General features: G+C 46.4%; 1 protein-coding gene across 1 annotated transcript; it reads left to right on the forward strand.

Moving 5' to 3' along the window:
* Positions 1 to 22,149: 22,149 nt before the first annotated feature.
* Ttc9 (tetratricopeptide repeat domain 9) lies at positions 22,150 to 59,633 on the forward strand. The gene is made up of 3 exons (XM_006973080.4): positions 22,150 to 22,725; positions 52,633 to 52,815; positions 55,655 to 59,633. The coding sequence occupies exons 1-3, from the start codon at positions 22,323 to 22,325 to the stop codon at positions 55,732 to 55,734; spliced, it is 666 nt and encodes a 221-aa protein (XP_006973142.1). The 5' UTR covers positions 22,150 to 22,322; the 3' UTR covers positions 55,735 to 59,633.
* The last annotated feature ends 10,669 nt before the right edge of the window (positions 59,634 to 70,302 follow it).

The raw sequence follows: 70,302 nt of genomic DNA on the forward strand, positions 1-70,302 counted from the left end.
GGGTCCCCTGGAGGAACAGCCAGTGCTCCTAACCATGGAGCCATTTCTCCAGGCCCTTAAAAAGATGTTTCCTTTCTTTAAAAAGAGAAAGAAAGGAAGGAAGGAAGGAAAGAAAGAAAGAGAGAGAGAGAAAGGAAAGAAAGAAAGAAAAAGAGAGAGAAAGAAAGAAAAAGAACAAAAAAGAAGGCATGGACAAAGGAGAGCAATTGGGGGGAAATATGACTCAAGGGACCAGCAACAACAAAATGAGAAATATTTTCTTGAACTAAAAAAGAAAAAAAAAAAAAACAACCAACACCCAAATTTCATTTAAAGCTTTTTTCATTTATTTGTGTATTTGTTAATTTATGTATTTATGTATGTGTGTATATGTACATAATGTGTTTGTATATGCATGCATACATGCATGTGCCATGGTCTACGTATGGAAGTCAGGGCAATTTAGCTTTTGGATCCCAGATATCAAACTTAAGTCGTTAGGTTCTGTGGCAACTACCATTATTTTCTTACTGGCCTCCAAATTTCATTTTTAACCTTGATACTCCCAGCCCAGACATCAGTGGTGACATCTCATGCCTCAGAATAGTCTAGGTTAATCTTCCCCAAACTAGCCAGAGTCCTAAGGGCCTCATCTCTACCAGTAGGTGGAATCTGAGTTGGTTTCTCTGCCCAAACCTGGTTGCTATGACTAGGTAGGCATGCTTTATAGAAGTCAGGACTCATGGCAGTGACTGACCATATCAGAAACTGTCTCCTAGTGCTGGCAGTATAGCTGAGTGGCCCTAGAACTCAGTCACCAGCCCACACATTCATTCATATTCCCTGACCACCACCAATTAGAAACTATCTCCTTATAGCTGGATGCTTGAGGCCACAGAAGAGTCCCTAAGTATAAACTCACCAGCTCAGCCATGTGGGTGAGTTCTCAGGATGACAGACTCTTCGGTGTTCAGCAAGCATGGCCTTATTAGAGATGCTCTTGCAAGGGAGGGTTAGGGTATGGGGATTCACATAAGCTGTTACACAGGACTGACAATATGTTCCACCGTCCCCAAGAGAAGCCCTGGAACTGAGATGGCCTGTGTGGATTCTCCCAGTGAAGGGACTAAGTCCTTTATTCTTGAAGGAGTGTCTGGATGATTCATCCTGACATCCATCCTGGTCAACATTTCAGAAGTCAGGCAACTGAATTGAAATGCACCAGCAAAGGCTCATGGGATGCTTTGATTGCTGTAACTGGACTGCAGAAACTAGTGTTCCCGGTAGATTCATTTTTTTTTTTTTTCAATCTCAAAGCCACACAGAATGTGTTTCTATAGAATTATATTGCTTATGGCACTAACGCTAATATCACAATTTATGTTAATATTATAAGGTAAAATATAGGAGCCAGCCATCATCACATAAGATATATCCATGAAAGTAAAGACATTTAGATAATGGTGCCAATGTTGTGCATTACAATATCATGTGACTGTGATATGGGGTGGGGGGTGGGGGGTGCACTCCATGACAGTGTATCCACCCTAATGCAATCTCTGACAAGCAGGGAATTAAAGCCCTGAGGACAAAGGAGCCGCAAAAGAACCTAAAACCACAACTGCAAAAACAAGATAAACAAACAAAAACCTCAGCTTTTGACAGCCAGAGCCCCAGAGAGATGGCGGTTGGGGTAGAAAAGTGGGAGAGGGGAGCAGGCAGTGGCCTACAAAGATCCCCTTAACAACAGGAATAGACAAACTTTTGACAGCTCTTCCCTGATTGGTCCTAATTCTCATCTTATTTGCATACCCACATTCGGCGCACCAGGGTCAGCTGGTGCACCATCAATTTGAATGCTCTTGGGCTGCAGAGACAGAACATGCCAAGAGCCTGATGGAAAAAGGAGAAGGACAACTGCCAGGGACAGATTTGGAAGCTCCCCACCCGTGAGGCTCCTTCCCCTGGGCAGGGAGCTTGTTAGAGCTAGCCTCCAGGACTTGACCAGCAGCTGGAAGCAGGAGGACTCATTCCTGCCTCAGCCTCCAAGACCCTTCATCCCGGCTGTAGATGGGAATTCATTCCTGAAGCTGCTTTTAGCCTTCCAGACCTGCCGGAGATGAGGAAATGAGGGACCTAGTGCTCCTGTTGCTCCCATCTGTCACCTGCTTTCTGCAGAGTTACGCGGCAGGGGACTGCTCCTGATTGACATCCTGAAGTCTTTCGAGAGCTTCCTGGATTTGTAACACACTCTTCAGAGCTGTGCCAGTTCGCTGCTAGCATTTCGCTGCCACAGAGACTTCAGACTTGTTTTATTTGAGTATTTGAGATTGTTCATTCCCGTATAGCAATTTGTTTAAAGTTACCTTTGGTGGCTGGAGAGATGGCTCAGCACTTAAGAGCACTTGCTGCTCTTCCAGAGGACCCAGGTTCAGTTCCCAGCACCCACATTGGTCATCTCACACTGCCTGTAACACCCTCCTCTGGCCTGCATGGGCACCTGCACGTACATACACAGACCCAAATAAAAACAATAAAGTCTGGCGGTGGTGGTGCACGCCTTTAATCCCAGCACTCGGGAGGCAGAGGCAGGCGGATCTTTGTGAGTTCGAGGCCAGCCTGGGCTACCAAGTGAGTTCCAGGAAAGGCGCAAAGCTACACAGAGAAACCCTGTCTCGAACCCCCCCAAAAAAAAAACAATAAAATAAACCTTTAAAAATTAAGTTACCAACCCATTTAAAGTTGCTAATTCCAAGTAAATAATCAAGCATCTCTTGTCTGAACATTGCTCACTGTCTACCTATTCAATTCTTGGAGGGAGGACAGAGAGGAACCCAGTTGAAGACAGGAGATGGTCTCCACAGACAAGTTCACTGGTGTGAAGGTCATATCTGAAGATCTGAAACTTGCTGGTGACTTGATCTTGGAATTCCCAGCCTTGAGAACCATGAGAAATACATTTCTGTTCTTCATCAATTACTCAATATGTAGTTACAATTCCCAGAATGGACTTTGATGAAGATTAGCATCAAGAAGTGGGATATTGCTGTAACAAATACCTCAAAATATGATTGTGGTTTCGGAACTAGGTAGTAGGTGGGTTTAGAGGAACATTATAGAAAAGGCCTAAATGCCATGCACAGCCATGTGGCTGATTCTGCTGGGGAGCTCAAGGCACTGGAGAGAAAACCTGAAGTTCCCTGGCTATTACATAAATGATAGTAAACATTCATAATATTATTAGACATATGAGCCATTCTCATGAAGCCTCAGACAGAAATGAGGAGAAAGACATTGGAAACTAGAGAAAAGGCCATCCTGTCACACAGCGCCAGAGAACTCGGCGGAATTGTGTCCGAGTCATTAGTGGAAGGCAGAACCTGGGAGTGATGAGTAAAGCAAAATGTTCAGAATGCTGCCTGGCTTCTTCTGGGTACTTAGAGTGAAAGAGAGTGGGGAGAGGGAGAGGGGAAGGGAGAGAAGGAGAGAGAGAAGGAGATGGAAAGGAAGAGAAGGAGGGAGAAAGGATGAAATTTATAATCAAAAGGGAAATAGAACGTAAAGATCTGGAAAATTTACAACCTGGCAGGAGAATTAAAAATAAAATGCTTGGAAGAAAACACCAAGAGTGTGGCTGGGCAACTTTTTCTGATATTATTATGGAACCAGGTGCTATCCATCAGGACAACAGAAGGATGTCGCTGATGGCTCCCTGGAGACTATCGTGACTGTCTCAATCATCGTAGTCCCCAAATGGCAGAACCTTAAGAACAGACCAGTTTCCAATGAGAGGCCCTGGGTAGGCATAGGACCTCACTGCTTACTGCCCAGGGCCACCTGGAGTTTCTGCCCCACACTTTCAGGTGCAGTTCTCTCTGGTCATCCCAGCTGCACCTCACATGTGACTAGATGCATCTCTGTTGCCTTTCTGGAAGGCACCCAAACAGTAAACTTGTCATTCATGAGGTACCCATTCAGAACCTGTGCACAGCACAAGAACTCCAGACCTGGATGCCTCAGTCACCTAGGTATCAAAGAATGCCCTGTATTTGGGTCGCCTTAGACCCCAAATCTGTAGTGCCATCTGCATGTGGCACCTGTGTGGGAGAGGAGCACACATAGGACTTTAATCAGAATGCTTCTGTGTAGGCTGTACTCAGTGAATCCCCTGGGGTGAGGCAGTCAGGGAATTGGGAGCTCAACCCCACTCTAGTATATCTGGAAGGCAAGAATGTAGCCAAAGATTACATTAGAGTCTTAATATTAAATGCTGTTTGCCTTGTTGGCTTTGGGACTTGCTTGAGACCCATTGGCCCTGTCTTCCTTCTTTCTCCCACTCACAGTGGGAAGGTCGACTCTGTCCTGTCACACCATCTTACTTCAGGAGTAGATAACTTGTTTGCTTTCACAGGTTCAGAGCCAGCGTGCAGCCTGCCTCTGAATGAATCGCACCTTGCAGGTCTCTCTAGGCTTTAGACTTCTGAGTCGGGGCTGAATGAGCTGCAGATTTGGTGGCTGTTAGGATGTAAGGAGAGCATTCCTCTTCTGAAAAGGATCTGGAAGGTCAGGAACGCAATGCTGTGGCCTAACGATGCCTTCAAAACTCTTATGTTGAATTTAGTCACCAATGTGATAGTATTAAGAGGTGAGGTCTTGAGGTATGGTACAGCCATTTCCCTTCACAAGATTCAGGAAGTAAATGAAAGTTATATGTTCAGAAAGCTGAAACTTAGAAAATTCACTAGCACAGTCTCTTACATTTTTGTTTTGTTTTGTTTTGGTTTGGTTGTTGTTGTTTTGTTTTGTCTTTGTTTGTCTGCTTGTTTTAGAGAACCCAGTCTCTCTAAGTAGACAGGCCCTAAGCAGAGCAGAGTGGAAACACATCCATTGCCTTGCCATCCATGGGTCAAGGCAGCCTGACCGCTATCAAGTTGCATGGGTTACATATTAACTGAGGTCCACTCTCCTACCCAGAGAGTGACCCCTGTCAAACAGCCTAAGTCATTCCTCCAGCAGTGGATACATAGCACAGCCCACATATTAACCAAGCATGTTTCCTTGCAATGTAAGACCTTCCCTGCCCTCAAAAGCCTCTAAGATGAGAGTCTTGTATGGTGGGACTGAAGCTGTGTGCTTCAGATCCTTGCTTTCTGTTGCCTGGAAGATGAGTTGATTTAATAATCCTGCTCCCTGCCCTCCCAATCAATCCTTATGTCCACTTCTCCTCCCTTCCCTAAAACAGGTTATATAAACAGTAAGCAGTTGTGGAGAAAAGAGACTCTCCTACCAGCTGAGCTGCCTGCAGTAGACTCTCTGGCTGGCTGGGCTGCCTGAAAATTGGGGAAGGAACTCCAGGGAGGCAGCCTTCATGAGTCATCAGCATGCTGGGGCAGGCTTTTCAGCAATGCAGCTGCCTTGAGTCATCCAAGCTTCCTGTAAGTAACTTCAATCAACTCACAGGTTCACTAAGCTAGCCTTGTATGGAATCCTTTATCGGTCTATCGTTAGTGCCCCATCTGGGGCAGTAGATGTTTGTTTGGCTCTCCACAGGAAAAGACACACAGCAGAAGGTGGTTAAGCCATGGGCAGAGCATGGGCAGAGGAACTAGTGAAAAGGCTTCAGAGTGCTGTTTGGCACATTTTTTGTCATGTAGAGGTGCCCAGGCAAGGCACAATCTCAGCTGCAAGGGGCAGATCTTTGCCACCACGTGCCAAACCTTGAGGTGTCTTGATCTTAGAACTCCAGCCTGCAGAACTGTGGGAATTTGGAGCTTAAAAGTTATCCAGTCTATGATTTCTTTTTAAGTTTTTGGTGATAACAACGGATAACTTTACAGTATAAGGAAGTATCAGAATGAAAACGAACGGACCGAAATGACAGGTATCTCAAAGGTGGGAATGACAAGAATTGGTGAGGAGCATGCAGTATATCTGGTTTGTTAGCTGCGGGACTGATTTGCTGAGGCTCAAAGAACAGGTGTGTGAAAAAATGGTGGTGGAGTCAGGTCTTGTTTTAGTGTGCGGTGTTTGAAGTGGAAGCAGATCATTTACAGGAAGACGTCAGCAGCCGGACACGTTAGTCTAGAGAAATGCCACTCATGCCACACATCGACTTTATGCTCTAGCAGCCCTTGACCATCCAATGGAGCGCCAGAGCCATGAAAAACCACAAGAGAAAAATTGGCTGGATGGATATTTTTTATCATCCTGCAAAGAGTGTCGACTTTTCCTGGCCCAACATGCTGACACGGAGCTCCTCAAGCTGAGGGTGTTTGCTATAGAGCAAATTACATTTTCTAATCCATGCTGGCTCTTCTTCGTTCACTGTACCCCAAAGAATTGTCAGTACAATCACTGCATAGGCTGTGTTTGGGAGAGTTGACTCCTTTAGGTTGATATGAAAAGAAAAGTATTTGGACTAGAGTGATAGACACATCAGCCCTTCCTTCCTCTCCAGCTGCCTCAGCCACATACACCTTCCCCTGAATTTCCTCTTCATCACTGTGAAAATGAAGGCATCCCCCGGGACAGATGACTAGAATGATGGTGATCCTTTGCCTGAACGTGATAGGTTGACCTGGCATTTAAAATTGTGTTAGACACTGAAATTCAAACTTTAGCGGTTGTCCTTCAAATTTAACCACTATGAAAAAGGGTTCTTTGGTGTGGCAACAAACCTCTTCATATCACAATTATGACTAAATTGCAGCCACTCACTTGACAGACATAAGTTCTGACAGTGTTGTTCATGCAGGCCTCACCCTGTTAGAGGATACTAGAGCATAAGGCATCAACACTAACTTATTGAGTATTTACTATGCCCCAGAAATTCAATAAATAAAATTCACTAACATTTTATTCAACAAAATTTAATAACAAGGATATTGGCATTATATCTTCCCTCAGTGTACCAAGCTTTTTTTCCTTCCTTCCTTCCTTCCTTCCTTCCTTCCTTCCTTCCTTCCTTCCTTCCTTTCTTTCTTTCTTTCTTTCTTTCTTTCTTTCTTTTTTTGACACAGGGTTTCTCTGTGTAGCTTTGGAGCGTTTCCTGGAACTCACTCTGTAGACCAGGCTGGCCTCGAACTCACAGAGATCCACCTGCCTCTGCCTCCCAAGTGCTGGGTTTAAAGGCGTGCGCCACTGCCCAGCTGACCAGGCTTTTTCTTTGGGCCGCCAGCCAGCTCCCAAATCATGGCACAGAAACTTCTTATTAGTTATGAGCTCTCTGCCTTAGCTTAGGCTCATTTCTTGCAAACGCTTATAACTGAATCTGCTTCTCTTCATCTACGTTTGGCCTCAGGGCTGTTTTTCTTTTCTTTCTGCATGGTCTGCTTTCCCTGCCTCTTCTGTGTCTGGCTGCCTGGCTGCTGTCCTCAGGCATGCCCCTCTCCTCCTCCCTCCTTCTCTTCTTCTCTCTCAAGCCTAGATTTCTCCTCCTATTTATTCTCTCTCCCTGCCAGCCTCAGCTATCCCTCTCCTGCCCTGCTATTGGCCGTTCAGCTCTTTATTAGACCTATCAGGTGCCTTAGGCAGGCAAGGTGAAACAGCAACACATATTTACATAATTAAACAAAAGCAGCAGAAACAAATGTAACAATCTTCACATAGTTAAAATAATATTCCACAACACAACAGTTTTATGAATTAGTTACTATTGGCTTGTGTGTGTGTGTGTGTATGTATGTGTGTGAGTGTGTGTATGTATGTATGTGTGTGTGTATGTATGTGTGTGAGTGTGTGTATGTGTGTGTATGTAAGTGTGGTGAGTGTGTGCATGTATGTGTGTGTGTATGTATGTGTGTGAGTGTGTGTGTGTGTGTGTGAGTGTGTGTGTGTGTGTGTGTGTGCATACAGGTGGGTATGATGTGTACATGTATGGGTTTGGGAGTGGAGGTGAGAAGTTGGCACTGGGTACCTTCCTTAGTCACTCCCCTTCTTATTTTTTGAGACAGGGTCCCTCCCTGAACCTGGAGCTGACGGGTTTGGTAGTGAGCTGGCCAGTGAGCTCCCACGATCCCCGTCTCCATGCCATACGCCCTTGAGTGTTGGGTTACACCTAGGTTTTTGTGAATCCTGAGGATCCTGCCTCAGGTCACCACATTTGCACAGCAAGCACTTTACCTGCTTGAGCCATCTCACCACCTCCTCCCCTCTCCCCCTTCCCCCCCACCCCTACCCCTGCTCACTTTTAGCACAGGAAACTGAATCATAGAGATAGGTGCACACAGGTGATCAGTGGTGCGGCCAGGATTTGAACATGAGAAACTCCCCTTGTAGAGACCTCAGCATTCATCTCTGTGCTTCACTTGGTGACCTCTGCAGGCCTTATTCCACCCCTGCCACTCATTCAGAGTCATCCATGGTACCTGTTCCATGGACTTACCATTTCACCACTTATAAACTGTTAAAATTATGGGGCTGGGAGATGGTTGGGGAAGGGTAGAGTGCTTGCCATGTACCAGACAAGCATGAGGACCATAGTTCAGCTCCCTAGACCCCATGCAAATGCTGCTGCTGTGTGTGTGGTGACCCCTGTGTAATCCCAGTCATCCGGAGATGGAGACAGGATCCTGGTTGATGAAACTAGTAGAATCATTGAGTCCCAGAATCAGTGAGAGACCCTTCCTCAATAAGCAAGGTGGAGGAGGGTGATTGAACAAGACACCTGGCATCAACCTCTGGCCTCCATAAGCATGCACACATGCACATACATCTTTACACACACACACACACACACACACACACACCATACACACACACACACACACACACACACACACACACACACAAAGAGTTTCATATGCTTATGCTGCATTTGTCATTAGGACATTTAATCTTGGAAATTTCTATTATCTACCAAGTTTCTTGTCTAGGTGCAACATTGTAAGCAGGTGGAAAGAGGAGATAAACACAAGCAGCTGCAGGCTGGGGCCAAGCTCCTACTGCATAAGCTAGAGACTCCCTGAGTAGCAGAAGATGCTTTTTTCAGGGGCTTCAGATGCATAAGGCAATATCTTATTTGTTCCTTTTTTGGGCTCTCAGAAACATGATGATAACTGGACCTTCATCTTAGGGCTCAGGAGGTGTTGTAGAATATTACTTTAAGATGTGCTACTTTTGTTTATGCTGTAGAACATTTGCTTTAATGATGTAAAGATGTGTTGCATTCTTTTATGTTGCATTTGTTTAACTCTGTGAAGTTGTGTTACTGTGCTGGTCTAAAACGCCTGATAGGTTTAATACAGAGCTGAAAGGCCAATAGTGAGGCAGGAGAAAAGACAGACTGGGCTGGCAGACAGAGAGAATAAATAGAAGGAGAAATCTGAGAGAAAGAAGAAAGAGCAAGAGAACAAGGAGAGGAGAGATCAATTAATGAGAGAAGAAGGAGGATGGTATCAGGGGCCAGCCACACAGCCAGCCATGGAGTAAGAGTGGAAGTAAGATTACAGAAGCAAAAGAAAAAGTCCAGAGGCAAAAGGTAGATGGGATAATTCAAGTTAAGAAAAGCTGGCTAGAAACAAGCCAAGCTAAGGCCGGGCATTGATAATTAAGAAAAAGCCTCTGTGATTTATTTGGGAGCTGGATGGTGCCCCCCCAAAAAAGAGTAAAAAAACAAACAACAAAGAGGAACTTAAGATTTAGCAGGACAAAACTCAAAAAGGTTCACTCTCCCTTGGTTGGATCACAAAGGAGACAACCACAGTGAAATAATAAGATGAAGACACTTTAATAAATCCTAAACACACTGCCTACCCACCATCTCTCTCTCAGATGTACTCTGCAGTGCTGGGTTTATAGACAGAACCTCAGCAGCCTAGGTAGGGGTGGGCCCTGGATGAATATAAGGGAAGGAAATGAGTAATGGATGATGGACTTGGCCATGGGCTGTGCAGCAGCAGCAGCAGCAGCAGCAGCAGCAGCAGCAGCAGCAGAGTCTGCAGTAGTCTAGATGTGCTTTTGCAACTCTGAAGAGATATTTGATTCAAGAGGCAAATAAAATCTGCCCTTCTCTGGGAGCACCAGGATTAGGACATCACACACTATTGTCATCTCAGGACAACCAAAATGATGCACGTGATCGAAACATTTGTGGTCAGAGCATGATTTGAGGCAGAGTCTCTCTCACCGAGGCTGAAATGCTGCATTGGTGCCTTGGCTTGCCCGTTCCAATTTCATGCCACCAAAGGAAGCATGCTGTACCTGCCAGGCACTCAAATCCAAAGGGATTGACTAATAAAGTTTAGAAACTACTAGGATTTAGGATTGACTGTTGGTGATATCAGCAAATGATACATTGGTAAACTGTTTTCCTTTCTTCCACAGATGCACTGAGGTGACCGTCTCTGAGGCAGAACAAGAAGAGATTCCAGCAAAATCTGTGGCAGTTTGGCACATCCATCCGGCCTGCCCTTCCCTCTCTGTGGTACAGTGCTAAGCAGATGGGAAGAAACCCGCACTCCAAGGCTCTTCACCATGGAAACAAGAAGACAACCCATGCATTCAGTGTCCTACTTTATCTGGAGGCTATCCAAGAGCCTGGTTTCTGTCACATCTGCCTCCAAGCGCTGCAATGACCACCGGAACCTAGTCAGTGAACCGAAGGTGAGTCGCAGACCAAAGCTGCAGTTCTCCTAGTCGACACCAGGGGGAGCAAAAGAACAGAAAAGGTTTAAGAAGTCCTTGAACCTCCAGGGCTATCTGAAGGTCTTCTGGTGCATAAAACCAAAGACTGGAACATATCGCTGCTCTTCAAATGTCCAAATATAGACCCAAAACTTATAAGGCATACAAAGATATATGGAAATACGGCTCATCCAAAAGATAAAAAGAAAACTCCAGAAACCAATTCCACAAAAATATTTGAGTTGACTGATAAAGTAAAATATCTGACATAAAGATGTCCAATGGACTAAAAGAGTGTAATCTCAGTGCTCTGATGGTGATGCAGGTAGACTTCAAGTTCAAGGACATCTTGGACTTCGTGATGAATTAAAGACCTACCTGAGCTACATGGCGAGACCCTATCTAAAAAACAAAACAATAAAAGAAAAACTGCCACATGTGCCCTCCTACCACACTCCCATGGGCACACTCCCACCATACTCTCTTGCCACAGACTCATAGTCATTGCAGTGAAGGACCATGGACTGAAAGCTCAGAAACCGTGAGCCAAATAAATCCTGTGTTATATTGTTTGTATCAGTGTGACACAAATGCCACAGAGATGAAAAAGCTTTTAATACTATCAACAATTATATGTCACAGGGTGGTGGTGGTGCATGCCTTTAATCCCAGCACTCGGGAAGCAGAGGCAGGTGGATCTCTGTGAGTTCAAGGCCAGCCTGGGCTACAGAGTGAGTTCCAGGAAAGGCACCAAAGCTACACAGAGAAACCCTGTCTTGAAAAACTAAAACTTAAAAAAAAAATTATATGTCGACAAATTACATGACCAGAGAAACTGGTAAGTCCCTGGAAACAAGTACTGTATTAACCCTAAATCTCCAATCAATAAAAACAGAAAGACCAATAGTGAAAAAGAAAGGATCAAGACCAGATGATGTCACTAAAGCCCCCAATGTACATGTAAAGAATGACCAGTCTTCTGAAAGTTAGGGAAGACTCAAAATCACTCTATGAGGTTAGCATTACCCTGTCACTTACTAGAAGACTACAGCCTGATATCAAGGGTGAAGAGTCATGCCAAATTTCTCAATGAAATGGTAGCAATGTGAATCCCACAGCACATTTAAAAGAGTATACACCACATCCAAGCAGGATCTAATCCTGTAACAGGACAGTTCAACCTATCAGAAATAAAGCCAGTATAGAGCCCAGTGTGATAGCTCATGGTTGTAATCCTAGCACTGGAGGAGCAGAGCTGAAGCCATGTGAGTTCCCAGCTAGCCTAGGTCACAGTGACATAATGGACTACAAACTGGAATTGTGTGTTACTGGAGGGCTTCTCTCCAGGTTCCACCAAGCCCCACAGTCCCACAATCCATGTATAAAATAATCACTCAGACGCTTATGTTACTTATAAACTGTATGGCCGTGGCAGGCTTCTTGCTAACTGTTTTTATATCTTAAATTAAACCATTTTTATAAATCTATGCCTTGCCACATCACTTGTGGCTTACTGGCGTCTTTACATGTTGCTTGTCCTGGCAGTGGCTGTAGTGTCTCTCTCTCCTTCTTCTTGTTTCCCCAATCCTCCTCTCTCCTTGTCCCACCTATACTTCCTGTCTGGTCACTGGCCATCAGTGTTTTATTTATATAGAGCGATATCCACAACAATTGTGAATATATATATATATGTGTGTGTGTGTGTGTGTGTGTGTGTGTGTGTGTGTGTGTGTGTGTATTCCTTAAGTTATTTTTGTTGGGACACTGTGGTGATTTGAAAATGGTCCCCATAGGCTCAGAGAAAGTGAAAATATCAGGAGGTATAGCCTTGTTGGAATAGGTGTGGCCTTGTTGGAGGGAGTGTATCATTGGGGGTGGGCTTTGAGGTTTCAAATGCTCAAGCCATACCAAGTGTCTCACTCTCTTCCTGCTGCCTGCTGATCCAGATGTAGAACTTTGATCTCCTCTCCAACACCACGTCTACCTGTACACCTCCATGCTTCCTGCCATGATGATAATGGACTAAACCTCTGAGCCTATAAGCCATCCCAATTAAACCTTTTCCTTCATAAGAGTTGCTACGGGGGCAGTGGTGGCCCATGCCTGTAACCCCAGCACTAGGGAGGCAGAGGCAGGCAGATCTCTGTGAGTTCGAGGCCAGCCTGGGCTACAGAACTAGTCCAGGACAGGCTCCAAAGCTACAGAGAAACCCTGTCTCAAAAAACCAAACCAAAAAAATAAAAAATAAAGAGTTGCCACGGTCCTAGTGTCTCTTCATAGCAATAGAAACTCTAAGACACTTGGTCATAGAACAGGAAAAGAAACCAAGACACCCAAGAACCCATGGTGAGGTACCAATATGTTACATCAACAGCCAGTGGGAAACAGAGATCTGCTGCTAATGATGGAGTGGCAGGGTGGGTGGGATTAGGCCAGAATCTCTTCCAGCAGAGCCTTGAGATAACTTCAGACCCAGACAGAAGGTCCCCTGTAGCTCCTTACAAGCACCTTAGGGCTGGGGATGCAGTTCAGTGGAAGAACACTTGTCTAGCATATGTGAGACCTCAGATTCACTCTCCTACACGGCAAAACACAACATGGGGTGGGGGATGTTTAACCAGAACTATCTAAATAAAAATCTCCTACAGAAACTGTGGGGTTGCTTCAAAATAATAAATGATAATTTTAAGCCTAATTTGGGGGCAATGTGTTATATGGCTGCAAACATCGGCTCTAGCCTTCTGTAGGGAAATGAAGTGTGTGTGTGTGTGTGTGTGTGTGTGTGTGTGTGTGTGTGTGTGTGTGTTGTGTTGTGTATTTGTGCTGTGCATGTGGTTCAGAAGAGGCTATAAAATGTTAAATGTCGCCGGGCGGTGGTGGTGGCGGCAACGACGACGACGACGACGACGACGACGACGACGACGACGCACGCCTTTAATCCCAGCACTCGGGAGGCAGAGGCAGGCAGATCTCTGTGAGTTCAAGGCCAGCCTGGGCTACCAAGTGAGTTCCAGGAAAGGCGCAAAACGACACAGAGAAACCCTGTCTCGGAAAAAAAAAAAAAAAAAAAAAGTTAAATGTCTACTAGTGGGAACTGTTGGTTGTAGTGTCAGAGTTTCATGTAAAATTGAAAAATGAAACGACAAAGACATCTATGCATGAGCTGATGTGCAAACAGCACAGTAGGTCACATAGGATGCTGCCAGGTATAGGACTTGAGAGTAAAACGTCCTAATTAGCAATACATTAGTCTGACATCTACCTTTACAGGCTAATTCCATCTGACCGTGTAGCATCAAGTCATCAAGAACCTCCTGGAAGGCACAATATCTTAAAATAGTTTTCTTCCTTCCTTCCTTTCTTTCTTTTTTTTTTTTTGTTTTTTGTTTGTTTGTTTGTTTGTTTTGTTTTGTTTTTTTGAGACAGGGTTTCTCTGTGTAGTTTTGGAGCCTGTCCTGGATCTCACTCTGTAGACCAGGCTGGCCCTGAACTCACAAAGATCTGCCTGGCTCTGCCTCCTGAGTGCTGGGATTTAAAGGCGTGCGCCGCCACCGCCCAGCATTTAAAATGGTTTTCATAGCAGGGTCATTATCGAGGAAAATCTAACTCTAGGAGTCCACTTGAGCAGGTGTGCGGTCAGGAGACTGACTAGAGGCGTGTGACCACAGAAGAACCCAGGAGGAAGCACCCAGAGACTAGTGAGAGGAAGAAGATGCTGGGGAGAAAAGGAACAAATAATTTCTGAGCCCCAAAGATGGGGAGCAGGGCTCCCGATCTTAACTATAATAGAGATGAAGCATTGCACAAATAATTGGGCCAAAGCTCATATTGATGCCTCCTCTTTGCTAAAGTCCACCATCAGCCAAGAGGGAAAGGGGTCCTGTGGAGCAGGGGTCAGGGCAGACACTGGAGGATGGAGGGTACCACGGTGCTTTGTGATGGCCAGTACTGATTGACAGGGCAAACCTCTGGGCGTGCCTGGGAGGGAGTTTCTATATTGGGTTAACTGAGATGAGAAGGTCTACCCTATCTGTGGGCCGCACCATTCCACGGGCTGGCGTCCTAAATTAAAAAACAAGAAAGGCAGCTGAGCACCAGCCTTCATCCACTGTTGGCTCCCTGAATGAGGCTACAATGTGAGCAGCCATCTTAGTCTCCCTACCTTCCCTGCCGTGTCGGCCGGTACCCTCCCCCAAACTGTGAAACAAGACAAGGTCTTTCTTCCTCCGCCAAGTCGCTCTCTTCACATATTCGTCCCAGCAGCAGGACAAGTGTCTGATCCAGGGCTGGAGCATGTTCAAAGCGGAAGAGATCTTGCTTGACCCACATCCAGGACAGGCCACCAAGCAGCATTTCTGTGTTGGAAGTGACAGCTCAAACTAGCTTAAGCATAAATTCATTGGTGTGCTTACCTGAGAAGCCCATGGAGGGAACACAGCACTTCAAACAGTGGGATTGTAGCACTCAACTGATATCCCACGAGCTCCGCCTCTCCCCCACCTCTCCCTTTGCTTCTTCATTTTTCAGGCCGCAAGGCAAGATGAGCATGAGTAGTCCTCAGCCCCATACAATATTCCAAGTGGAAAATGAACTTCCTCTCAGCACCTAAGGCTTGGGGAGCTAACTTATCTCTACTCGGTCTGAGTCCCCCCCCCCCAACTACAGGAAGATGAAGTCGCCAGTTACTGGCTGTACCTAGAATAGATGCCAGCAATGAGGATGGGGCTGGTGCAGGGAGTGAGAGGGTACCAGTGATTGACAGACAGTTCTCCCAGACGCACAGCAGAGGGGAAGGAAGAGTCTCCTAAGGGCAGTTGTTAGCAGGTCTAAATAATGAATATCATGGCCCCTAGGCGGGGGTATAATTGACACTGGAGACGAGGAGGCTGGAGAGGGGGTTGTGTGGTATGGTAGGAGAGAGGCAGGAAGGAGGGCAGAGAGAGCTTACTTGTCAAAATATAGCTTGGTGAAGGAACTGTGAAGTTATAGAGAGATGTGTTCTTCCTTTGGGAAGGGGAGAAGATAACATGAGTCGAAATATGAAACACACGGTAACTACGTGTAGACACGAAGTAATTTTAAATATTCACATTTTCTAGGGAAGACTATTTGAAGAGTACTGGGAGAAACAATGACCCTCGCTTCAGAATTAAGAGTCCTGGGAACTCAGAGCAGTGAAAAGGAGGCAGATTTATTTTCAGTTCTTCAGACGCTGGGCATCAGCCTGGATAAAAGGCAAAAATATCTGGTGAGCCCATGTGGCTTCAAGAGTTGTTTTTCTGTTCCTAATCGCATTTCTCTGCCTCCCGAACTCCTCACTGATGAAGTTCTTCATGGAGCTACAGTCTCCTTTGCATGGCTCTCTCTCCAAATTCCCCATCCTATTGGTTCAGGAGGCAAGGCCTTATCTAATGTATAATTTCCTGGGGCTCGAGATTTCCTCCTTTTCTAATGCATGGGCTGAGTCACATGGCAGACGGTCTGTCACTTTGCAGCCCTGGGATGCACTGACAGCACAGGGGCCCGCTGCCAGCTGGGGAGGACAGGGCCCCAGTGCCTCCTGCTTCTCTGTGACTCTCTGATGATCTCTAAATGTACCTCATATGGAAAACGGAACATCATGGGTTATTTCTTACATGTGGATGAAAACAGACGATGGAAACGCTATAATTCTTCTCAGGTAAATTGTGAAGTTCAGTGCAATTAGCAAAACATCCTCAAAATAGCTTTCGTTTGGTTAGCATGCGACCAAACCCTGAAAAGCTTCGATTTGAGTGAACAAGATGCAAGTATATGTCTCGTGTCTGCTCAAGAAGCAGAGCTGAAGGAAGAGACCACAGAGCAGCAGCCATCTCCTTAGGAGGCTCGCAAGCTCCAGAATGAGTCTGCCAAAAGAGGGGCCTTTGAAGATCAGTGGACAGCGAAAGCGTCAGAGACCCCAAGGAGCAGAATCAATTTCGAGGCCCGGAGAATATAACAGGGCTAAAACTCATATGGAGCAGGAGCACCACGCTACCACAGTTCTTTGCTTCCAAGTACTTTACCTCCCATGCCTGCCTCGGCAGTAATGAGTTATGCCCCGAGCGGTATGGCCATTCATAGGATTCTGAGGGTTGTGCTCACGGCCAAACCGTCACGGATGAAAGGTGAAGTTCTGATACTGGTGGATCAAAGGTCCATGATCACTGGAAACCTACTATGCCTCAGCCATCCTTCTCTGTAAGGTTCCTGAAGAAGCAGTATACTTGAGGGCCATTGATGGAGGAGAAAACAAAATGCCACTTTACGTACATCTGAGTAAATGCCAAATTAGTTAGTTCAGGATTCTCTTTCTAGGGCCAGCCGCCTATACCAATGGCTTCCAAGGGACTTTCCCTCTTGAACGAGGCACCAAAATCACCTCATGTTTGGTGAGAAATGCAAGCAATTAAAAGTATGTATGGATTGTGTACTTGAGGAGAACAAAACAAAGTAGCCAGATCCCAAAAGGAGGTCCTGACTCAGTTTACCTGTGCCAGCCAAATGAAGTAGAAGAAAGAGCTAAACTAAGTGGGGGCTGATGCCTCTGCTCTTATTAAATGTGGACCAATTCATTTCCTGGAATCTGACCAACCCAACCCCACCCCCAGGAAAGGTAAAGCTAGGAGAGAAGCAGGAATCTTGGGCTTCCCCTTCCTCCAACACCTGCCCTCTCTAGGGTACACCATGGACAAGCAGAACTAGCACACCTGAGAACTTACTAGAAACGTGGAATTTGACCCCACCCTAAATGAACAGAATCGGAGAGGCTCATTCATGAGCTCATCAGGCAATTCAAACATGTGTCAAAGTCTGAGAAACATTGAATTTCCAGCTCCCAAAATCACTCTCTGCTCATTTCCTAAAATAATGCTCGGCATATGGTCAATAATTAATGAAAGAATATTCGAGAAATTCTCCTTGGCACTTCTTTAATTCCATCTGAGGGGAAGCAAGCATTTCTGGGAAGCTAGAACACACTACAAATGGGTGGCTTAGCCAGACAGAAGCGTACTGAAAACAAGCAAATAAAATAATTCCCGGCACCCACATTCAGCACTGCCAAATGGGACAGATGGGCATAGTAACTCCTTCCTTACTCCCTCCCTCATGGTCTTCCCCCTCTTCCTCTGGTGCTCCCCTTCATTCCTAGGAGTACTAAGGTCCTGTGTTAAGTTCTGCATCAGAGGCAAGGGAATGTCACACGGGTTATCTGCTTCTTAAAGCTCTGTCCTTAAGTCTAAAATTGAAGACAAGACACAGTGGGGAAAATAAAAAACAAAACAAAAACAAACAAACAAAAAAGCCCACTTTGTCACGTCATTATTCTTACCTTTTAACTTAATTTTATTATTTTATTTTCTGTGTGTGTGTTTATGGGTATACATGTGTGGTGTGTGCGGGCATGTGCACACATATCTGCGGAAGACAGATGCCAACATGGATGGCTCTCCACCTTATTTCTTGAGACAGGGTCTCTCACTGAACTCGAGTTCACTGATTGGACTAGACTGGCCAGCCAGTGAGCTCCGGGGACCCTCCCGACTTCCCTCCTCTGCGCTGGGGTATACAGGCTTGCTTGCAAAACCAACGCTTTGCTGTCTGAGCCACATACCCAGCCCTAACCTTACCTTTAAGTGAGTGATGTGACCTAATTTATGCCTTTTTGTTGAGGCATTACCAAATCCAAGGATCTTCATGCAATATTTGTCATCGACAGCTCTTTCTGCCTTTTCATAGGGCTAACAGTAGCATCTCAGAGCACCCACTGTCAGCCTCTTCCTTCTGTTCAACCTGATAGACTGCTTGAAAATCAAAAAGGCCAGGAGTTGGCAGATAATTATGAATTATTGGAGTTCTGCCACAACATTATTATGGAATCCAGCCACGGTAGGTTTTAAGGAAGGCATAACACAGTTACCATCTGCCAAGCACTTATACTGTGCTTCCCAACAAGCCGGTGGGGTCATACCCCCACCCCACGTAATGAGTGAGGAAATCTGAGGTTGTCCAGAGTTGAATAACTCGCCCAGGAAACAGCCAGGATAGAATTCCAGCCCACAGCGGCCTGAGTTCAAAGCTTCTTAGCCACTGGGCAAACAGAGTCCCTCACTTGAGGGAAAACTGTAGACAAGTTGTGTAAGCAAAGACTCTTTACCCTCTGTGGGGCTAGCGTGAGGCTCGCGCGAGGTTAAAGATGATAGAGCGCTTACGAAAGGAACATTCTATAAAATACAAGGTATAATTTAGTCTCCCCGACTTCAGATCCAGTTAAAAGGCCTCAGTTCTGTACAAATGGTAACTACACATGTGAAAGCAACTCATCCTTAGCATGAAATGTATCCCAGTTAAGTTGATGTACATTTTTCATTCACCAAGTTCAAAAATATTTACACAAATTTTACTCTTGTTAGTAAGGATGATGTTTAATGATGATATTTGTGCTGGGAGCACAGGTTTGTCCCATCTTTTAAATTGGAATTATAACTATATATTTAAAGATGAGGTCTCCCTCTGTAGCCCAGGCTGGCCTGGAATTCACTATGTTTACTTAGGCTAATCTTGAATTTGAAACCCACTTGCTGCCTCGCCCTCTTGGGATTACAGGCAGGAGCCATCACATCCAGCTGTGTCACCTTTTTAAAAACAAACACACTGGGTGCTGAGGAGTCGACTTTAGTGATTAAAGCACTGTAAACACCAGGTTGGCTGGGGGGTGGGGGCTACCTTTAGTGCCAGCCGCCCTTGGAAGGCGGACACAGGGGATCCCCAGAGCAAGCTGGCTAGCCAGACCAACTGCTTCCTAAGCCCTGGGTGCAACTGAGAAACCTGCCTCAATGAGAAAGGGGGCAAGCAATCCATGAGGACTCCTCACATCAAACTCAGGCCTCCACATGCATGAGCACCTGCACCCCACACCCATGTGTACACACACACACACACACACACACACACACACACACACACACGGGCACTCACATATACTCATGTATCCCACATGTGAGGGAGGAAAAGCAAATTGACAGTATGTTTTGAGACTTTCTTGAGCTGGGTGTGTAGTTTGGTGGTAGAATGTTTGCCTAGCACAAAGGAGGCCCTGGATTTGACCCCAAGCACTTTAAAATTTTGTAGATAGAAAAAAATAAGTAAGAACAGAAGAATGAGTGAGTAAATGTAAAGGATGATGCAAGAGATTTTGGATCAGGATTGTAAGGGTTCAAATACCAGATTTTTGGCTGAACGTGGTGGTGGTGCACGCCTTTAATCCCAGGACTCAGGAGGCAGAGGCAGGCGGCTCTCTGTGAGTTCAAGACCAGCTTGGTCCACAAAGTGAGTTCCAGAGAAATCCTGTCCCAACAAAACACACATACACACATGCACACACACACACACACACACACACACACCACCACCACCACCACCACCAACAACAACAACAACAACAACAAACAAACAAACAAATAAAAACAGATTTGCTACTTACTGGGAGTAGAATTTCTACAAGTCTCTGCGGCATGATGTTCAAAATGTGCAGAACAGCACTTATTTCACTAGATGGGTTTAAAGGTTAAATGATTTATATATAAAGTGCTTAATCCAGGACCTGGCATACTGTACAGTAAGAAGCTCTCTGGCTACAAAAACAGTTGGCTCCATACTCTATGCTACAGACATACAATAAACTGTTATATAGCCATGAATATAAGGCATGGGGCCCAGCTTAGTGGTAGGGCACTTGTTAGAACGCATGAAGCCCCAGGTTTAACCCCCCAGAACAGCAAGAGGGAAGCAGTAAAAGAATATTCAATCACATAAAACAAAGGTTTTTTTTTTTTTAAAGGAAACAAATTGTAAACATTGTCCCATACCACTTATATTTGTTAAACAGAAATACAAGCTTTACCTAGAGTCTCAGGGTAACAGTAGAAGCTTGGGGGGTGGGCGGCGGGAGTTGTCAACAGTTTTCTACATTCCTAAACTTCTAGTGCAGAGTAGCAGGTCAGTCGGGTAGCCATACATATCACTGCCAATCTTGTTAAAGTGCACTTTTTGGGCCAGTGGGTGGAGAATCGTGCACACCCAGCACTTCCCACAGGCTCCTGAGTGATGCTAATACTGCCCGTCTAAGGCCTGAACTTTTGAGTAGGAAGCGTTCACAGCAGCGGCTTTCACAGCAATGTCTCTGAGCCAGCCTTGGAGCTTCAAAAGCACCGGTTCCTGGACCCAAGGCTGAGGTTCTGTTTTAGAAGGCCTGGACTCGGACCTTAGAATTTGCATATAATAGTTTCCCAGGAGATGCTGATGCTGCAGACCTGGGAAGCACACTTTGACAATCACAATAGAGCATCTTTTTTCTCTCTTTGCATCATAAATGCCATGAAGACCCTAAAAATGAATCTATCTTTTTCATTGCCTATAAATCAAACCCAAACACTTCATCCAGAAACCCCTGGAATTCTTCCTGGATATTTCTCACTCCCACTGCCACAAATCAAATCATTATGCCCTGAATACACCTAAGATGTAAAACATCACAGCTCTATGAGCTTTCCCAGCTTTGGTTGATCTGTTACTTCCTCCTCATGCCTCAATCCTGCCCATCCTCCAGGGTCCTCAAATGCTATTATCCCCATAAGGCCTCCCCAGCACTTTCTGTTCCTCCCCAGTGACATTTTCCAATCGCTGCCTAGTCCAGTGATTGTTAGTGGGGGAGTGCGTCCTCCTACAGTAAACTGGGCACTTCTTAGGTGCAAGGGGCGGGGAGTAACTTGCCTGTTTTCATCTGCCTATGGGCCTCAGCCAGTCTCCAGCTGAGTGAAAGAATGAAGGAAAGGAACCTCCCCAGGAAGGGCGCGGGACTGTCTAGTAATGGAAACTGGAACCCTGTGCCCGCCAAGCCCGATGACCAACAGTAACAGGTGTTTCCATCTCCAGCTCTGTGATTCATTCTGCATAGCTGCGCACGCACATAGCGTAAGCACACACAGAGGCTCCTGGAATACACAACGCCCGGCACGCCAATGTGCACCCTGGGCGCCCGCCCGGGAGACACACCTCAGCGACAACCTGGATCCACAAAGGGAGCCACCTAAGATAGTAATGTCTTGCTGCAAACAAAACAAGCGATGGCTCCTGCCTATTTTTCATTCCTCCCCGTCGCACCTTTCTCTTTAGTTCTAAAGAAAGCTATTGGGATGACCCCCCCATTTTCCCCACCCCCACCCCCGTCCTCCCCCAACACACGCACCCCTCCCCCACTGCCTCTTTCGGCCGCGGCGCGCCTCGGAAGGCTGGATGAATGAGAACCAGGGGGCCCTCTTTGTCGTTAATCCTCCCCTCCGTTGAGCAAGCCCAGCTTCTTCCGGGTCAGCGACAATCACCACCACCCCAGTCAGGCCCGCTGTCCCCTGCACCACGGCCAGGCGCGCACAGGGTCCGGTAGCCAGCGGCGGCAGGTTGCGGGGAGCAGAGAAGGGCGGGGACGAGGGCGGGCGCCGCGGGAGCGGGGGAGGGAACTGGGAGGGGGGAGCGATCGCAGGAGGAGGGAGCAGCCTCGGGCGGCTGGCGACGAGGATGGGAGTGCGGGGCAAGCGCGCGGCGCCCAGGGTCACCGCCGCGGCGGAGTCTGCGGGGCGCGAAGCCAGCGCCCGGCGCTTTTAAAGCCAGGATCGCGGCGCGCTCCAGGCGCGGGCGGCGGCCGGATGGAGAGGAAGGGCTTGGCGGCCCGAGCCTTGGGGAACCCTAGCCCGCCCGTGCTGGGCGAGGGGCCGCGGGCCGCGCCACCACCGTGCGTCCCGGGCGGCGGAGGGGCCCCGGAGCGGGGCCAAGCTGGGTCAGCGGCCGAGCCCGCGGAGCTCATCCGGCGCGCGCACGAGTTCAAGAGCCAAGGGGCGCAGTGCTACAAGGACAAGAAATTCCGCGAAGCCATCGGAAAATACCACCGGGCGTTGCTGGAGCTGAAGGGGCTGCTGCCGCCTCCAGGGGAGCGGGAGCGGGACGCGCGGCCAGCTTCCCCGGCCGGGGTCCCCAAACCCAGCCGTCTCTCCGAGGAACAGAGTAAGACGGTTGAAGCCATCGAGATCGACTGCTACAACAGCCTGGCAGGTGAGCCGCGCCCCGCCGCGCCCCCCGCCCCTCCTTTCCCCGGCCTCTAGGGGCCCCGCCCGACCATGCGTCCCCTGTTCCCCCGACCTAGTCCCTCCGGGTCCCAGAGCGCCGGTGAGGCACACCGCGGCGCTGACTCCCTCCTGTGACAGCCGTGCTCTAGGGAGGAGACCTGGAAGGGAGGCGCTTGAGAAAAAGTGTGACTTTCAAGATGATGCCTTCCAAAGGCCAGAGTCATCTCGAGTCTCTTCCCTTACATAGTAAATCTTAACTTTAAATGGCTGGACAGACAGGGGGCAACCCAGCGGGTCTGGCAGCGAAAGCTACTGCTCACCGGTGAACCTGGGTTCAAAATATAGAGGCAGCACCCAGGTGTGCCCCACAAGCCGTGGGTTCCAAGTGCCCCACTCAGGTATCACTGGCTCCAAACTTGGCCTCTGCCTTCCCTTAGGTATGCATCTCGGTAGGAACCGGCCTTCCCCCAAGTTCTTTTTTTGCCCCAGTAGCAAAGGGGATTTTTCCAGGATGCCCTCAACATCCTGAGCAAAATGGATTCCGAAAATGCTACTTTCTTCTCTCTGGGTACTGCTGGTTACTCCAGCAATCCCAAAAGCCCCGGGTTCATGGTAGGTAGGTCGCTAGCCCTGCTGAATTCTTGGTCTTCTACGTGAGGCTCTTCCTTTGAGCTAAAGGAACACGTTCCCACAGTGCACTTTAGGGATGAGGTGAATTTATATACGGTGCCAAATATTTAAAGTCAGTTAAAAAAAAAAAAAAAAAGGAGAACTCTGGGTCTTTCAAAGGACTTCCTGTGAAATGTGGGAAACAGTGGTATAAGCCACTGCCTTACAATGGCAAACCCACTCTCCTCTTCTCCAAGCCAGTGTGCTGGGACTTGGGCATGGTCAAGCCTCTCTGGTAGAATAAAAGGGGCACCTCTTCGTTTCCAACCCTGGAAGTTGCCTGAACTAACTGTGGCCTGTTCCAGCAAAGGGGTGGGGGGAGGCGAGCATGGATGTGTCTGCTAGAGAAATACTACAACTGTGCCCTTTTCAAACCCTTTGAGCTTTGAGCACCAGCCCTCTGCCTTCCCATTATACCATGTTTGAGGACATCTTTAGGCAAGCGCTCTACCACTGTGCTACCAGGCCCCCATCAGGGATCCTCTTTACTAGGGTGAAACCCAGCCCGGGGAGACACTTTATATATTGTGAAGTAGCTTACAAACATAATGAATTTTTATACTAAGGGGACTAGTAGCGCAGTAGTAGACTAGTAGTAGAGATGGTGATGTTGGCCCCAGGATTGCCAATTACGGCACCAGAGAAAATAACGGTGCTGAAAGATGGAATATGTGAATCCATAAAAGGATACTTGATTCCTCTGATTTCCTGTAAGTATCTGGCATACTGGCCGCTGCCCCGATGAATAGTTAAAGGGCAAAGCAGCTGTGGGTGGAGGCAGAGGCACTCTGGATGGCTAATGCAGTGATTCTGGAGTGGTAATGGAGCCTGCCTCCAGTATTATCCACAGGCCTTCTAGAACCACATTCACCCCACACTGCTGGCTCCTGGCCAGTGAGGAGCAAACACTGCCGGCCCTCCACCCCACAAGTGGCTACATTTCTATGGTGAAACCCAAGATGTGTCCTTGGTCAGGCCAGCCCTTGAGGTCTGGACAGCCCCTCCACTTCTGTCCCCCACACCCAAACACTTTGGATGGAAGGAGACCCTCACAGACTTCCGCTGCTGCTGCCTTCTCTGGGGTCCATCACTTATTAATATTAATGATTTATCCTGTATAGTACTAGGTACCTACATGTACTTTTTTTTTTTTTTTTGAGACAGGGTTCACTATGTACCCCTGGCTGTCCTGGAGCTATGTAGATCAGGCTGGCCTAGAATTCAGAGGTCCTCTTGCCTCCGAAGGTTAGAATTACAGCCATGCAGCAACACACACACACACACACACACACACACACACACACACACACACATACATGCGCGCGCTACTGAAAGAAATATGGCCATCCGCCTTGCAGAGGGGTATCCCAAGGCTCCAGAGCCATCCATCTCCAAATGCAATGCCCTTACCATCACAATTTGATGCAGAAAGCCAGCATCTTCCGGACTTCCCCTGATACCTGGTACCCAGACTCAAGTGGGCTCTCAAAGCGCACATTTTCAAAGTTCTTTAGGGGAGCCCTCAGTCCTGGTAATCAGGAAAGAAAAATAGACAGTACATTGATTCAAGGCTCTGAGAGGACCACTTGATGTCTTCAGATCTCACATAACGATGTGAGTGATGACAAGATGAACAGTTTTGTCAAAGTCTACACCCTGTGTGGAAAATTCACCACCTAGCAGAAAGGCTCTGCACAGAAATCACTTTGATGAGAAGCTTGACGTTGTTCTCCTTTGGGATGGTACATTAAATCAGTTCCCCGTCTCTCAGAAGTCCCAGGTGAAAACAAATAATCCTTTGTCACGGGATTATCAAAGGAGTAGATACCTAAATAGATGATTCCTTCTAGAAAACAGCAAAACATTTAAAGAAATGAAGAATGACCTCTAACTCTACCACCTAAAAGAAATCTGTGTTTAGTCAGGCCATGGTGGCGCACACCTTTAATCCCAACACTTGGGAGGCAGATGCAGGTGGATCTCTGAGTTTGAGGCCAGCCTGCAGAGTGAGTTCTAGAACAGCCAGGGCTATACAGAGAAACCGTATCTTAAAAAAAAAAAAAAAAAAAAAAAGAAAAGAAAAGAAAAGAAAAAGAAAGAAAGAAAGAAAGAAAGAAAGAAAGAAAGAAAGAAAAGAAAAGAAAGAAATCTGTGTTGAATATGTGTGTGTTTACAAAGCAAGGCTCCTTGTCCTCCTGTGTACACAGTCACACATCCTGCTCTTGACCCCACTTACCACTGTGTCAGAAGCATTTATACATTTCACTAAAATAGTTTCATGAAGATTATTTTAAACACAAAATAAAAAATTTAAGTGTATTTTCAGTTATCTTTGGACAGAAAGGAAAGAAGGAAGACTTGTGTTATGTTAGCTACAGCTAGCACAGTGCAGCCTGACCCATGAGACAGCCTTTACCCTGAGTCCTGACAAACAGGAAGGAGGTGGGCAAGAGCAGGTTCATCCTGGCAGAAAAGCAGCTAACCCTTTCCATCCGGGTTTTGGTGGGCAGCCTGGTGATGTGATTAAGGCGCTGTCCTTCACCTAGAGCCATATGTAGAGATAGAGGGTTGGCATTGGGAAGGTACTTAGAATAGCTTAGAACTACCCAGAGAATTAGGCTGTGTTGCTAAGGGCTGCTTTCTCTAAACAAGAGACTGGGGTGAGGCGTCTGGAGAAAACTTAAGCTCACGAACCCCCGTGTTCTGTCTATAGAACCCTCAAGAACAGCAAGAGAGATACTAGGATGCAGTAAGAGGTGTTAGTCTAACACCCACCTGAATGTCCCTGGGGGCCCAACAAGGGTGTGCAGGCAGTCTGCAAATGGCCCCAGATTATTGTCAGTTCTGACTCCGATTTCTTTTTCTTTTTTTTTTTCTTTTTTTTTTTTTTTTTAATTTTTCGAGACAGGGTTTCTCTTGTGTAGCTTTGCGCCTTTCCTGGAACTCACTTGGTAGCCCAGGCTGGCCTCGAACTCACAGAGATCCGCCTGGCTCTGCCTCCCGAGTGCTGGGATTAAAGGCGTGCGCCACCACCACCCGGCCCAGATTTCATTTTTGGTGGGAGGACTCTGGCTAGCTGTACATGTCTAATGGGGTTTTGCATGCCTTGTTCTCTGGGAAATTCAAGGGTGTAGTATTTTCTTCTTTCAGAATTTCAATAGACAAGCTAATCTAACGCGCCCAGGAAGACTGAGGAATCTGAGCCTTACTGAGGCCACAGAGCAAGCAGGCATTTGACAGCCGATTGAGTCTTGTTGACCTGAACAAGATACATGATTCTCCTGGGGCCTTGGAACCTCATGAAGGGTAGATCATTTCCTCTTGGGGCTCTGGAGGCTGTGTCTGGGGTATGGCTACAGAGATGCACCACACATTGTTTTATTGGTGTTTTCAAGTGAAGCTGTGGAGATAGGTGCCGTTGGATCCAATCAAAGGCTAGAAATTTGTGCCCTGATATTCCTCATGACCTGTAATAAACACTTACCATTTTGTTCTATTGCCATTTTTCTATCTATTTAGAGCTATTTTTGGGAGATTTGTTTTGTCTTACCAAAGGGTAGACAGTATCATATTAGTCTCACCTGAAGACCCCAATATAAAAGTATGACAAGGCCTAGGAGCAAGTTCATACCAAGAGAAATCCTGGGATAGTGTCCTCTGAAACTAATTTTATTGGTGCTAGTAGACATGTCTTGAAGTCATGAGGTCAGGGCTCGGCACATAATTTTCAGAGCTGTCTTAGTTTTTTTGTCAACTTGACGCAAGCCAAGATCGTTTGAGCAAATGCCCCCATCCGATTGGCCTATAGGCAAATCTGTGAGATATTTTCTTGATTATGGTTGATGTGGGACGGCCTAGCCCATAGTGGGCTGGTGGTCCTGGGTTGTATAAGAATTTAGGGTGAGCAAACCACGAGGAGAAAGCCAGTAAGCAGCACCCCTCCACGGCCTCTGCTTCAGCTCCTGCCCTAGCAACTTCCCTGCATGATGAACTAACTGTAACTGGGATGAGTAAGTCCAAATGAACCCCCTCCTTCCCAAGTTGCTTTTGGTCATGGTGATCTATCACAGCAATCGGAAGCTAGTTATGACAAGAGCCTAGCACAACATGGAACTTAAGTGATGATGGCATGTATCTTTAATCCCAGCGCTCAGGAGGCAGAGGCAGGAGAATCTCTGGGACCAAGGCCAGCCTGGTCTACAGAATGAGTTCCAGGACAGCCAGGGCTACACAGAGAAACCGTGTCTTGAAAAAACAAAAGAAAAGAAAATATGGAACTTGTTCAAAAAGCAGGGAAATCAAATCACTAATGATCCTAAAATATAAAAATTTTACCTGGGACATGACTGCAACCCAATACTTGGAAGGTTAAGGCAAGAGGGTCATGAGTTCAAGGCTAGCTTTCCTTGTCTATATAGTAAGTTCAGGGTTAGCCAGCCTGGTCTACATAAGCATTCAGAATTAGCCAGTCTGGTCTACATAGTGAGTTCAGGACTAGTTGGTCTGGTCTACATAGTTAGTCCAAGGCCAGTCAGCCTGGTCTACACAGTGAGTTCATGACTAACCCATCTGGTCTACATAGTGAATTCAAGCTGGCCTGTCTCAAAAACAACCTAACCAAACAAGGCAAAAGATAAAACTTTTCTTTCTTGGTATCTCTCTCTTGACATGGTGGTTTTCAAATTTGCTATTTAATGTCATTACAAGTAAAGAAAGTTAAATTTTTATATTGGAATGAATTTTACTGTTCATCTGTGTTTTGTACAATGTCAGTTTTAAATGAGAATATGACTGCTTAACTTGTATGTGGAATCAAAAATTACACAATTCATACTTTGTAGTTCCTACATGCATGCATAATTCATTCCTACTGGAACAGTAGAAATGCTACACAAATGAACTGTTTTTATTTAACTTCCTTATATGCATATTTTATATGCAGATGCCATATGCACACTTCCCACAGGGTTTTCTGATAAGTAAGGAAAGAGGAAGGAACCATGGGTTACTCTGTCCTTTTGTTTCTGCCATTTCCAGCATAAGTGGTTGGCTAAGCCAAAGATTCAAAAGAAACAAGAAAGGATATGATCAGGTTCTATAGGACATTTGTGTTACTTAGAACATCTCCCCCCCACCACCACCCGCCTTGCCCCCTTAATTTGAAGAAGTTTCTGGTTTAAGGAAGAGTGTGGTCTCTTGGGTTTGCCAACATTTCTACTTAATTAAAGACACGACACCTTTACCCACCCACATTGAACTCTGTGTCATGGATCTGCCAGAAGTCTGTGCTTGTGGGGTATTATGAATTCATATGTGAATGAGGCTTCCAAGAACAGTACTGCACATTATATGGTGTCATCAGACCTCCTCTACAAAAAAACACAAGCTCAAAATTGTTAAGAATTTGAAGAAGGCATCAGAAGAATATAAAACCAAGCACTGGATACTGGGATGCTTCTGAACAAGGGCCCTAGGCAGCTTCATAAGTGGTTTGCTTTTGAAGTCAACCCTCAATGAGACTGTAGGAGATGACTGAATGGGTACATCTAAAACATACAAAACTAGGTGTAGATTCTGAGATGAAGTCCAAAAAGAAAAGAGTATTCGGCAAAAACAGATGTGGAACCAGATAGCCTAGCATAGGGGTGGATGAATTACAAATACAATTGAAAGATGACTAGTAACAAACAATTATCTGGTGGCCCAAAGATGAGATTTGGGGTAAGAACTAAGAGGGAAGGAAGAGAGACTCAAAGCTGCTGCTATCTGGAGCTGTCACGTTGGTAGCATTTGGACAATATGTTTTAAAGACCTTATAAATGTAGCTTCTAAAACCATCTTTAAAAAAAAAGATGGAAGGATTAAATGTGTGGAACATGTTCAGGGAAGACACTGGGAAGAACAGTCTGACCTCGGACTTTGGGCTGAATCTCTAAAGTGGACTCTGAAGCTCCTTACTTGGCCTCCAAGGGACATCCATCATGCAGCCTCTAGCCAGAAACTCTTGAAGGGATCTTAAAACCAGATTCTCCACAGCCCAGATACTCAAGAATGTCTGTGCAAGATGCAAAGATCTGGCGGCTGTCCAGACAGGAAGAAACATCAAGATGCGGAAAAGCCAAAAGCTGCTCCCGGGATGTTAAAAGGTTGGGCACCAGCTGCAGAGGGGAAGGTCTCTCCTCCACTGTACTCATTCGCCACCAGGCTGTACCTGTTCCAAACGGTGAGGATGGGAACTGGATGTGGCAACCAACCAACCCAAGGCTGCCTGATTCCTTTGGAGTCAGATGTATGTTTGAAATGGTTTTATATTTCTGCCCAGATAATGGGTGTGGCTGAGTCTCAATCACAGCACAGTAACGTGCCCTAGCCCAGACAACAGCATGAGACATAAAAAGACCAAAGATGGGGGCGGAGAGATGGCTCTGCTGTCAAGAGCGTGTCCTACTCTTGAAAAGGATCTGAGTTTGGTTTCCAGCACCCACTTTGGGTGGCTCACCACTGCCTGTAACCTCAGCTCTGCCGGGATCTGACAATTTTTACCTCTTCGGGCACTGACACCCTGTGCCATACCCACACACAGACACATAATTAGAAACATAAATAAACAAAATTAATTTTTTTTTAAGGCCAAAGACAAGCTGATATCTCTAACCTCTGCAGGCATTGGCTTGGGTACTAAAAGGCGCTTTCTTGGATTTTCTATTGGTTCGTCTGCTTTCTTCTTTTGCAACAACATCTCATCACTGTTAGAAGGATGCACTTTGACATTTCTAGGGCGACTCCCTTGTTCATCTTTCTGTCGTTTCTCCTGGAACTTATGCATCCCTTTCTGTGCTTGCGCCTCATGGGACTAGGTTTCTCATTTTGTGGTGGTCCTGAGAGATTGACTTCTGTGACTTCTGTCCTGGCTTCTGTGACCAGGCAGAGCTGGCATGGTAGTGACTTTTCATGCTGTGACAGAGCCTATGACAGGAACAAATGAAGAAAGGAAGAATTGGTTGGGACTCACATTCCATCATGCTGGAAAGGCGTAACTATAGGAGTGATCCGTGGCGGAGGCAGTTAGAGCCTGCCTGCGGTGACTGATTACATGAGCTGCAATCAGGAAGAATGCTCCGGCAGAAAGCAGGGCTATGTCCCACAAATTTGCTGCCCTATGACTGCCAGCTACCTCCCAACCCTCCCTCCCAAAACAGAGCCACCAAATAGAGACAAACTGTTCCAACAGTTGAGCCTGTGGGGACATTTCACATTCAAACCATAAGCCTCAACACCCTCCCACGTCAGTGGAAAGGTGGCCTGAGTTTGTGTGGTCAGAGAATAAGTCTGTAGTTGGTTGTTTTCACTCTTTGCTCTTTGGGGGCCGCCACCCAGCTCTCAAATACATGCACACAGAGAGACTTGTTATTACTTATAAATGCCCAGCCTTAGCTTGGCTTGTTTCTAGCCAGCTTTTCTTAAATTATCCCATCTATCTTTTACCCCTAGGCTTTTACCTTTCTATATACTTTTCTTTACTTCTTACTCCATGGCTTGCTATGTAGCTGGGTGGCTGGCCCCTCAAGTCCTCCTCTCCTCCTCCTTCTCTTGCTCCTCTATCTCCTCTTCCCAGATTTTTCCTCCTATTTATTCTCTCTGCCCACCAGCCCCACCTATCCTTTCTCCTGCCTACATATTGGCCATTCAGCTCTTTATTAGACCAATCAGGTGTTTTAGACAGGCAAAGCAACACAGCTTCACAGAGTTAAACAAATGAAGCAAAAAAGAATGCAATACAGCTGGGGGTGGTGGTGCACACCTTTAATCCTGAGGCAGATGATCTCTGTGAGTTCGAACCCAGCCTGGTCTACAGAGCAAGTTCCAGGACAGGCTCTAAAGCTACACAGAGAAACCCTGTCTTGAACCCCCCCCCCCAAAAAAAAAGAATGCAATACATCTTTGCATCATTAGAACAAATGTCCCACAGTATAAATAAATGTAACACATCTTAAAATAATACTCCACAACATAATCCAATATGTGAAACTATTCAATGAGCATAGAGACTCAGAAGCCCACCCGCTGCCTCCTTTGGGTTTCCTCCCTGCTCCAGAGTTTGTGGCTCCAGCCACAAGTTTTGAGAAGTTTAAGTGGGAATGCTAAGAGTAGGTGTTGACTTCAGACACAGAAGAAATCACCTGCTAGGGAAGGTGCAGTGGGTGTGTTCTCTGGAAGCTGACCTGTGGCTACTCTCTTCACACAAGCCCATCTTTAGAAACATAGCAGAAGCCTGGCCTGATGTGAAGGGACCTGGACTACAATTCTGTCTCCTGTTGGCTGTGTGCCTCGAGCCAAGGAATTTTACCTCTTGAGTTACAGGTTTCTAGTTTATAAAAATGAAGGGTTGAGCTGGGCGGTGGTGGCGCACGCCTTTAATCCCAGCACTTGGGAGGCAGAGCCAGGCGGATCTCTGCGAGTTCGAGGCCAGCCTGGGCTACCAAGTGAGTTCCAGGAAAGGCGCAAAGCTACGCAGAGAAACCCTGTCTCGAAAAACCAAAAAAAAAAAAAAAAATGAAGGGTTGGATTCTGGGACCTCTGAAGTCCTCTCCCTTCTCTTAAAGATAAATTCCCCATGTCCTTCTCTTCGGAACCACAAGCCATCACACAGAACAGCATGCTTCTGTGTTATGGAGATCAGTCTCCAAAATTTATTATGCAAAAAAAGGCAGAATGCAGAAGAGCATTTAATATAACTTCCCTTACTTGAATATTTAAGAACATTTGAGATTATGTGAAACCACAGTGAAGTAGTCCGTTGTCACCTTTGAAAACAGAGGTTAGTTGAGGAACTTTAGACAGAAGAAAGACAGACAAAGGAGCTGAGCTCTTTATTTGAAATCTTTCGGTAATATTTGCTTGTATGTATATTATATACAATATATAATATATATTAACTGTATGCTTCATAACATTTTTTAAAAGAAAAATGATGACATTAGTTTTCTGTGCAGAGAAATTATGAGCTCTCTCGCTTTCCTTACATTTACCCCAAGGTAACCCAACACACAAACACGTTTCTCAGCATCACTCTGGGAATCAACTATGTCTCGTCTGTCTTTGTCAGACAGTAACATCAAAGATGTCAAACAAATTATCCCAGACTCCGTGTTTTCTCTTTATGTCCCCTGATAGGATCCAGTCCACATACAGAGCTCAATCCTGGCAGCATGGTAGCTCACAGAGTAAGGAGAACGTCGCACATTGGCATAAATTGGATCTGGTAGTGAGCCGGGGAAGAATAGGGTCATCGCTTGTGACCCAGGTTGGTCCTGAACATTACTGATGTGTCTCTAGCATTTGGGAAGGGGTGGGATGAGTGTTCAGGATTCTTGTCTAGGGAATCCTGCCTGCTGCTGGCTCCGACAGAGTACCAGAAGGAGGCCTACTCATTCATCTGATCTTTACTGGACACCTGCCATGGCTCTTCACCACCCAGACTTGAACCACTCTGTTCTCAGAATGCCAAGTGGGGGGCAGACTTTGAAGACCAGGCTCTGCTGAAACCCTGCTCTGCACCTTCAGGCCGAGCCCATCCTTCAGAGGCTCGGTTTCCCTGTGTATAAACAGTGGGGCAGCTTCTCTCCAAATCCCCCTTCAGGAGCACCAAACCACTAGGATTTTGCAGGGCTTGTAGCCATCCTCCTGTCTTGTCTCTGGGAACCGCCAGATCTGGGGAGGGAAATGGGAGACAAGCCCTCTTTTATTCCAATTGACTCATCTGTGCTGACAGCTATGCATTCAAAGAACTTGGCTGAGATTGCCAGGCAACCCCTGTAACTCGGAGAAGTGGCCAAGGGATTTCATTGTCTCCCGGGATGTTAGGGATATGGGGTGTCTGAGAGGACGGTGGACTGAGGAAGGGTTAAAGCCGATATAAATTTCTATATGGACCCTGGCATCCATTGTTGGCCGGAAATAGCACCCACTGATGCTGTGTCTGCCCTGATGTGTCAAAAGTTCTGACTTCGACTCCAGCCATGCAGTCATCCACACCAGAAATGACCCCAGGGAGGCAAGGAAAGAGACAAAAAAGCTTTTGAGACGCAGGCTGGCAAGGGCAAGATTTTCGGGGAATAGATGCCCGCCAAATTGTAGCATCTCACCAAAAAAAAAAAAAAAAAAAAAAAAAAAAAAAAAAAAACCACCAGTGGCCTAAAGCTGAATAGCCTTGGGGAGTCCAGCCAGATCTGACGGTTTTAGTCATACTAAGTCAAAACTGAGCACTTTTCTCTGATAGGCCTGTCACCTCCAGACTGTAGAGACCACAGAACTATTAGAAATTTGAGTAGTCTCTTCTCTGATACCTCTATAGGGAGGGCTATATGCCTGTGTTCAGGGGTAGGGGGGGCACAAAACACAGAGGAAAGCCTGAGCCGCACCGCAGGGCCCTAGCAATGAACAAGTATGGCTGAGTAATGGAGAACGATCCCCGTTTAGCATACGGATCTGGATTTGAATCTTGGCTTTTCCGTTAACTCCAGACAGAACTTAACCCCTGCCCGGGAGCTACTTTATTCGTTACTGCATGGGAATAAGATATGTACCACATGGGATGCAGAGGTGGATATATTAATGTCAGTAGAGGGAAGTACCTGGAAGGAGGTGAGGAGGATGTGGCAAAGGAGGCTCTGGGGGCGTGAGAAGGAGATGAGAAAACTCTGAGGACAAGGAAGGGGTCATGGAAGTCTCACCCACCAAGCAGCCACAGGGTAGGAAAGGTGAGCAAGACGTATCCAACACCTTTGGTGTCCGTGTGGGGAGTGTGAGTGAAGGAAAAGCTGACCAGATGTTCTCTGAGAGTCGGGTGGATCCCATCAGGACCCCCTTTCCTGGGCCCAGAGAGTCAAAAGCCTGTACCACCCCCTTCCGGCTTCTCAGGAGTGAGGGATCCATTCAGGAAACACACAGGTGGGCATTGGAGAGGTGGGGCAATGGGTAAAGTACTTGCTAACAACTCGAATACCAGCGTTCAGATCCCCAGCACCCACGAAAGCTCTGGGCAGGAGTGGTGGTCCTCCTGTAAGCCCAGCGCTTGGGAAGAGAAGACAAGAGTATCCCCAGAGCAAGGCTCCTACCTAGACTAGCTGAATCACGAGCTCTGGGTTCAAGTCAGAGACGTCATCTCAATATACATGGTGGAAAGTGACTGAGGGGGACACCCAAGTTAACCTCTGGTCTCCATGTACACACACACACACAGTAAAAAAGGAAAGAACCTGCTGGTGTCTAGGCTGTCATGGGCTGCAGGCTGACACCTTGTAAGTGAATGAGGCTCAGTTAGATGTGTCTGTTCTCCACATTTCATCCTCAGCCCCAGGGTTCCCCAGCTTCTTTCTGTGAACTGAACCAGCAGGGAAAGAGCTACAGGCAGGCGGGTGCTCTCCCAAATCAACCCTGTCTCCAGCTGTCTGACTGACAGCAGGCCTTGATGAGATGAGAAGATACATTCTGCAATCATTCAGGTCCCTGTAGGTCACCATGGAGCTTAACAAGAAAGCAAGTGGGATGATGGAGTGGGATGATGGAGTGGGATGATGGAGTGGGATGATGGAGTGGGATGATGGAGTGGGATGATGGAGTGGAATGTGGCAGGTGCCCATGGGAGAAGTCACAGACAGATGCTGCCCATCTTCTAGGTGTCGTGCAGGCGCCTGGATGCCAGAGCTGCCTCCTAGGCTGCATATCCTGGGAGTGAGAGAGTAGTGGATGTGTGTCCCTTGGATCTCCTCTCAGGTGTTTGAAGACCAGGACGTCCCCAGTTCTCAACCCTAAGGCACTGCCCTATAACCAGGCAACACTGTCTGTGTGGAATCCCTTCTCTCTTTAACAGAATAGAAACCCACATTTGGTTTCTCTTCACATTTTGATTTAATAGTTTTTAATTAAAAAAATAAAACATCGTAATAATTGAAGTTGTTGAAAGTATAAGAAATTATGGCAACAAATAAATTATAGTCACCAGCCACCTCACTTCAAGATTTACCTTTCTCCAGTTGGTTTAAGAATGAAGCTGGAAGCCGGGCGGCGGTGGTGCACACCTTTAATCCTAGCACTCAGGAGGCAGAGCCAGGCAGATGAGTTCAAGGCCAGCCTGGTCTACAGAACAAGATCCAGGATAGGCACCAAAACTCCCCGGAGAAACCCTGTCTTGAAAAAAGAATGAAGTTGGTCTCTTTTGACTCTTTTAATTCCACGAGGTGCTGCTCAGTCCCCCTAGATGTCACCAAGAGCAGCGCAGGCCTCATTGCCATCTCCTTACATCCCACTGCACTAGTCTGTTGAGTCACTCCAGGTTTTTTTTTTTTCGAAACAGGGTTTCTCTGTATAGCTTTGCACCTTTCCTGGAACTCACTTTGGACACCAGGCTGGCCTCGAACTCACAGAGATCCGCCTGGCTCTGCCTCCCGAGTGCTGGGATTAAAGGCGTGCGCCACTACCTCCCGGCTCACCCCACGTTTTACTGGAGTTTATGAGATGCACAAAACGTTTCTGTCCCTTAGAAATTCTTATTATTAAAACTTACCAGCCATGGCACTATGAGGAATTAATTACTAATCCCTTACTTGTTTGGCAGGTGCCTTCTACCGGCTTTGTTTATCACTTTTTCCTCGTTCCCATGCCTTCCCAGCTCCTGTCATTACATTTGCAGAGCAGTTTGGTTGTATTCTGTCTCCTCGAATTACCCAGTACCTACCTCCAAGATTCCCCATACTTATCTGAGGCAGCTGATGAAGATCATCCTGGGGAGGGGGGAGGAGGAGGGCGGAGAGGTTGTGAATTTTTTTTTTTTTTAACAGCATTCAGTGCACAAATTTTTGCATTCTCCATTTTCCATCAGTATTTTCCATTGAGAATATTTCTGGTGCCGTTAAACATTCTTATTGTCTACAGTGCGCCCAGTTGCATCCATGTGCCCTCGTTCATTTAGCTAGAGTCCTACTAGTCAATGTCTTGGCTATCTTAACAGTCTGCTCTGATACTGTGCCGCCAGGAAGGCCGCGTGTGGCTTTTCCTGTTTCAGTTGTGCCTGTTAACTTACTCCCAAGCATCTGATAACATGGTGGAAGGCCAGTGGGAGAGACAACAGGGGCAGAAGACCCGTCACTGGAGTCACTCAAGAATGGCAGGAAAGGTTATCAGAACAGGAAGGTTTGGTTTTTTGTTGTTTCATTTTGATCTGTCTTGGTTACTGTTCTATTGCTGTGAAGAGACACACAGAAACACTTATGAGGAAAGCATTTAATTGGGGGCTCACTTACAGTTTCGGAGGATTAGTCCATTATCACCATGTGAGGAGTATGGTGGCGGGCAGCAGGCAGGCAGACATGGTGCTGGAGCAGTAACCGAGAACTTTACATCCTGATCCAAAGGCAGCAGGCAGAGAGCTTTTCTATGTCTTTTCTGTAGGTTGCCACAGGAAGGTGTGGCCAGACTAAAGGTGGGTGGGTCTTCTGACCTCTGGTGATATGAGTGTGAGGTGGGTGCAAATATCTGAGCCTGTGAGAGCCATCTCATTCAAACCACCACACTATCAAAAAAGAACAGGGTGGAAATCTGGCTTCTGATTTCTCCCTATCCCTGACTCAAGGCCAGACCAAGATATGTCCTGGGACAGAGCTGACAAGGGAAAGATAGGACCAGGTGGGTTTCTCCTGACTATTTCTGGTGATTGTACATGTCATCGCATAGCAAATAGCTAAACTGACCCTACCCAAAGGGTTGGCTGTATTTCGTCCACTTGAATTCACCCAGTACCTGCCTCCAAGCTTCCAGAAAGAAGAGTGAGTATTAATACAGACTCAGTACACACTGTCCTGTCACCCCTCACGCCTCCACTGCCTTCTCTATCACATCAAGATCAAGAGTGAGTGTTGGGGACCAAGGTTGGGATAACTTGGGAGAGAGCTGCCATAGCAGCCAGGTAGGGACCTCCATCTTGGAAGTGACATGAGACAGTCACTGAAGGCTGAACTGACCTTGAGACTCAGTGCTGCATCTCTCTTCAGTGGATTCCAAAGTCTGTAAATATCCGTTAATATAGAGGGTTCTAAACTGGCTTTCGACCTTGGCTCCTTCACCAGCCATTCATCGGCTACCCCATCATCTTCCAAATCTACATGGGGGTTGGTTCCAGGAGCCTCACTAGACAGCAGAGATCTACAGATCCTCTTGTTCCTTACACAACACGGCATCATATTTGCATGTAACCTCCACACATACTCCTGTGTACTTTAAATCACTTCTGATTACTTACATGACCTAAAAATGCAATTGCCACGTGGACAGCTATAATACTGTCTTAGGAAATAATGACCATACAGTCTGTACATAACAGACTTTTTACAAGAAATTTACAATTTTTACAATTTTTCTTGCAAAGAGTCTGTTCAGTATGGATGCAGTTTTTTTTCTTTTTTTTTTTTTTACCCCCTCCAAATATGTGTGACTGACAGTTGACTGTACACATGCAGGGCTTGCAGTGTGAAGGGATGGCTTGCCAGTAGAGTGAATATGAATTAAAAACGTGAGGAAAGCAGTATCTTTTGAGGGATTTCCATATGAAGCCCCGGCAGAGGCCACAGGGAAGTGAGTCCTTATTGAATAGCTTTACCAAGGACATCTGACCGGGATCCACAGTGATAGTGAGAGAAAAATGAGTACCAAAAGCACTGGGCCATCCAGCTGGAGGCTTCAGAGATGGGAAAATGGCAGATTGGTAATGGCAAAGGAGTTCTAAGAGACTGTCCCAGACACGAGAGAAACAGCAGACATGTTCGACAATATTCGTGTTGAATCTAGTGGGAACCCGTGATCGCCTGTAAAAGGAGGAGGTCTGAAATGTGTGGGGATGGAATAAGAATGTACCCCCTCGAGATAAATCTGCCAAGTGGGACCCGAGTGTGGGAATGGCAGCAGTGTGGTGGGAGACTCCTCTGTCTGGTTGGCAGGAAGGGAATATACTTCTGAGAACAAAGACACAGCTACTTGGAGGGCACTGGCTCCCATCTGGCCATCCTCCTGCTCACAACCATTTCCCACTCTCTGGTCGTGGAAGAAGCCGTTGGAGAATAGCAACACCAAGTTCTGCTTCCGTGGGTGTGACTTGGGAGTAAGTGATCCTGGCTGTCTCCCTGCTAGTTGAGTGTAAACTTAGAAAGTCACTTAATGCCCTGAGCCCTAGCTTCTGGAAGCCGAGCCAACAATACCTGCTAGGTAATACTACTTACTAATCGTGAGCGTCACCGTGACGGGTGCTGGGTGAGGATTTAAAAAGCCTTGATGCTCGTCTGGAAAAGCAAAGGAAACATGTGTCATAAACAACTGCAAAGATGGGCATCCCCTGACTTAAGTATGTGATTATGAAAAGTAAAATCTTAATAACTAAAAGAATCCACTTGATGGTCACATCTGTAGGCACAATTTCATTAGGAAGAGATTCCCCCAATGCATTCTATACAAGCCATACCTGTAGGCAAGAGGGTGTTATAACGGATAGACTTTTTCAAAGCCATACTTTCTCAGTAAGCTACCAATAGAAATAGAATGGAAGGGGTACCTGATCTTTAAAAAGCCATCTACAAGAAACTAAGACTCACTTTACACCTAGTAGCAAGAGACTGAAGGGTTGTTCTCCTTTATGACCTAGGAATTGAACTCTTAGGCATTTGTTCAAGAGAAATAAAGGAGAAATAACTGTTCCTATCAGCTTTATCCATAATAACTCACAATTCATAAACCTTATGGTGTCAGGACCATTCTGTAACTTAGTTTTGTTGTTGTTGTTTTTTGAGACAAGGTTTCCCTGTATAGCCCTGGCTGTCCTGGAACTCGTATGTAGACCAGGCTGGTCTGGAACTCACAGAGATTCTCCTGTCTCTGCCTTCTAAGTGCTGGGATTAAAGGCGTGCGCCACCACCGCCCGTAACTTAGTTTTAACAGAGGAAAAATATAGCTCAGGTGTGCCTCAGTAGATAAATAATTAACTGTGACTAAATGATTCTATCCACACCATAGAATACTATTCAGGCACGAGAGAGAGTGAATTGTTGATACATGTGACAGCTTAGAGCTCAAGGGAATTATGTTGACTAAAAATAATTCTAAAAAACTTAATATTATTCCCTTTCCTCCCCTCCCCTTCTCTTTCTTTCTCTCTTTCTGTTGATTAGTTTGTTTATTCTTTTTTTATAAGAAAGGATTTCTGTATGTAGCCCGGGCTGCCTTTGAACTCACTATGTATCCTAGGTTGGCCTGGAACTCACAGTCCTCCTACCACTGAATCCTGACTCCTAGGACTATGGCATGTACCACCATGCCCAGCCCATATAACAATTTTGAAATGACCACATTTAAAACATGGAGACCAGATTGACAGCTGCTGGGGAGAGATGGTGGAGGGAAGGTAGATAGATGTCTAAAAGGTGACTGACAGGAAGGCCTAGAGTCTAATCCTGGACTGACAGATGTCCTCAAGCCTAACCCTGGCTCCGACACTTCACTTGATGGCCTTCGGCAAGTGACTCAACTTCCTTGTGTCTCTGATTCCTGAAAAATGGACAAAATACTAGAACATGCCTTGGGGGGCATATCAAGAGTAACTCAGGTCAGTGCTTAGAAAGCAGGTCTAGCCCTTTGCTCACTCCGGATTCCCTACTCTGTGCTGATTGCCCTCCCAGGAGGTGCATGCCCATTGGCCACTGACACATAGCTGGATTCTTCTGCTCTTACCATGCAGCATTTGCCCTGCTCCTTCCCTACCCCCCTGCCCAGGTTCCTTCTCTCCAGCCAGAAATCTCAAGTCACCAAGAGAAATAACCGGGATGCCATGATTTGACAGTCTGTCTGTCTGAGAACAATTGTTTGTCTACACATGCAGATTTCTCAGCTCTAGAACGTGGCCATCTGATATCTCCATCCTTTGGCTAGTCCTGGAGTACCCAATGACTATCCTGGGCTTAACAGCTGGATGTTTCTTAAGAAACACAGATCTGGGCACTGGAGAGATGGCTCAGCATTTCCTGCTCTTCCAGAGAACTAAGTTTGGTTTACTGCACCCATGTAGGTGGCTCACAACTGCTTGCAGTTCCATATCCATGTGATCCAATGCCCTTTTCTGACCTCCATAGGTCCCTGCACACATATGGTGTACACACACACACACACACACACACACACACACACACACACACACACGAAAATAAATCTTTTATGAAAAAGAAAAGAAACACAGATTTGTGATCTCAGTCATTCAGGAGGCTAAGGTAGATCCTTTTTCACAGGTTCAAGGCAAGCCTGGGCAATTTAGTAAGATTCTGTCTCACAATAAAGATTAAAATAATGACAACAAATGTTGGCATGGATGTGGAGAAAGGGGACAACACCTATTCACTGCTGTGCAGTGCAAACTGGTGCAGCCACTATGGAAATCAGTATTGGAGGTCCCTCAAAAAGCTAGAAATAGATCTACCATATGATCTAGCTACACCACTCTTGGTTATATACCTAAAGGATACTATAGGCTGGGCGGTGGTGGCTCATGCCTTTAATCCCAGCACTTGGGAGACAGAGGCAGGTAGATCTCTGTGAGTTCGAAGCCAGCCTGGGCTACAGAGTGAGATCCAGGTGCAAAGCTACACAGAGAAACCCTGTCTCAAAAAAAAAAAAAAAAAAAAAAAAAAGAAAAGGAAAGGAAAGAAAGGATACTATATCCTACTATAGAAATACCTGCACATCCATGATCATTGCTGTTCTAGTCACAATAGCCAGGAAATGGAAACAGCCTAGAATGTCTATCTACTGATTAATGTATAATGAAAATATGGTACATTTACACAGAAAAAACAAAATTATGAAATCCACAGGTACATGGATAGAGCCGGAAATGATCATTCTGCGTGAGGGAACCCAGACCCAGAAGGGCAAATGTTGCACGTTTTCTCTCCTTGTGAATGTTAGCTTGGACTCCAGATACATGTATTTCATTTGGAATACCTATAGTGGTCAGGAAATATGGAGACCTGGGGAGGGTGGTTCAAGGGAAGGGAGATAGACCATCGTGCTATAAAGGGTTAAAGAGGAAGAGCAGAGCAGGAAGGATTAAACTGGAGTGGGGGATGGGAATGTGGGGAGGAGTAAGTAACACCAAAGACCTTAAGAAAAAGTCGTTTGGAAACCTACTACTGTAAATGCTTCTTAAAATATATACCCACGTCAAATGCTTAAGTGGAGCTGCCCTATAGCGGGGCAACAATTCCCCTACTAGATACGACAGGCTAACAGCTAAAAAGCTCAGTGCCAGGAATAGAGTTACCTCTTTTGAAGTTGTTGGCCAATGGGGTCCCATATAACCCCAAACATAGGCTGTTGTCATCGCTCATGGTCACCGTTCCCCTGAACTTGCCATTAAGACCTTGTTGTTACTGAAGGCACCACATGCTTGAGTCACAGAACATGGAGAAATCAAGATGATACTCACCTGCAAAATGCATACCCACTGGCTAGTTTTTATAGTTCTGGAAGGTGTTACGCACATTACCAGAAGAATAATCATCAATCTCACCCAGATGTGAACCCTGGAAGCTACAATAATAACCAGCCTGGCAAGACACGCTCACTGGTTCAATAGTGGCAGGAATACCATGGGAGTAACCAACTGTTTTCTGATTTGACTAAAAGCTTACTCCACAAGGTGAAACCCATACCTGGCACTTTATCTGGGCCAAGAACCTTGGGTAAACATGTCATAGGCCCTAGGGGAGAATCTACTACTATTATTCTGCAAAACTGACATAGTATTAAGCCAGCTCCTGATGATTTATCATTATGCTCATAGGTCGGTGCATTTCTCAACTCTCATCAGAGGAGTTTCTTTATGTAGCAGTTTCTTCTTTATGTAGCAGACGGTGATGAACAAAGAGAGACTCACAGCTGGACTAGGTGCAGAGAATGAAATACTGAGGAATATTCAGCCCTAAATGGGACAGCTATACCGCCTCGTCCCAGGATTCATTAGTCATTGGGGGCGGGGTGGGCAGAAGGATTGGAAAAGCCAGAGGTGGTGAATGACTCCAAGGCAACTGTGTTTTCCAGACACATTGAGGCAGCTGCCCCTATGAACTCACTGTGGTTATGAGGGCCTGCACAAGACATCCTGTGCAAATTCAAGCCAGACAAAACTCCAGCATGGGGAGGGGAGGTGTATCTAAGTCCCACCCTTAGCTGACAAACTATTGGAAAATGATAGCTGCTGGGAAGGCGGGTGTGGGGGTGTGGGGGTGTGGGGGGTGTGTGGGGTGTGGGGGTGTGGGGGGGGTGGGGGTGTGGGGGGTGGGGGGGGGGTGTGGGGGGTGGGGGGGCAGTGTTCTTTAAGGGTATGGCCCCTAGTCAATTGACTACATGAGAGTGGAAGGCCACATATCCTAGAGTAGATGGGCAACACAAATTGTACTTGATGAGTTAGAAAAACAAAAGACAAAGATGGGTGAGTAAGAAAGGGGGTGTAGATGTGGGGGATAGGAGTGAATATTACCAAAATACTTTGTGTGAACTTCTCAAAAAAATAAAAAAAGAAAAAAGAAATGAAAGGGGGTAGGCATATGGCTCCGTAGTAAAGTACTTTCTTAGCACATCTGAGGTTCCGTTCCCAGTACTGCAAAAAATAAGCATCAAAAGGGAAGTACAATTCTTAAGTGCTAAAATTTGGGGAAGGGGACACACATGCGGTCCCTATAGTCCTTGGAGTCCTGAGTCTGTGGACCTATGGTACAGGGATCCCCACATCAAATAAACCTGATTTTAGGAGACACACTCTCAAGACTGTAGGTTTCTCTGGATTTCAGAGCTGGCACTTGAGTGCTGTTTCTCCACCCTGTTAAGAAGCCTACAAGGGAAACAGATAGTGACCGCAACTACCTCCTTATTTACCGTTTTTTCAGCACTGGCATGAGGTGTTTTAACCCAGTGCACAGAATGAATCATGCTGGAGACATTGTAGTCACTGACTCAGAGGCTACCAAACTGACTTGGCAACTGAATGGAAAAAGAAAAAAAGAAGGGAAGGAAGGGATGGAGGGAGGGAGGGAGGGAGGGAGGGAGGGAGGGAGAGAGAGAGAGAGAGAGAGAGAGAGAGAGAGAGAGAGGGAGGGAGGGAGGGAGGAAGGAAGGAAGGAAGGAAGGAAGGAAGGAAGGAAGGAAGGAAGGAAGGAAGGAAGGAAGGAAGAAAGAAAGAAAGGAAGAAAGAAAGACATGACTGCTCCTAGGTATGGTGGAGGAGAAAATTTTATTATAGATATTACAGATATGTGAGAGAACATAGTCAGAGGTGTGGACATCTGGGAGAGTCCTGAGTGGACAGGACCCTGAGCCACATGAGGAGGGGGAGAGGAGAGGAGAGGGAAGGGAGCCAGGTGCAGCAGCCAGGAGGCCCAAAAGAGAGCTGAGTAACAAAAGTGGGGGGGATTATATAGTGAAGGACAGCTGGGGCAAGGGGAGCCCAGCCCCTGGGCTGGAGAAGTTTAGGGTAGAGGGCAAGATATGCCAGCTAGGAGGGCCTTGTCACAGGGAGGGATGAGGAACCTGGCTGCCAGTCTCTGCTTTGATATGCTAACAGCAATTTACCTCCTGCTAAGATTGTCCTTGGCCTGCCCAGGCTCTCTTGTGCCTTACAGAGCTGGGGACCAACCTATTGAAACTCATTCTTATAGTCACAGTGTTTTAGGCTCCAAGCTCTTGTGTTGTTGGGACTCTAGGGGAGTCCAGTAATTTGTGGTCCTTTGCTTACTCCAGCCATAAAGGTGTCAGCCAACTGGGACTGTCAGCCAGACTGGGACGAGGAAAGGGACTGAGGGCTGGCTGTGGAGTCTGAGGTTGCCCCAGGCTGATCCCTAAGAGAGAAAATAGGCCCAGAACTCTCTAGCCCACTCCCCAACCCCACTTTCTCTTCCTGGCTTTGCAGCTTCTTTTTTAAAATATTTTCTGTATTTATCAAGCCCGATGTGGAAAATACACCTATAGAAAGAAAACTGGCAAATAAACCAAGCATCCAGCCTAGATTTGGGGAGTAGCTGGAGCAAGGGGGTCCCTGTACATACTAGACCTTGAAACAAAAACAAGAAACTGAGTGGGACGTTTGTATATATGCAGAAGATCAGCACTTTTGTGGATAGGTGAAACTGCGCTTTCTGACCTATTCAAGAATGCACAGCTGTAACCTTGCAGGGTTGTGGGGGTGTGTGTGTGTGACGACACTCAAGATGGAAATTTTCTGCAATCCACGTGTGCAGTTGCTGGGTAGACCATGTTCATGAGTGGCTCCCTTAAGAAACAGCAGTAATGAGAATCAGTGTTTATCCCAGCACTATGAAATACATATACACATACCAGTGATGTCATTTTGTCACAAGAGTGCTCACAGGCATCATGACCCTGTTGAACACAGAAGGTGGATACCCAGCCAGTGTGCCCCAGAGTGGCTGTCCTCTTATGTCGTCATCCTCAGATAATACTCAGGATGTCACCTATCTGGATCCTTCACTCTCTCCACTTTACTACTGTGCCAATATTCCTTGAAATAACTTTAAAAGCAAATCACATGTGTTTGGCAAAGTGGGTAAAAATTTCCTCCCTGAGTATGTAAAGGGCGCTCCTGGGCTATCTTCAGAAGAGGAGCAAGGGAAGGTCCATCGGTTTCCTAGGGCTGTAACAAGTTACCTTGACTTGGAGGCCTTAAAGTCAAGGAAACAGATTACCACACTACTCTGGAGCCTGGAGGTCCCAGGTCAGGGGGTCAGTAGGTATAACTCTTTCTGAAGGTTGGGAAAGGATGTTTATCCAAATACGATCACTTCAGGCAGCACTGGGTCTCTTCCTATTATTTATGGCTTGGTGTCTGTCCATGTTTCTTTTTATAAAGGCATTTGGATTGAGGCCTGTTCCAAGACCTCTTTTAAAAAACTTATTAATATTACATTATTTTCCCTCCCGCTCTTCCCTCTACCCCCTCTCATGCCTTCTCCCAAATTTATGGCCTCTTTGTCTTTAATTAGTATTGTTGTGTGTGTGTGTGTGTGTGTGTGTGTGTGCGCGCGCGCGCGCACGCGAGCACGCGCACACACGAATAAATATATAGACACAGCCTGCTGGGTCTGCTTAGTGTTACTTGTATGTCTATGTCTTTTAGGGGTCACTACTGGATAACCAATTAGAGGGCTCATCCCCAGGGATGACTAATTCTTCCTGTCTCAGCAGTCCTTAGCTGCTTGTCTCTCTTCACTGAGGGGTGGACCCTTGAGGTTCCCCCCACCATGTTAGGATGTTAGTTAGTGTTGGAATTGGTCAGATCCTGTCTAGGCAGCCATACTGTTGAGATTTCATGAATGTAGCTTCCCAGTTATATCAAGACACACTCTTCCAGCAGACTTCCTGGTCCTGTAGCTTAGACTCTCTCTGCCCTTTCTTCCTTGATGGCTCCCTGAGCCTTAGAGATGGGGTAGTGCTGTGCATGTCTCAGCTGGGGTTGGGTACCACATGATCAGTTGTTTTCTACATTTTGACCAGTTGTGACTTTCTGTAATGGTCTCCAATGGCCTTCTCTCAATTAAATTGACACTCTTTTTTAACCTCTAAATAAGATCACATTTGCAGGTACTGAGGATTAGGATTCTCACATATCTTTTCGGGGAGCCCATAAGACAACTCAGAGTCGTGGAGCCGCTTTGTAGAATGGGTTCCTTTTCCCTCCCAAGCCCAGGAGCGCTCTTTCCTTTCCATCCGGTTCCTGCTTCCCTTCAGTTCTTCAGGTGAGTGCACACTAGTGAGTCAGCCGTAAGAAACAAGTCAGTGTGTGCATGAACTTGTTCTTCCTCTCATTTGGTTTCTCTTCATCTCAAGCCAGTCAGTGGCATCCTGCCCAGGCAGTCACCATGCCCCGAATGCCCCGGGAAGAACAACAGAGGGCAGGTGCCACAGTGACAAGATCCTCCGAGGCTGTAGCCTGTGGTCTCGGTGTGGTCGCTCTGGGGAATGTCAAATCTAAGGTTTTCTGTGTCCGTGGGCATGCTTAAAGCGCCCTAAGTCACCGGTTCTCTCGTTTTTATGAGCATAGGTGTCTTCGTGGAGCCGAAATAGCCTGCCAGCTCTTTTCATAAAACCATACCCCAGCCACCCAAGTAGGCAGAACAGGGGGAGGAATCTGTGATTGGAGTGACTGGAAGTTTACAGCCTTCAAATTCACTCTGTCAATCATACCGCCTACTGCCAGCATCACCAGTTAGACTCGATGGAGTGTCCCTTCTCGTTCTTCTGGAAGATGGGTGAAACATATCTTAAATTTCTTATTTTCTGTTGCCTAACCAACTCCAGACGTGTTCATTCAGACTTCTCAGAGGACTTAGAAATCAGAAAGCTAGTGATGTGTTTTCCAGGAGGCTCTTAGGGATGGTTGTTGCAGAGCTTGGGCCCATCGTGTGTCCAGGGCACACACATCTCCCATCATGCAACTCTATTTTTTTAAAGATTTATTTATTTATTTATTATCTATACGACATTCTGCCTCTATGCATGCCTGCACACCAGATCTCATTATAGATAGCTGTGAGCCATCATGTGGTTGCTGGGAATTTAACTCAGGACCTCTGGAAGAGCAGCCAGTGCTCTTAACCCCTGAGCCATCTCTCCAGCCCCCTCATGCAACTCTCACCACCAACTAACTACCTCTTCAGAGTCTACACTTGCCTTCCTGGGCCGAGGATATAGCTCAGTCGTAGAGTGCTTGCCTAGTATGTTCAAGGCTCAGGGTTTGATTCCTAGTACTTTAAGAATAAAAAAGATAGATAGCCGGGCAGTGGTGGCACATGCCTTTAATCCCAGCACTCGGGAGGCAGAGGCAGGCAGATCTCTGTGAGTTCGAGGCCAGCCTGGTCTACAGAGTGAGATCCAGGAAAGGCGCAAGGCTACACAGAGAAACCCTGTCTCGGGGAAAAAAAAAAAAAAAAAGATAAATAAATAGGTAGGTAGGTAGACAGATTGGTGGATGGGTGTGTGGATGGACAGACAGACAGATGGCTTGTCTTCTCACGTCTCACTGCTTGGTTTAACAGCTTTGCCTCAAGAAAGAGCCTTCCCTGAAGCCTTGCCTTGGAAGATCACCTCAAACTCTCCTCCAGTTTGCAGCCCCCACAGACACACACAGAGAATAGCCACCCAGGGGTGGGGGTGATAAGTCATCTCACCTCTTGACCATTGCCTTCTTATTCTGACTGTACTCCCCTAAAGAAGATACCTCACTCAACAGGAAAGATGGAGTTCTTTTTGACAAGGATCCAGACAAACAATCCTGTTCTTCCATGAAGAGACCGATGTTCCCCACCACCACCACCACCACAGGCTGCTAGATCTGAAAGGCTGCTAGGTGGTAGAGACTACTTAGTAGAGTGTAGGCCCCTTGTTTAGCAGATAGGAAGTCAAAGCCTACAAAGAGAAAATGATTTTTGTCCTACTGGTTAGAGGCAAAGGCGGGCCAGCCCAGGGAATATTCCAACTTTAATTCAAACAGAGAGCTTGCAGCAGAGTGAGAGATACTTCTTCCTCAGCAGAAATTTCCCTGTAGCTCGGACTTGCCAAGGAACAGCAGGGAAAATAACAGGGGTTTCCCAGTGCCAGCTAGTTCCACCCACTGGATGTCACACATTGACCCAGGCCTCCTGCCTGTCCGTTTCCATGTTAATTGAATATCCTGAAAATCCACACTGTCCTGGTTTCTCGCTTTTCCGGCTTCATTTTTCCCTCAGGTTTCCCATTGGGCTCTCTGCTCCAGCCTGATGTGGCTTCCTGGCATCCCTCAGACAGTCCCGGCCAGTGTGCCTGTGCGTCCCCTCTCAATGCGCATCTGTCTCCCCCAACCCCAATCTCTCTCTCTGTCTTCCCGCCTGACTAGAAAAGTTCTCTTAGGTTGGTTAGACCAGTCATCCTCAAACAAGAATATCTTACCTCTCCAGGGGACATTTATCAATGTCTGGGGGTATTTGTCAGTTGTCACAATTAGTGCCTAGTGAAGAGAAGCCAGAGATGCTAACCATCCCAGAATGCCCAAGTCTTTATCATAAATCAAAAAGTTATCTGCCCCCCAATGCTCATAATGGTGAGATTCGAAACTCCCAATATTTCACTTTCCATTTAAAGGTCCCTCTTCCAGGAAGGCCTCCCCTGATGCTTTAGGTTGGGTGGAGGCCCCTCCCATCATCCACGAGTGTTTCCATTCTGCCCTTGCCCTTAATGTAACACCTGCCTTCTTAGCAGTCAGTCTCTCAACCCCCAGGAGTGCCCAAAAGGTGACACTGTAATATGACACTGTTATCTACAGAAGCCTTGGGGCACAGCCATAGCCAGCCAGAGACATATATGGCCTGGCAGCCACAGGTTAAAAACACCTGGAGTGGAGAGTGCATTGGCCCATCCCCCCACCCACACCTGCTGTCCATGTTCCACAAAACACACTTTCACCTGTTGCCCTTGGTCACAGTAGCTTGCAAGGTGTTCTTTCTTCCCGGGAGTGGTTTAGGTTTCTGGGGGCCTCAAATGCAGGTAACTCCGGTACTCTGGCACACTCTTGGGAGTCTGGCAGAAATGGTCTGGTATCCCATTTCTACCCCCCTTCTAGTTGAGTGACCTTCAGCAAGTTGCTTAGTTTCTCTGAACTCAATTTCATCCTTTATGAAAGAGCATAAAAATAGAACCTGTTCCATAGAGTTGTGGAGATTTAAAGGCATGCACAGTATGCGTGAAGGACTGAGCCCAGCTCTGACAGCGAGCCAAGGGATGCATTACTGTGAGGAGAGGGAGACAGGCTCAGTGTGTAAGAGTGTTTGCTGTACAAGTGTGGGGACCTGAGTTCGAATCCCAGGGTGTGCTCATATGCATGCCTGTAACCGCAGCACGTAGGAAAATGTGACAGAGACAAGAAGATTGCTGGTCACCAGCCCAGCTCCAGGTTCAGTGAGAAACCCTGTATCAAGAGAATAAGATGGAATGTGCTAGACCACGCATGACACCCTACATCCTCTTCTGCCCTCTGCACACACACATACAGGTGCTTATATCTATACACGTGTGTCCATGTGCCACACTTTCTTACACACACACACACACACACACACACACACACACACACACACACACACACACGCTTGCTGTGAAGTGGGTCCCCTTGCAAACTCCCAGCCTACAGAAGAGGGATGAATGGTTGGAAGCAGCCTGTCTCTTTATTCTTAAGTTCCCAACACTCAAAGCTGCCTACAAATGTCTTGTCTTACTATATAGGTTTACTACATGTGCCTGGAGAATTCCCCAGCTCAAGCAGAGGGGTGCCCCTAGATCACCAGCAGGTAGGGCTCAGGTCACCTCCAGCCTCTCACCCTCTCCACCTGCATCCTCTTTCAAACCCTGGCCTGGCACCCTGGCTCCTTATCTGGATTCCACTTCTCAGGTTCCACTTCTGCTTCAGCCTTTCTCTGGAAGGCTGCCCACTTCTCGGTCTCCCTGGGCGCTGCCTCCAGTGTGAGCAGGGGTTCCACGCCCTGCAACCAGCTTAGTCCTGTCTCCTATCGAGTCTGAACCCTGTCCACAGTCAGGCGCCCCAGTTCCCATAGGATTTCCCTACAAGGGAATTGGGAACACTTTTATGAGCTCAGGGCCAAAATGGAGCACTGTACTTGGCTTTGCCCTTTCAGGGGCTGGGCGAGGGTGAGGCTTTCCTATTTCCAGCCTCCTGTTTCCTTTCTCTGCTGCTTTAGATATCCAAAAAGACTATTTTTAAAGAAGCGGAGGTCCTTCCTAGACTTCCCAGGTCAGTAAACAGAAGTGTGTGTTTAGAGATGGAGGCTGAGACCACAAGAAGGCACTGTGCCTGGTCAGAGATGTCAGACACTGCACAGGAGAAATCCTTCTGCTCTGAGAGCGTGTGTAGGAGCCGCATCCCACACAGGTGGCTGTCAGTGGGATCAACCCCTCCCTGTCAGCATAGCCTGGGACAGGGGAGAGGACGGAGGAGTCCAGGACCTACTGCTGAAGGTAGAGGGGAGGTTGTGGCATTAGCTCATGGCCAAGGAGCCTCCGGTGCACCAAGAGCTTGTGACTCTGGGTGAACAGCCGCCCTGAGGGTGAGCAGCCGGCTGGCCCTGCTGACAGGCTCTTGGCTTTCTGCCTAGCAACTAGGAAAACCTGGTGGGTTGGTTTCTAGATCTCGTTCACTTCCTGGTTCTCCTACCCTCGGGTTGAGAGTTTGGATGGTTCACCTGTGAGTCTGCAAAAGGTTGGGGTTCTGGTTCAGAACGTGTGATGGAAGATTACTGGAAGGGTGGAAACAAGGGGGATTAGAATTCTTAAGATTAAAGCTGGGTGTGGCGGCACATGGCTCTAATACACTCAGGAGGCAAAGGCAGGTAGACCTCTGTGCATTTGAGGCCAGCCTAGTCTGCATAGAGAGTTCCAGGCCACCCAGGAGACTACACAGTGAGATCCTGTCGCAAAAAAAAAAAAAAAAAAAAAAAGCCTGTGTTGTGAAGATACCTGAGACAGCCACACACTGGCCAGCAGCCCTTCCTGTTCTCTGCCCAGGCTGGCCATGGGCCATGGGTGGTCCAGTGTCTTTCTTTTGCTGTAGTTTGTGGAAACAGACAGGCACCTTCCCACCCTCCCCTATCAGCAGTCCTTTCAATGTGCACAATAAACCTCTTTGCTTAGTCAGTGCTTACTAAATATGGTGGAAGTGTCTCATCAGGCTCCCAGTGAAGTGCCCAGGGCCCCAAGATGGTTCAGCCTCCCTCCAGGAACATTCTCACTCTGTCCCAGCCCTGTAACTCAGGCCAATGAGAAAATCCTTCAGGGCAAGATGCTTTATTCAAATATGGCTAGTTATGGAATGAGCACCTGCTACCCTTAGCTTCCTCTTGCTGGGAACACCCTAGGGCTCCATGTCCAGAATGGGTGCTGTATGAGCTGGTACCTAGCTCATCAGAAAGCTCCCCCTCTCAGGAACTGTAGAGACAAGCAAGAAAGAAGGAGAGAGACCTATCTTGATGGAGGACGGGGCCCATGTCCCTGGTACAGTAAACAGAGTTATAGCAAAGTTAACAAATATCGTTTGAATGCTCCTTCCATGCCAAGCCAAGTATTAAGTACTTTATGGTCCTTATTTTGTACCCCACACCCATTGACCTGATAACGAAGATCTAGGCCGTGGAGCCAGCCATTAGTTTAAACCTGTCCTTGCCTCTTGCACATTGTGTACTCTCAAGAACATCCTTACCTTCTTAAAGGCTCAATTTGCTTATCTGTAAAATGGAGTAATAATAGTACCTACGCCATAATATTCTGGGGATTACATCAGATAAATGCATATAAAATGGTGAGACACGCCTCCAGTTCAAGGCAGGCAGTCAACAAGCATGAGCTAGCCTTAGTGCTTAGCTTCTTTCTTGGGCTTCTGTAACAAAGCCACACACACTAGATGGCTTCAGGTCACACAGATGTGTTGTCATGTGGTTCTAGAGGGTAGGAGTCCCAAATCAAGGTGTTGGTGGGTTGGTGCCTTTGGGAGACTGGGAGGGATAGTCTGTTCTATTTTCTGGAGTTCCCCTCCTGACCTAGCCAGATGCTCTTTCCTGCCTTCTGGGAGCCACATTCCTTGTGACCATCACAACTGGCTGTCTTCTGTCTGTGTCCCTTCCTACTGTTCTTCCCTGTGTCCATATTCCCCTTTTATAAGGAAACCAGGCACATCATTGGGGCCCACTCTAATGACCTGCTTTTAACATGATTGCCTCTATAGAGATCCTGTCTCCAAATCAGGTCACATTCTCATGTACTGACTGTTTATAGTACCCGTGTATCTTTTAGGGGAGACATAATTTGATCTATGATATAAGGCTACATAACATGTTCAGTCATGTGATTTGTTGGTGATGAAACTGGTCCTATAGCCATTGATTTTTAGATCACAGAAAGACTGAGGCAGCGGTGACTAGCACTGAAACATGACGGTGTTGTCATCTATACATGGGTTGGGCCACACTCAAAGCTAGCCTGGAACCCACGTGGGCTGTGGGCCACAAGCTAGACTAGCAGGAGGCAATCAGAGCCTGCCAGTTTTGGTGATGGCGTTTTCTCTGTATTTTTCCTTCTTCCACAGCGTGCCTGCTCCAGGCTGAGCTGGTAAATTATGAGCGAGTCAAGGAGTATTGCCTCAAGGTCCTGAAGAAGGAAGGAGAGAACTTCAAGGCCCTTTACAGGTCTGGTGTGGCCTTCTATCATCTTGGGGACTATGACAAAGCTCTCTACTACCTAAAAGAAGCAAGAACCCGACAACCAACAGGTGAGACAGCTATTCCTGCTTTCTCATCACAGACACCCCTGACAAATCATAGGGCCTGCTCAGTGCAGAAGATGCTGTCTGTAGCTGGCTGGGAAAGGTGGGCCCAGGAATGGCTCAGGCATAGGTAAGACCAGAATAAGGAGAGCACATGGTCCATGCCTTCACCTGGGGTCTGGTTCCTAGGGACCCTGGGCTCCTCTTCTCTCCAAATATACTTGGGTTTTGCCTTTTATAATTGGGTTTTGCCTTTTCCCAACTCAAAGCTAGGTCTCTTCACTCATTCAATAAATAGACAATTTGTACCAGGTACCAGGGATATAGATGAGAAGGTGTTGCCCCTTTCCCCTGAGTCCACAGTTGGCTGACAAGACAGATGTGAACAGAAACTTTTGATGCTAATAAGCTCAGCATCTTTCAGGAAGCATACACCGACTACTCCAATCAGACTGCATTCCTGTACATTGTGTGTTTTAGCTCTCCCATCATCCACTCATTCCCTGGGTATTTGCTGAGGTAGTGCAGTGGGCCAGGAACTATTCTAGGTGGTGAGTACATTAGCAATGAGCAAAGAAGGCTGCTGCTGTGCCCAGTGCCCTGTGCTTTCAGTCCCAGAGTTCAGGAAGCGGTGGCAAGAGGCTTGCTTAAGTCTAGGAGTTCAAGACCAGCCTGGACAAGACAAGAGAAAGTTATTTGTTTTATTTGGGTTTGTGTTTTGGTTTGGTTTTTGTTGTTGTTGTTGTTTGTTTGTTTTGAGACAAGGTCTTGTGGTATCAACCAGACTGTACTCAAACTCCCCCATCCTCCGGCTCAGCCTCTCAGGTGCTGGGATCACAAGTGTACGAGACCACACCCAGCAAGGAACGTTCATTACAAGGGAGGAAGTACACAGACAAGTAGTTGGTGCATTCTTTAGCAGTAGAAAATGCTACGAAATAAAGCAGAGTAAAGGGAACGCTGCTTTAGAGCAGGTGGTCAGAAAGCCTCTCTGACGAGGTGAACCGTAGGCAATGACTTTGGCCCATCGTTATTGTTAATGTAGTTGATTCCTTAAGATAGCAAGATTGCCTCCAATCCATATCTTTAAGAACTTCTCAAGTTGCAAACATCCAAGCATATTCTTCCCTTGTCTTTTTAAAGAATACCTCTCTATTTTTACGTATGGCTTGTTCGTTTTCTATACATGAAGTGTGGTCAGCCAACCATACTATAAGCATCTTTGGAACTAAAAGCAGACTCCTCCAACCGAGTCTCTCCTTGAGCACCTGCTATATGCCGGTACAAGATGTTATGCCTGGAGCTTTTAAGCATGATGCTATGCCGTTTTTACTCCCACAAGTAGGTATCCCAGGCAGCAGTGTGGTCCATGCGTCGTGGTAAGTGCAGAACTCAATGATTCTAGCATGCCGGGCACCACTCAGTTTAAGGACTGGGCTTAGGAGAGAATGCTTCAGTTGAGAAGTGGTTATCTGGCTGTACTTACAAAGACAAAAATAAGCATGGAGCAAAGTCATTTTAAGCTCCTAAGTTAAGTAAAACGACACATTCGACTAATGTTCATTGATCGCTGTGTTAAGCACTTTTAGGTTTCCCTCTTGTGACCCTCACAGCACTCTATGAGAAGGGTATTATGATACCCAAGAGAATCAGTCTTGGGCAGACATGCCAATCACTGTATGTCTCCTTGAGCATTACCACCCCACCCCACCCACCCCCCACCCCCCCACCCCCCCACCCCCCCACCCCCCGCCGAGACAGGGTTTCTCTGTGTAGCCTTGGCTGTCCTAGAACTCACTCTGTAGCCCAGGCTGGCCTTGAATTCAGAGATCCGCCTGCCTCTGCCTCCTGATTGCTGGGATTAAAGGCATGTGCCACCACTGCCTGGCTTCCTTGAACATAAAAAAAAAAAAAAAAAAAAAAAAAAAAAAAAAAAAAAATTTGTTTGCCACAGGGTCTCCACATAGCCCTGGCTGTCCTGAAACTCACTATGTAGACCAGACTGGCTTCAAACTCACAGAGATCTTCCTGTCTCTGCCTCCCAAGTGATGGGATTAAAAGGGTGTGCCACAATGCCTGACTCCTGAGCATCTTAATTTTTCCAGATCCCAATCTTCCTTTGGCCATAGTGAGGGCTCGGGATACACACCTTGCAGGTTACAATAAGAACTAGATGAGATAATGAAGGCTAAAAAACCCTATGCAACAAGGCACAGTGGTGTACAGCTGGGAATCTGAGGCAAGAATATCACTTGATTCCAGGAGTTCGCGGCCAGCCTGGGCAACCCCCTCCATTAAAAATGTTTTGTTTGCTTAGGTTTTTAAGATAGGGTTTTGTGTAGCCCAGGCTAACCTCAAACTGGATATATAATCAAGGATGACCTCAAACTGGATATGTAATCAAGGATGTTCCTCATGTTTCTACCTCCCAGGTGCTGGGATTTACAGGTATATGCTACTACATCCAGCTGTAAGCAACATTTTTTTTTTAACTCAAAAGAAAATCACAAGTAGATATGAAAAATGGACATTGTTTCTTGCAAATGAGACCCAAGGGTAGAAAAGTTGGTGGCTTACCTGAGGGTTAATGCCAAGCAGACTCTCAGCTACCTGCTGACACAGGGAGCCCTGAGATTACTTCCTGCCCACCCGGTCACCTTTGCTAGAGAGAAGCAATGAGGAAAAGCCTGGCATCTGGCTACCACTTAGGTCAAGGCAGAAGGGACCCTGGGTGAACGAGTCCAGTCTGTCCCCAAGTTTCAGGCCCAGCTCTTGCCCACTTCTTTGAAGACACCACCATAGTCCTGGCCGGGTCGTCCCTGAGTCGTGTTTTCTGTCCCCACAGACACCAATGTGATTCGGTACATCCAGCTGACGGAGATGAAGCTCAGCAGATGTTCCCAAAGGGAGAAAGAAGCCATGTAATGAAGACGCCTCCATCGAGCCACACCCGTACCTGACTAGGGACTTCCAGGCACCCTTGGCGGAGAGTCCCCGTGTGGGTTCTCTCCCCGGTTCTTCCTGTACCTCTTCTTCCTGTTGCTCCCCAACTCCGTCTACGCCCAGTGTGAGAAGGTGAGAGGCACTCCTGGACCTTGGTGGGTGGCCCAAACGTGGACTTGTCCCTCGTAGGCCAGCAAATGGGACGGCTGGGGAAGAGTCCCATGGACTGGGGACGGTACTGTGGCTTCGACTTGGGCCACTGTTTCTGAGCCTGGCAAGGTGTGCGGAGCCGACAGTCTGGACCCTTCCACACCTTCTTGATGAACCAAGAGCATCTTAAGGAAACAGAAAGAAAATCTGGGGCTGACGAACGAACGGGAGAAGCGTTGTTTGAAGCAATGCGGGGATTGTGAATTGTCGCCCCCTCCGTCCCCTGAGCCCCTGCCACACCCCCTCCCTTCTCTAGGCTTGTACTTTCTTCTCTCCCACCGGGAGGTCGGGTCTTTGCCAGGATTCACATGCCATTAAGGGCCCACTCTCAGTGCCCTCTGGTGACCACACATACCATTCCCCGCCTCTCAGCCGGCAGGCAGCTGTGATCACAGAAGGGCAGGGTGACATGGGCCAAACGTTGGGGGCAGAGCGGACTGTGTAGGTGACAGAGGAGGGTAAGATGACGCCAAGGGAAAGAAAGAGCCTGGGGTGGGTTGAGGGACTGGTCTAATTAATGGGAATAAAAGCTGATTGACGGGCATCAGTGCCTGTCATTTCTGTTGAAAGCGGTCCACTCCCCCACTTCCCTTCCTGTCCCTCAGGCAGAGTAGCCTACAGCGTCCCCTAAAGCCAACGACCATCGGTCCAGGACTAAACATGTTGGCCTCAGCCTTTGTGCTTCTAGGGGTAGGCTGGGATTACGGAGACCGCTCCAGGACTTGGCTTGGTGAGAATTTGTACGGCCCCCCTTTTTTTGACAAAATTACCTGAACTCAATGTCTAGCACATAGCAAATTCTTGTTGAATGGATACATTTCAACTGCAGACTGGCTCTCCTGCCTTAAACTAATGGGATCCCAGCCTGGTCTCCTGACGCCCATGCTTCTCATGCAATGCTGTGTTGAAACATTTCCCGAGGGCTTACTGTCCCCCCACCATAGTACAATCTAGTCCCAGTCTTCACGGAGACAGAAAAGCTGAGAAACCCACATGAGATTATTACCAATGACACCACTAATATATATGATGCTTAACCATTTTCAAGGCACTTTCATGTATTTTTCGTGTGACTTAGTGAGACACCATTGTATAAAATTAAAATATATACAGATGCAATAATGTTAATAGTTAGGATTTATTAAATGCTCTATCTTCAGATCTTTACACGGACAATCTCATTTCTTTCATATAATCACTCTGTGAGATATTATTCCCAGGTGATGGAGAAGAAAACAGAAAGCCAGAAAAACTAACTTTCTTGAGGTTGCATGGCCTTGTGGGACATGGCTAGGACATGTGCCGGGTCTGTCTGACTCCAGAGCTCTGGCTACTAACTGCCCTGTGCTTAGTAGCCTCTTTGTTGGACAGTAACAACGATTTGAGCAGAAAACTTTGCATTAAGTTGCAAAATGCTCAGCATGTCTGCCCTACCCGCCTTATATTTACATACGCAAGACAGAAAGAGACCAGAAGCCAGAAGCCTGAGCAGTGACCAGCCAGAAGAAGACAAGTAGGGCCCAGCAGTAATGTCTGTTTGCTGGTCATCCTATTTGCTGATGGGGCAGCATGAATCTGAACAGCCCACCTGGCGTTCCTCACTGTGTGGCCAGCAGTGGGAAAGGACCACAGTTAGAGGCAAAGACTGAAGAGAAACATGAAGTTAGAGATGGGCGATTTGTTTTAGTAGTGGCTTTGACACTGCAAGACCCAATCACTGCTGAGGGGCCCAGAAGCCAACAGCACAGGTTTTATCCACATAGCTCCCCAAATACTTTCAATGGGGGCTGCAGGAAGGTGCTAGAAATATCCAGAGGTCTACAGTGACGCTGGAAAAAAAAGAAAAGGAAAAAGCCATCCTAGGTACCACATCCCCTGCTTCTGTCCCCACCCACCTTTGAACCATATCCTGTCTTCTTCCCTCAAACTGACTTCACACGACCCCAACCCAAAACTGCTCTCAGCCCTGGCATATGCCCGCGGCCATCCCCTCCACCCCCAATGCCATCCCCAAGCTCAGAGTTTATAAGCTGACAAACTATTAGGATCTGAAGGATGAAAACGAGATCCGAGGTGGTCTACAGAATGAGTTCCAACTGGCAGGCTCCCGCTTTGTTCTTCAATGCATTAGGAATGATTGACGCACTTAATTCCCAGCAAAGGGGCCAGAGAGAAGGCTTGCTTGAACAAATGCATTGGGTCAGGGCTATACTCAGAGGGATAAAATCATTGTCACCCCAAAGAGAATGCCTGGAAAGCACAGTAAGGTGAGGACAAGTGTATAGCCGTTGTCTTATCCAGTGACTCAGATACATATGCTCGTGGGAACTCCATTCACTGTGACCCAGACTTAAGTGATACCCCCCCACCCCCACCAAAAGGAAGCTGCCTGGGGTATTAGTTAACACTAAGGGGTGGCAGAGCTGAATTTTCTGTGCATTTGTCTTCAGAGGGCTGTTTAATCTTCCTTCTTCCACATTTCCCCAAATCAAGGACTGTACTCGAATTCCGGACTTGGTGGGTGTCATTGTTGGACTGCGTAGACAGGCACTCCTCATGAATCTGACCTGCACTGTCATCTGCCTGGACTTTTGTGAGAGACCCTTTGACATAGAACTTACACTTTTTGTTGAGTTACGGAACCCTCCCATATGTATTGTAAAACATTTAAGGAAAGTTAAGGATGAAACTCAGCCCATCAAACAACCACATTTTTATCCTTTTGGCCCATTTTTCATTCTCCTTGGTATAAATGTGGACACACACTCTCACCAGTTTTTGTTTGTTTTTTTTTAATGAAGAAAACTTGGATCGTGCTGTATATAGTCTTTAATAACTTACTTTTCAAATGTGTATTTATATTTTAGAATATGCAATATATGCACAGATAGACAAAATTCAAATAGTACACAAAGTCTGTAGTTGAAAGTAACTCTTTTCCCTTGTCTGCTCACAGCTAGTTCCCCTCTGGTTTCTTGTGTACCCTCCTAAAGATACGCGTTTTTTTCAAAGCTATGTATATATATTCTTTTATTACTCACGTGCAATAGCACATCAGATACTTTTTCCTCTGTTGCCTTGTGTAATACATCATGGGCATTTCGGCATGTCTTTTGGGTTTTTCTGCTAGCATCTTCATGATATGGGTGGATCTTTATTCTGTAACCTGTCCACAAATACAGATGATTTCACTTGGTCCCAATCTGTATTGTAAATAACGTTGTAACTGACATTCTTGTTGCTAAATTTTGCACATGTCTATGACGAGTTCCTTAGGATATAATCCAAGAAGGAAATTGCTTGACTATTTTCAAGGATTTTGATACATGTTGCCAATGCCCTGTAGAAAGTTTGTACCAAAACACTGTCCTATTTACGGCCCCCAGAGTGCCCTGCTCTCTGGGCCCTAACAAGTACTAGGTATTATCACTTACCACATCTTTGCCAATTTGATAGGCAAATGACAGTATGTCAATGGTATTTCAACTTATTGCTTCAACTTTCTTTGATGGTTGGTGAAGAACATTTTCATATGCTTATTGGCCATTTGTATTTCCTTCCTTGTGAATTTTCTATTTATTTGATATTGGTATGTTTATCTTTATCTATGTTTATCTTTATTATCTGTTTGTAACTTTAAGAATATTATTTTCATCAAGAAATGCTGCGGATATGCTTTCCAAGTGCTTTGCTTTCATTTATGGTGCTTTTTGACATACATAAATTCCTAATTCTGCAATTAATCTGTTCTATATTGCTAGCTTTTCCTGCCTGTATCTTAGACCCTCGTGCCTAAGAGGCAGTCCAAGCAGATGTTCCCACAGCTTCAAAACGCTTCGTCATGTCTCATCGCTCCTAAGATAAAAACCAAACCTCTTAACGTACCACTACCGTCCAGCTCTAACTTTAGCAGGCTCACCTCTGGCCCTCTAAAGGTATTCTCCACTCCATAGCCATGTCATCCTGAGCCACTGAGCTGGGTCTGTGGGACTTTCCATCCTGGCCCCTGTGCCTTGTTGGACATTCCTCACACTTCACCCCATCTTTACCTTGTCACTCTTGTAAGCGCTAACCCAGGGTCACTCTGCAGACCTTAGTCTGTGTTCCTAAAGGAAGGCCTCCCTACCTCTGCCCAGTGTCTGCCACACCTGCTCAGAATGTCCTCTTCACATTCACCTCTCCCCTGCCTGGGTGTTCGTTCCCCAAAGCAGGCGCTCAGGTTTCTTTACAGCTAGAATGCCTGACAGTTGTAGATGTTTGGAAGCCGCTGAGCACAGGATCTGCAGTGGACAGTGGATTCGGCCATGGATATTGCTTGTGGTATAATGCAGGGCTGGGCTAGATTTATGCTTCTGAGAAATGAAAACTTCCTGTAAGACTTGAGTTGGCAAGGATGCCGCATACTCCAGCCCCTGTTTTCCAAAACACCATAATCACTTAAGCTTTTTAAAAGTACATGCTCTCAGGTTCAGCCTCAGACCTGATGAATCAGACTTACAGGGATAATGCCCAAGACATTAGAGTGTTTAGAAAGTTCTGATGACCAGGCATGTTAAGGGGCCAGCCCTGATAAAGACCAGCAGACTCATTCCATTGGTTCCATCACTTCAAACCACGTGACGTCTTACAGTGGACAGGTGACGCTTTATCAGAGGTAGTTGCTTAACTTTCTGACTCTCGTTTTCCTAACCTACGTAGAAGGGTGTTGTGAGGATTAAGAAATAACTGACTCCCAGCTAGTGTCTGCAACAGAGCGCAGAATAAACAATCATTTCTTCCCCTACCCTATTCTGCCTCAGTTTTCCTCATTTACAATGTGACGGTACCTCTATGCCTGCCCTCCCTATTCTTACACTCAGCACTCTAAAAGCCCTTGGGTAATTCTGGGCAAAGAGGTGGTAGGAAACAGAGCGAGCCCCATATGGAGTCTTCACGCCCTCTCCACAGCAACCAATGGGAAACATTCCAATGACTTTCAGAACCCGCTGCCCTCGGGTCCTATCGTCGTATCCAAAGAGCAACGCCGTTTTCTTCCTGACAATCCACCCAAGAGAACAAGCAGCCTCTGCACTACGAGAGGAAAGCAACTATTAGGAAATTGCCCACACTCCTTCCAGTGCCCTTGGTATCCCCATCACGTGGCCATCGTGCAGTCAAATCACTGAAGGGGCAGCTGCTTTGGGTAAGATGTTCCCCCCTCTGTGTCCAGCACCAGGCAGCCCGAGGCAGGTGGTGGAGGCAGAGAAAATGCACTCTGTCCATCAGGCATGGCATAGTTCAAATTACAGAGTCAGCATGAAAAGTCCCACTCTAAATGGACTGAAATTGGATTCTATTAAAAACCGCATGAAGCAATGCCTTTGGCTATTAATATTTGCTCAGACATAGAAGAGGGAGAGGAGGGTGGAGGCCTCTGAAGAAGGTTGGGGCTCAGCTGCTGTTGAATAGCTTCTCTGGAAGGAGGCCTACACTGGTCTGTTTTTAAAGTCTCAAAGAAGGTTAGGCATGGAAGGAAGCAGGAAGTGAGATCGCTGTACCCTCATATATGTGCGACTGGTCAAATCCAGTCTGATGACCTATCCAAGGTCACACAGCTTGTAAGTTCAGTCAGAACTGGAACATGGGCCGGTTTCCTGATGACAAATAATACTCTTTCCCCTAAACCAAAATATACTCACAAAGCCCCTAACTTAAAAACCCTGTATTTTAATGTTGTGGATTGTTTTGCTCGGAAGGAAGCAGAGACAGTGTACTCACTGGTTTATCCCTCCACTCGGTACTTGTCCCCGCCTGCTCTTCAGAAGGTCCAGTGGTTAGCAAGGAACTACCTCTGCCTGCAAGACACTAGCAAGAGGGGAAGTAAGCAGTGCCAGTTCATGTGGGAAGTGTCACCAAAGACAACGGGGCACACATAGAGAGGGACATCTATACCAATCCTGAGGGAGCAGGGAGGTTTTCCTGGGACAGCCTGGATGGTAAAGGAGAGAGTTTGCATGCTGGTTCTTTGGTACCTTTTTAGGTCCAAAGACTAAGAAATCACAGAAGACGGCAGTTTTAGCTGGTCAGGTCCCTCGGGCAGCTGTTCATGTTCTGTTTGAATAGAGTTAGAAATTAAGACTAGTGCTTCCCACAGCTGGGAAGATGGCTCAATCAGAAGGAAAAAAAAAATGCTGACTGAGTTCAAGTACCTGAGTTCAAATCCTCAGGTGCATATCTGTAATCCCAGCACTGGCCAGTCAGTCTAGCTAAATCAGTGACTGTGATCCTTTGAATGAAAAGACCCCCATAGGCTCCTAGGAAGTGGCACTATTAGGAGGTGTGGCTTTGTTGGAGTAGGTGTGGCCTTGTTGGAGAAAGTGTGTCACTGCAGGTAGACTTTGAGGTTTCAAAAGCTCAAGCCAGGCCCAGTGGCTCACTCTTTCTTCCTGCTGCCTGTGGATCCAGATGTAGAACTCTCAGCTGCCTCTCCAGCACCATGTCTGCCTGCACGCTGCCTTGCTTCCCACCATGACAATAACAGACTAAACCTCTGAACAGTAAGCCAGCTCCTTCATGAGAGTTGCTGTGATGAGTTCCTGGCTGCAGCAACTCTAAAGGCTCCCAGGTAGCCTTTCCAACCCTAACAACCCTCACTCCACACGTCAGAGAACCTATGAGAGAATTATGCCACCTTCTAAGTCTATCCCAATTATACATTCTGGAGCTGGGGAAATAGCCACAGGATGAGATTGGGGGCCCAATGGACCTACTGTGAGTCAGACTTCAGCCAATACTCCATTAACCACCTGGCCCCCATAAGCCCATATTTTAACTGGAGGGCCACAGTGTTTCTTGGGAATCCCCTGGAATCAGTGTCAATTCAGTACCAGTATCCAGCAGACCTGGGAAAGTCTGGCTGTTTCCATTCTCCCAACATACAGTTAAGTCCTGGTTCAGCGAGAGTCTGTCTCAGAAAGTAAGGGAAAGCGTGTTAAAAGACACCCAGTGTTGACCTCTGCCCTCCACGTGCACATGTACACACATGTGTACACATGAGCATGTATGCAGACACCACAAACACATACATTTTTAAAGACCTGATTTCCCTGAGGGGGAAATCCTGTAACAGGTTTCATACACTGTAGCTCCCATAAGCACCTTGGATGGATCCTGACATGGTCAGTTTTCACATCTCAGCCTCTTCACTCTATCTAAAGTGGTACTGTGCATTAGATACGTAATGTGACCGTCTTCTTTCTAGTAGTCCCAGATTAAAAGGTAAAAGCGAAAGCAACCTTCAATAAGAGTCTATTAATAAAAACAAAGCTTAGAAAACTGCCAAAAGTATTCAGAAACCAATTCCACAAAAGAAGTACAGAATCAAATACTCCAAATACTGCCAAACATTGCTGGAAGGAGATGGAGGATGCCCAAATAAATGGAAATATATCTCGTGTTGATGACATGGAAGACTCAGGCTTGTTGATGCCAATCCTTCCAGCCAGATCTGGAGATTCAACACTGTTCCTATGACTGACAGAATGATCCTAAATTTCCTATAGAGAGTCAAAGAATCTAGAATGACCAATCTAAAAGCAGAAACAAAAGAGCATCAGGGACTGGAGGGGTGACGCAGTGGTTAAGAACACTCACTGCTTTTTTCTGGAGACCCACGGGTGGTTCCCAGCACCCATATGAGGTAGTTCACAACCACCTATGACTTCAGTTCCAGAAGATCCAATACTTTCTTCTGGCCTCTGAAGACACCTGCACAGATGCCACACACACACACATCCTCTCTTAAATAAACTCAAAATTACATCTCCTGCTATCAAAACTTACCATGGAGCTGTAATAATGAAGACAATGTGATATTAACAGAAAGGGGGACAGTAGACCAATAGGACAACAGAATAGAATGAGAATTCAAAAACAAGCCCTGACATTTACAGTAAATCGATTTTCTACAAGGTTACATGGTTAACAAAAGGTTCTGCAGCGAACAGATATCCCCTAGGACCAGTTACATCCATTTGCTTTCCTTATCACTGTGACCAAATATCGGTCAGAAGCAACTCGAGGGAAGAAGGGCTTCTTTTGATCTCTAGTTTAGAGGGTGCAGTCAGTCCATCAGACAAGAAAGACATGGTGGCAGGGCTGGCTTCTCCCGTCTGTGGTACCAGGAGCTTTTGGGGTGCATGATTACACCTTGGCAGATTGGGAAGCAGAGAGCTAGACCAACCTCTACCCTCAGAGCCCACCCCTATGGCTCTGCACCTGCCAGCTAGGCTCCGCATCCAAACCTTTCTATGATTCCCCTGCCTTATTTACTTAGGGTTTCTATTGCTGTGAAGAGACACCATGACCACAGCAACTCTTAGAAATGAAAATATTTCATTGGAGCTAGCTTATAGCTTGAGAGATTTAGTCCATGATCATCATAGCGGGAAGCTTGTCAGGGTGCAGGCAGACATGGCGCTGGAGAAGCAGCTGAGTGTTCTACATTTGGATCCACAAGCAGCAGGAAGAGAGTGACACTCGGCCTGGCTTGAGCTTCTGAAACCCCAAAGGCCCCTGCCCTGTCAGTGACACTTTCTCCTACGGGGTCACACCTACTTCAACAAGGCCACACCTACTTCAACAAGGCCACACCCACTTCAACAAGGCCACGCCTACTTCAACAAGGCCACACCTCCCACTCGTGCCTCTCCCTATGACCACCCCTCCCCAAAAGATGTGAGACAGTTAGGAGCGGTCTTCAAATCTTCCCCCTAGTTTTTCAAGCCTGGGCTCAAATAAAGCCATGTCTGTTACCTCTGAAGGCCCAATGGTTGAGCAATTACAGCGGACACTGAAGTTGGGTCTGGTGAAGTCCCTCGGGTGACTGACTACTGGTGTGCTCTCTGAATGTAGTCAGAGGACCAGCCTGACCTGTGATCCTGGATCCTTCAAGCGCAGCTCACTGGTGACCAAATGTTCAAAACATGAGCCTGTGGGGGACATTGCCCATGTATCTTAGTCACTGTTCTGTTACTGTGAGGAGACACCATGACCAAGACAACTTATAAAATAACGCACTTAATGTGGGGCTTGCTTATCGTTTCAGAGGGGTGAGTCCATGACCATCACGGAAGGGAGTGTGGAAACAGGCAGGCAGGCATGGTGCTGGAGCAGTAGCTGAGGGCGCACATCTGATCTGGAAGTTGCAGGCTCAGAGAGAATGGGCCTGGTTTAGGATTTTAAAATCTCAAAGCTCATCCCCAGTGACATAGTTCCTCCAACAAGGCCACACCTCCTAATCCTTCTTAAAGAGTCTCATGGGAAGCTGGGTTGTGGTGGGATGGGCGGTGGCACACGCCTGCCTTTAATCCCAGCACTCGGGAGGCAGAGCCAGGTGGATCTCTGTGAGTTCGAGGCCAGCCTGGGCTACAGAGTGAGTTCCAGGAAAGGCGCAAAGTTACATAGAGAAACCCTATCTCAAAACAAAAAAAACAAAAGAGAGAGAGAGAGAGAGAGAGAGAGAGAGAGAGAGAGAGAGAGAGAGTCTCATGGGGAACCAAACATTTTAATATATGAGACCATTTTTGTTCAAACCACGACAGCATGGAAACTATTGTTAGGGTCCGAAAGAAGCCCCCAAGAAAGACCAACAGTCATGTATGCAATTTAGCAAGAGCGTTTATTTGCACCATGATGGGGTGGCAAATAGCAACCCAAAAGTGGGGTCGCAATCTTCTTTTAAGCAGAGTTAGGGGAATTCCAGGGAAGAGAGATTAATCTGGTATTGATTGGTGGAGGAAAGATTAGTCTGGGAGCTGATTGGTGGGATGCTGTAGTGGTTAGGGGCCCATTGGTGGTGGTAGGGTCTAGTGTCTAGGGGCTTGTTGACAAGAGGGTAGGGAAAGCTATCTTTAGCTAGCAGAAGTCTGGGGGACATCTGCTGAGCCAGCAGAAGGGGCTTCAGGGCACCTGCTGAGCTGGCAGGATTCTGGGGGGCACCTGCTGATTGGTTGCCCCTAAGTTGTGGTTTTCCTGAGAATTGCTTGCTCAGCTCCAGCTTGTGCTAGTGAACTGAAACTAAGGTCTGGTCCATGTCAGGGCTGCTAGGGGAGCCTGTTATGGCCCTGGCTTGGCCATCCAGTCCTTTCAACTATAATACCCAGCAGTTTCTCCGAAAGTTTATATCCAAGATACCTGAATGCTTATGTCCACATAAAAGTCTATACACAAATGACCATAGCAATGTTATTTATAGGGGCCAAAAAGTGAAAACAATCAAGATTCCCATAAACTTGCCAATGATCAATAAAATGTGGTCAAGTCACACACAACTCAGAGAGTAAAAAGTAATAAAGTACTGACATGCCTCAGAATGAACTTGACAAGATACCAAATGAAAGGCATTGTAAGATAATCTTTTTTTTTAGCTTTTTAAATTTTTTTCATTTTTTTTTTGAATGCCAAATACCGTTTATTGAAAGAGGGAGGAGGTCTTAAATACAGGCTTACAGCACAATGGGAGAACCCTGGAGGGCAGAAGTTCGCTATCGATGTTTTGCAATCTTGTATCTAAGCTGTTAATGCCCAATATACAGGATACACAGACAAGGAACTTCCCTTAAGCATTCAGGAGGGTGGAACCCGGCAGGGAATTAGCATAGGGAGGATATCAAGGTCAAGGTCAGCAAGCAAGGCAACAGTTACCCAAAACAGGAGCCAGGGCCCTACAGGTCCCCCTTTTACTAAAAATGAGCTTCTGACTTAGGTTGCTAGGGACGTCAGCAGGTCACCTTACCCGCCATGGAGACACCGGCCCAGGCCACACAGGCGCTCTGTCCTAGGTTGGTGAGTGCCCCCTAGGCATTACCCGTCTCTGAATACTCATGTGAGATAATCTTTTTGTACACTGTGAAGATGTATCTCTGCCAACGTACCTTCTGATTGGTTTAATAAGGAACTGAATAGCCAATAGCTAGGCTGGAGAGGATAGGTGGGACTTCCGGGCAGAGACAGGAACTCTGGAAAGAAGAGAGGCAGGATTCATTCACCAGACACAGAGGAAGTGAGATGCATGGTACTGAGCAGAGGTAACAAGCCACGTGGCAGAATGTAGATTAATATAAACAGGTTAATTTAAGTTTTAACAGTTAGTTTGGAACAAGCCAAAGCTAAGGCCAATCTTCCATAATTAATTCTTATTAATTATAATAATTATTAATGATCATAGTGGTTATTAATAATTAATATTCATTATTAATAATGAGTCTCCATGTTATTATCTGGGAGCTGGTGGTCCAAAGAAAGTCCAACTGCAGAAAGGACCTGGTCACAACATACCCCATATTACATGATTTCTAACTTATATGAAATGTCCAGAATAGGCAAATGACAAAGACAAAAAAAAATGTAGCTGGGTGATGGTGGTCCATGCCTTTAATCCCAGCACTCGGGAGGCAGAGCCAGGCGGATGTCTCTGAGTTTGAGGCCAGCCTGGTCTACAGAGTGAGATCCAGGACAGGCACCAAAACTACACAGAGAAACCCTGTCTTGAACGTCCCCCCCCCAAAGTCGCAACTTCTTAGGGGACAGAGTTAAGGGGTTGGAAGGAACAGGATTTATATCCAAGGGTTGTGGGGCTTTTTATCAAGGTAATCAAAATGTCATACAACTGATTGTGTTGATGGATACACAACACAATTAGCCATTGAAATGTGTACTTTAAATAGGCACATTCTATTTTTGTGGTTGTCATTGTTTCTGAGACAGAGTTTCACAATGCAGTTCCTGTGGGCCTGGAATTTGCTATGTAGACCAGCCTGGCTCTTGAACTCACTGAGATCTGCTTTCTTCTGCCTTCCAAGTACTAGGACTAAAGGTGTTCACTACCACACCCAACAGTACATTTTATCTTGATAAGACTCCTAAGATTGTTTATCTAGCCCAACAGAGCTAAAATGTTACCATTTCATCAAGAAATACTTGGAAGATGAAACAGTCACCAGACTGCAGGGACCTTCCTGGTGGTTTTAATCCTGATCCTTCATGGAGTTCCCAATGCCATCATTCCCAGACTCTTCTGCAAGCTTCCGCTCAGCCAAGGAGGAGCCAAGACTGCTTGCTGCAGGTGAGAAGAGGCCCTGTTCCATGAGCCTCCCTCTGCTGGCCTCACATTGACCCACACAGCCTTTATAAGGTGCCATTTCAGATGCCCAAACTTACCAGGTGCATGTCTCTTTTAAGAAGATGGGGTTTGTCATAACCCCATCCTCACAGAATCTCCTTGAGGATTGCATGTGATAATACACAGAAAACGCCATGTAGAGAGTACAAAGTCAGCACGCTTTAGAATTAGCTAATTAAAAACAACAGCGCAGTCATTATTCTGTCTCCCAGTTTTAACAGAGAGCCTGGTCCACAGCCAATTCTTGGGAAACATCCTTCTCCAGAAGGGACCCTTACTCCCTTGAGCTGATTCTGGAATCCTAACTCCAACATGGTCAGTTCACTTCTACTGGCAGGAATTCACTCTCCTACACCTGCAGGCATCCTCAGGAGCTTCCACTCACAGCCTGCTTTTGACTCTGTTCAGAGCAAGTTCTTCAGTATAACATCATTCCAAACAGTTAAAGACAGTCTCTGAGCTCTCTCACAGCCTCCCATTTCCCTAGGAAATGTATATCCTTGGTTTCTTCAGCTCTTCATTTCACAGACTTTCCCTCTCTAAGCCTTAATTTTCAGTCCTTAAATGCGACAGACTGAACTGTGAAGAGACTTCTGACATTGGGACTATTTACATGCTTGGCTTTGTTATCAGATCATCTTGCACAGTGTGCAGTGTGCTCCTGCCCTATCTTATATTTGTATCACTGACTTGTAATTATTGTTATAATTATGTGTACAGTATCCCTACCACTATCCACACTTTCACTTTGTGTTATTTTGGTTACCTGTGGTTACTGTGTCTAAAAATACTAAATGGAAAAGTCCATTTAAAAAAAATCCAAAAATTCTAAGCCAGGCAGTGGTAGTGCACACCTTTAATCCCAGAACTCAGATGGCAGAGGCAGGTGGATCTCTGAGTTTGAGGCCAGCCTGATCTACAGAGTAAGTTCTAGGACGGCCAAGGCTACACAGAGAAACCCTGTCTCTCAAAACAAAAACAAAAAACAAAAAACAAAAAAAAAAAAGAAAGAAAGAAAGAAAGAAAAAAGAAAAGAAATCCATAAATTCTAAATGGTGCACTCTTCTGAGAAGCATGATAAAAATCTCACATCATCCTGTACCAACCTGCATGGGGCATGAATCATCCTTTATTCAACATATCCACACTGTATACGCTACCCACTTAATAGTCATTAGCAGGTACCTTAGTTATCAACTGTCATGGTGTCACAGCACTTGTGTTCAAGTGCCTATTATCATACTTAATAATGGCTCAAGGTGAGGGACCAGTGAGGTAGAATTTGGATATGCCCAAGAGATGCTTTAAAATGCCTCCTCTGAGTGAAAAGTACAATATGAGATCTTGGAAGAGACAAAGAGAGACAATTCATGTAACTTCCATTGCTGATTATGATTGTTGTTATTGGTTATTGTTGAAAATCTCTTCCTTTGCCTAATTTGTAAATTAGACCTTATTATAGTTACCTGTGTATTGGGATAAAACAGCATATATAGAATTCAGCTAGATATAATTTCATATTAGGCATCCTGTAGGGTCTTGAAACATATCCCCTGAGAAGGAAGACTACAGGACTCCAAAACGCCCCGCTCTCAGGTGTAAAGGAATTCTGTCCAGCATTAAGCAAAGCATCATCCTTATTCTAGGACATCCTCATGCTGTCTCATTAGACAATCCTCCCGAAGCTTCCAAAGAGCGAGCACTATTCTGATTCCCAACCTCACAGATTCCTTTTCACAAACAGAAATTCCTGTGAGTAGAATAACACAGCGTGAGATCTTAGTCTGCAATTTTATTCCTAGTAAATTACTCACATAGATTTCAGTCCTTCTTCACGGTCTGCTATAAAGGCATTTTGGTTTCATCTCCCCAACTCGCACCTAGCTGTTGATTGTCTCAACTCTGTGCTACCTTCAGATTTGGTAATAGTTCTTTCTATCCATAACCTAACCACAGATCGGAACCACAAAGGAGCCCATGGTACTTAACTAGACAGTCTGCAGTCTGCAGTTCAGCAGTTGAGAAGCCCTGGACCAAGGAGGCACAGGAAGACCATCCTCCTTGACAGACAGAATCCAGATCTATTGGGATTCATCTATAGTGGAAAAGAAATGGCTTTCTTTCACTCTTTCAGGTTCTTTGGCTGAATCAAACTGACAAAAACCATATTGGCTAACAGG

The sequence above is a fragment of the Peromyscus maniculatus genome, chromosome 14 (genome assembly GCF_049852395.1).
Source record: "Peromyscus maniculatus bairdii isolate BWxNUB_F1_BW_parent chromosome 14, HU_Pman_BW_mat_3.1, whole genome shotgun sequence".
NCBI lineage: Eukaryota > Metazoa > Chordata > Mammalia > Rodentia > Cricetidae > Peromyscus > Peromyscus maniculatus.

Coding starts and splice junctions, on each gene's coding strand:
- Ttc9 (XM_006973080.4), top strand. CDS start 22,323: ATGGAGAGGAAGGGCTTGGCGGCCCGAGCCTTGGGGAACCCTAGCCCG. Junction 22,726..52,632: donor CTGCTACAACAGCCTGGCAG/GTGAGCCGCGCC, acceptor CTTCTTCCACAG/CGTGCCTGCTCCAGGCTGAG. Junction 52,816..55,654: donor AAGAACCCGACAACCAACAG/GTGAGACAGCTA, acceptor CTGTCCCCACAG/ACACCAATGTGATTCGGTAC.